A 72,089-nucleotide genomic window follows, 5' to 3' on the forward strand; every position below is an offset into this window, starting at 1 on the left:
CCCAATAGACTGAAACGAGATTCCACTTGACCCACGTTACCTAGGAGTACCATCGGGTGCGTCCAAAATGATTTCTGAGCCTATGGTATATTTGGCGCAAACCGTGCACCTATCTTGCACCGACACTGGCTCCCAACAGACCAAAACGAGACTCCACATGACCCACGTCACCTAGGAGTACCATCGGGTGTGTCCAAAATGATTTCCGAGCCTATGGTATGTTCGGCGCAAACCATGCACCTATCTTGCACCGACAATGGCTCCCAATAGACTGAAACGAGATTCCACTTGACCCACATCACCTAGGAGTACCATCGGGTGCGTCCAAATCGATTTCTGAGCCTATGGTATGTTCGGCGCAAACCGTGCACCTATCTTGCACCGACACTGGCTCCCAACAGACCAAAATGAGATTCCACATGGCCCACGTCACCTAGGAGTACCATCGGGTGCGTCCAAAATGATTTTTGAGCCTATGGTACACTCGGCGCAAACCGTGCACCTATCTTGCACCAACACCAACACCGTCTCCAAATGAACCGAAAAGAGATTCCACATTACCCATGTCACCTTGGAGTTCCATCGCACCTATCTTGCACCAACACTGGCTGCCAACGGACCAAAACGAGACTCCACATGACCCATATCACCTAGGAGTACCATCGGGTGCGTCCAAAATGATTTCCGAGCCTATGGTATGTTTAGCGCAAACCGTGCAGCTATCTTGCACCGACACTGGCTCCCAATAGACCGAAACGAGATTGCACTTGACCCACGTCACCTAGGAGTACCATCAGCTGCGTTCAAAATGATTTCTGAGCCTATTGTATGTTCGGCGCAAACCGTGCACCTATCTTGCACCGACACTGGCTCCCAACAGACCGAAATGAGATTCCACATGACCCACGTCACCTAGGAGTACCATCGGGTTCGTCCAAAACAACTTCTGAGCCTATGGTATGTTCGGCACAAACCATGCACCTATCTTGCACCGACACTGGCTCCCAATAGACCGATACAAGATTCTGCATGACCCACTTCACCTAGGAGTAAAATTGGGTGCGTCCGAAATGATTTCTGAGCCTATGGTATGTTCGTCGCATATCATGCACCTATCTTGCACCGACACTAACACTGTCTCCAAATAGACCGAAACAAGATTCCACATGACCCATGTCACCTAGGAGTTACATCGGGTGTGTCCAAAATGATTTCTGAGCCTATGGTTTGTTTGGCGCAAACCGTGCACCTATCTTGCACAGACACTAGCTCCCAACAGACCGAAACAAGATTCCACTTGACCCACATCACCTAGGAGTACCATCGGGTGCGTCCAAAACGATTTCCGAGCCTATGGTATGTTCGGCGCCAACCGTGCACCTATCTTGCACCGACACTGGGTCCCAACAGACCGAAACGAGATTCCACTTGACCCACGTCACCTAGGAGTACCATCGGGTGCATCCAAAATGATTTCCGAGCCTATAGTATGTTCGACGCAAACCGTGCACCTATCTTGCACCGACACTGGCTCCCAACGGACCAAAACGAGACTCCACATGACCCACGTCACCTAGGAGTACCATCGGGTGCGTCCAAAATGATTTATGAGCCTATGGTGTGTTCAGCGCAAACCGTGCACCTATCTTGTACCGACACTGGCTCCCAACGGACCAAAACGAGACTCCACATGACCCACGTCACCTAGGAGTACCACCGGGTGCATCCAAAATGATTTTCGAGCCTATGGTATGTTCGGCGCAAACAGTGCACCTATCTTGCACCAACACTGGCTCCCAATGGACCAAAACGAGACTCCACATGACCCACGTCACCTAGGAGTACCATCGGGTGAGCCCAAAATGATTTCCGAGCCTATGGTATGTTCGGTGCAAGCCGTGCACCTATCTTGCACCGACACTGGCTCCCAACAGACTGAAACGAGATTCCACTAGACCCATGTCACCTAGGAGTACCATCGGGGGCGTCCAAAATGATTTCTGAGCCTATGGTATGTTTGGCGCAAACCGTGCACCAATCCTGCATCGACACTGGTTCCCAATAGACCGAAACGAGATTCCACTTGACCCACGTCACCTAGGAGTACCATCGGGTGCATCCAAAATGATTTCCGAGCCTATGGTATGTTTGGCGCAAACCGTGCACCTATCTTGCACCGACACTAGCTCCCAACGGACCAAAACGAGACTCCACATGACCCACGTCACCTAGGAGTACCATTGGGTGCGTCCAAAACAATTTCTGATCCTATGGTATGTTCGGCGCAAACTGTGCACCTATCTTGCACCGACAGTGGCTCCCAATAGACCGAAACGAGATTCCACATGACCCACATCACCTAGGAGTACCATCGGGTGCGTCCAAAATGATTTCCGATCCTATGGTACGTTTGGCGCAAACCATGCACCTATCTTGCGTCAAGATTAGCACCACCTCCAAACAGACCAAAACGAGCTTTTGCTTGAGCCTCATCACCTACGAGTACCATTGGGTGCATCCGAAATGATTTTTGAGCCTATGGTACACTCGGCGCAAACCGTGCACCTATCTTGCACTAACACCAACACTATCTCCATATGAACCGAAAAGAGATTCCACATTACCCACGTCACCTTGGAGTTCCATCGCACCTATCTTACACCGACACTGGCTCCCAACAGACCAAAACGAGACTCCACATGACCCATGTCACCTAGGAGTACTATCGGGTGCGTCCAAAATGATTTCTGAGCCAATGGTATGTTCGGCACAAACCGTGCACCTATCTTGCACCGACACTGGCTCCCAACAGACTAAAACAGACTAAAACTGTTCACCTATCTTGCACCGACAGTGGCTCCCAATAGACCGAAATGAGATTCCACATGACCCACATCACCTAGGAGTACCATCGGGTGCGTCCAAAATGATTTCCGATCCTACGGTACGTTTGGCGCAAACCATGCAACTATCTTGCGTCAAGATTAGCACCACCTCCAAACAGACTGAAATGAGCTTTCACTTGAGCCTCATCACCTACGAGTACCATTGGGTGCGTCCGAAATGATTTTTGAGCCTATGGTACACTCGGCGCAAACCGTGCACCTATCTTGCACCGACACCAACACTGTCTCCAAATGAACCGAAAAGAGATTCGACATTACCCATGTCACCTTGGATTTCCATCGCACCTATCTTGCACCGACATTGGCTGCCAACGGACCAAAACGAGACTCCACATGACCCACGTCACCTAGGAGTACCATCGGGTGCGTCCAAAATGATTTCCGAGCCTATGGTATGTTTGGCGCAAACCGTGCAGCTATCTTGCACCGACATTCGCTCCCAATAGACCAAAACGAGATTGCACTTGACCCACGTCACCTAGGAGTACCATCAGCTGCGTTCAAAATGATTTCTGAGCCTATTGTATGTTCGGCGCAAACCGTGCACCTATCTTGCACCGACACTGGCTCCCAACAGACCGAAATGAGATTCCACATGACCCACGTCACCTAGGAGTACCATCGGGTTCGTCCAAAACAACTTCTGAGCCTATGGTATGTTTGGCACAAACCATGCACCTATCTTGCACCGACACTGGCTCCCAATAGACCGATACAAGATTCTACATGACCCACTTCACCTAGGAGTAAAATTAGGTGCGTCCGAAATGATTTCTGAGCCTATGGTATGTTCGTCGCATATCATGCACCTATCTTGCACCGACACTAACACTATCTGCAAATGGACCGAAACAAGATTCCACATGACCCATGTCACCTAGGAGTTACATCGGGTGCGTCCTAAATGATTTTCGAGGCTACGGTACATTCGGCGCAAACCGTGCACCTATCTTGCACCAACACTCGCTCCCAATGGACCAAAATGAGATTCCACATGACCCACGTCACCTAGGAGTACCATCGAGTGCATCCAAAATGATTTCCGAGCCTATGGTATGTTCGGCGCAAACCGTGCACCTATCTTGCACCGACACTGGCTCCCAACAGACCAAAACGAGACTCCACATGACCCACGTCACCTAGGAGTACCATCGGGTGTGTCCAAAATGATTTCCGAGCCTATGGTATGTTCGGCGCAAACCGTGCACCTATCTTGCACCGACAATGGCTCCCAATAGACTGAAACGAGATTCCACTTGACCCACGTCACCTAGGAGTACCATCGGGTGCGTCCAAAACGATTTCTGAGCCTATGGTATGTTCGGCACAAATCGTGCACCTATCTTGCACCGACACTGGCTCCCAACAGACCGAAACGACATTCCACATGACCCACGTCACCTAGGAGTACCATCGGGTGCGTCCAAAATGATTTTTGAGCCTATGGTACACTCGGCGCAAACCGTGCACCTATCTTGCACCGACACCAACACCGTCTCCAAATGAACCGAAAAGAGATTCCACATTACCCATGTCACCTTGGAGTTCCATCACACCTATCTTGCACCGACACTGGCTGCCAACGGACCAAAACGAGACTCCACATGACCCACGTCACCTAGGAGTACCATCGGGTGCGTCCAAAATTATTTCCGAGCCTTTGGTATGTTTGGCGCAAACCGTGCAGCTATCTTGCACCGACACTGGCTCCCAATAGACCGAAACGAGATTGCACTTGACCCACGTCACCTAGGAGTACCATCAGCTGCGTTCAAAATGATTTCTGAGCCTATTGTATGTTCGGCGCAAACCATGCACCTATCTTGCACCGACACTGGCTCCCAATAGACCGAAATGAGATTCCACATGACCCACGTCACCTAGGAATACCATCGGGTTCGTCCAAAACTGTAACACCTCGGGTGTTTAAATATTAAAATCTGACATGTCATCATATGCATTGCAAAGCATTTGGCATTTGGTGAAACTTTGAGATGCATACACTAATACAAGTTTATATTTATGTGGTATGTGTTGCAATGTATTGTTTGACTCAAGTTCAATGTTTGTTTGGATTTTGAATTTTTCCCGAAAACCCCGCTTTTCAACATTTAAACCCTACCCTGAAAATCCATTTCAAAATCTAAGCATATTTTGGGGTTGGGCCCAAAAGCAAAAGTGTAGAGCTTGGCAAGTTATACAAAGTTTGTTTTTGGAGTTTTTCAAGTTGTTTAGAAAATTTTTGAGTAAATCAAAAAGGCGTAATTCGGTAAATTTCCCTATTCAAATTCAAAAGTTCATTTCAAAATCTAGACCGAATTAGGAGATGGTTATAAAGCAAAGTTGTAGAACTTTTGTTTTTGAACAACTTTTATTTTTGGAGATTTTTGAGTTGTTATGAAAATTTGGGAGTAATTTGTGAATTTTGGCGAATGGCAAACTTGTAATTTCGATGAACAGTGTTCACCGCTTGCGCTACACCGCCGGCGAGCTTCGGCTTGCTTCCAGTCGCGCGCGTGGCCGTCTGGGCGTCGCGTTGGCGCGCTAAAGGCTTTGTCGTGGCTTCTTTGCGCTTCCTTTGCTGCCCTATAAAGCTCTGGAGCCGCCGCCGTTCTTCTTTCTTCGTTCTCTGTTTTTCCCGTTGCCGCTGCTCCATCTCTGGCGAGCCCGTGCCGTCGTTGTCGTGCTCCACCGTCGCTGATAAGCTAGTCCCAGCTCCGCCTGAACCTTGCGCGTCCATCTGACCCACCAATTTGGCTTGTCTTCACCGGGAACTCAAGTTTCATCGCCTTCTTCCTCACGGCCGGTAACCTCACCGTCGCATGCGCATCTCCGTGGCCAGAGCCCGTCGGTGAGCCGTTGCCCTTGATTGGTGTACCTTTAGCTTCGTCTCGATGCCGTAGTGCTCATTTCGCTGTTGATTGGCCGTTTTATCCACTGCAGTCGCCGGCACACCGTCACCGACGATCCTTGCTCCGCCGCCGTTGCTGTTCACGTCGACCCGCGTCTACGCTACTTCTCCAGCCTTGCTTTCTGCTCTGTAGTGTTCATGGTGAGCTACTGGACCTTCCCATGCCCTCTGTTTCCCCGTTTTTGGCTTTGTTTGGCCGACGTAGCACTGCCGAGCCACCGCGTCCGCCATGGCCAACGCCAAGCTCGTAACTCGTAGTAATTCGTCTAGCTAGCGCCTTTAGTCGATGCGTCGGGATGATGTGGTCATTTTGGTACGTTGGTCATCGCCGTTGATCTCACCGTCGGTGAGTTTGCGCCGGTTAGCGCCGTCATCGTCGTAGTCAACACGCGGGAGGTAGAAGATGATAGGTGGGGTCACCATGTCAGTGACTCAACGTTCAAAATGAATTTTTCTATTTTTAGATTTGAATGAATAGTGTCTGTTTTTGTTATTTTTGTGTAGATTTATTTAGAGCTCCAAAAATTATGAAAATTTTTGAGTGACTTCTCTGTGAGGTATAGTATTTAAGAAAAATATGAAATAGTGTTTTTCAGTAATTTTTAAATGTGATAAAAATTGCTCAATTTATTCATAAATGGATTTCCATGATTTTTCTAGGCTTATTTATTTATCAAAAAATTATGAAATTTGTTTTGCCACTTAGTTAACATGTAATGAACATGTACTAAAATTTTTAGCTCAAATAGAATAAGTTGATTTATTTCATAATTTTGAATTAAATAATTAATTCATAAAAGCAAATAGTAACCTTTAATGATTTAGGTTTTTGTTTGGACTTTTGGAATTGAGTGATGACCTCGGGTCATTTGTTGTTAATGATCCTTGGTAGTTGATATATGTGTTACGAAAAAGATTTAGTTTGTTTGACTTGCAACTGTACCGCGAAGGAAAGTTGTATTCAAATTATTAACTTTGCATCCATCATCAAGCATCATATTTCGTATTCCACATCATGTTAAACATGGCATTGTTATTACGTGTAGTGAACGAAGGTGAACACGTGGTAGTTAATCAAGTCGTGGAAGAAGTTTATCCGTCTGTTGAGGTCGGATCGAATACTTGTATAACGTCGCAGGAATCGGACTTTTCCGCCAACGAAGGCAAGCCCCGGATGCATACAACCCTACCTTGTATTTTATAAATTAATTTCGCTTTTGCTTTCTGTTACTGCATTAAGTGATTAAGAGTTAAGTAAAAGCCTAATTGGTGCATTACCACCCTTGTTATTCCATATTTACCATATTACCTGTTTTAAACTCGTATATGCCTAGTTTTGCTTAGCTATGCATAGAACAATGAAAGTCGGGTGACTACCTGCCACCTGCTAGTTGTAAATGGAACATTGGTTAATTATGTTAGCATGTGATATGGGAATGTGGAGTAATAAATCTAGACCGGGCGGACTCGGTGTGTGTGAGCCACAAGACATGGAGGTCTTATGAGCAGGTTCTTTTCGCCTGTGTCGATTAAGGCACGTCCGTTGTTGAATTGCATGAGGTGAGAATTTGTAGTACTAACCACATACTCCGGTAAGCCTGAACTTGGCAATTCTATTACGAGAATGGCTACTCGCGCACTGGGAGTGGAGAGATGGCGAGAATAGCGTGTACCCACGTGGCCATGGGCTGGAATGGTGGAGTACTGTATTCTCGGGTGGCGCGGACCCGTTCTTGTTTTAGAGGATCCGAGGGTAGGTTGGTATATGGAGGTCAGGGACCTGCATATGTCGTGTGGTCTGGAATTCCCAGCTGGGTTTATAATCGGTTCGAATCGTCGTTGCTCCTCGGTTATGGAGACTCAACTCACTGTTCATCATCGTAGAATTAATAACCAGAACTTGAATAAGGCTTGTGAAGGTGCTGAATATGAAGTTTCATGATCTCAGTGCGGATCGTGTCAGCTTTGTATATAATTCTTGAGAAGTTTTCTATATAAAGAATGTTGTTAAAAGAGCTTTTACGCAAAAGAACTTTATCATTGTTAAAGCTATACCTTGAATCCCTAAGCCTGCATTACTGAGTTTATTAGTTAATATTTCGGATAAGTCTTGTTGAGTACTTTTGTACTCAGGGTTCGTTGACCCCTTGTTGCAGGTGAGCCTCATGAGCAGATCTGTTTTGGATCGTGCTGCATGACTATCATTCGTTCTGACGATGAGAAGTAAATGTGTGATCCTTGGGCAGGATGTTTATTTTGTGTGTTATGTATATATTAATTATGCCACTCCACTACTACTATGGTTTGTAATAATTAAAGAAATTAGTTTGTAAGGTTTGAAATAACTGGTTTGTAAACTATGTTATCGTAAGACTTCCACTGTTTTTACTCTGGTTTTGATATTTGAATAAATGTTGTAATACTACAATGACTCTGTAACGTGATCCTGCTCGGAAATCGTGGATGATTCGGGGTTCCCCGAGGACACCCGACAGTCTTTTTAAGTTCATGGAAACATATGCATAGATGTTAGAGGTCGTCGGACAGTGACAGGTGCATGTGGGCCCTATAACTTAGGAGGTTCTGCCACAGAATGGTATCAGAGCGATCGTTACAAGGTTTTGTTGTGTTGTTTTACAAAAACTTCAAAATGATTTGGATGACTAAATTTAACTTGGTCCAAATTGCTTCTGACTTATCTTATTTCTTTCTCACCATTCCCTATTTGATTAAAAAGGTTTTTGTGTGGTGGAGTAGTAATTATACTATGCCCTATATAAAAATAAATGTTGTTTATGTGCATTATAAATTTTTGATGTTTTTGTTCGTAAGAACGATTCATGCATCAGGAATAATTCACTTGTTACTTCCTTCACCTCTTAGTCTGGAGTTAAGTAGTGAGTCTGGTTTGAGGAATGTAAACCATCTTAGCTACTTTCTGGATTTTGATCAATGGTCTTACTTGGATTAAATTGGCTCCCTACAGTATGGCTCGTGCCAAGATGATGCCCCGTAAGTCCACCAGACCCAAAGGAGTTCCTCATCACCAACTTGCCCCTAGAAATGATGGTGCCAGCAGCAGTAGTACTAGGCCTGATCCCCAAGCAGAGATATAGAGGATTTCCACAGAGTTAGCACAAGCTACTAGAGATAGGGCTTTGGATGTTATACAAATAGGAGAATTACAGGGTCAATTGAGGCAGCTCACCACCATGCATAGGAACTGCGAAAGTATGTTAGTTCGTACGGTGGAAGGAAGAAATGAAGCTTGGCACAGGGAAAATGTAGCTAGAGCTAGAACTCATGAGCTAGAATTCTATGTAGAAGATTTAGAAGAACATAATACGTATCTACATGAGGAGGTTCATAGGCTTAGCAATCTACTAAATCCGAATCATGAGCCTCAAGCGGATGCAATGGACCCCGGTGTCATCCTTGCCGATGATGATGAATCGGGAGAGGAAGAAGAAGAAGATCCTGAAGAATTAGTAATGATCGATGAAAGCGATGATGAAGGCGGTAATAATTCCAGAATGGATACCGAGCCTGAAGTTTGAAGAAATTGAGGAAAAGAGTAGAGTTGTATAATAGTAGCTCTAGTTAAGTTAAGTAGTTTTGTTCTTGTACTCGTGGGTTTGTTTGTACATTAGTAAACTCCTTGTAATGTGTCTAGAGTAAGCTTTGGTACAATTCAATAAAGACATGTGAATAAAGTTTGGTTTGTTATGAGTAGATGCGTCGTACGTGAGGTTCATATATTCCTGGAACTTCACAAGATGAAGATGGTATTCTAGATCCGCCACCAGTTCCAACCAATTTAGCTAATGCTATAACCGCACTTGTCAATGTGACGGCTGAAAATTCTCGTTTGCTTCATGAGATGGCTCAGAGTAATCAGAATCAGATGTACGGAAACCGTGGACGCCACCATAACCGATAGGAGGCTACATATGTTGATTTCACAGACACAAGACCCCTAGTGTTCACCAAGGCAGATGAACCATTGGAGGCTGATGACTGGCTTCGAACCATGGAGCAGAAATTTGACCTTATTCCATGCACAGAGTATTAGAAACCTATGTTTGCCACCCAACAACTTAGAGGAGCAGCAAGTGCTTGGTGGGCAAACTTAGTGGCTATGCAACCTGCTGGTATTCCAATAACTTGGGCTGAGTTCTGTACTACCTTCAGAGCCCATTATATCCCTGAAGGAGTGATGGCTATGAAGCTAGATGAATTCCTTGCTTTGAAACAAGGAGATCAAACCGTGATGCAGTATGTGGGAAGATTTAATCATCTGTCCCAATATGCATCCGAACATGTCAATACTGATGCCAAGAAGAAGAGGTGGTTTATGAGAGGCCTGAATACCAAGTTGCAGACTATGATGACCACTTGCACCAATGTTACTTACCATGAGGCAGTAAATATTGCAATTGCTTCAGAATCAAAGTATCGGCAGCATAAGGAGCTCAAAAAGAAAAAGAGTGTGCCGTTTGGATCTTTTGGGGGGAAATCCGAAGAGGCAGAGGGTGATTTATCATCCAGTACATCATAATCGTCCTCCTTATCGTCCACCGCAGTTCCAAGCTGGGCAACAGTCAAATGTCCGTCCTGCTATAACCTATCCGAGTTCACAGTCAACCAATGCTCCTGGTGGCAATGCTCCAACATCCCAGGGTCACAACTATCCGTGTTACAATTGTGGAAGAACTGGTCATTTCTCTAGGGAATGTCCATATCCTAGGTAGGCTAATCAAAATTATCAGAAGGCCCCTGCTAATCAACAACAGGGTCAGGCACCAAACAAGAACCCCAATCAGAATGCTCAAAAGGGCAAATATGAGAGGAAGACAGGACGGGTGTTCTATATTCAAGCTGGAGAAATTCTGGAAGGGGAGCCAGTGATGATGGGTATGTTTCCTGTTGCCAATCACCCTGCAGTTATACTTTTTGATTCTGGCGCATCGCATTCATTCATCAATAGAACATTTGTCGTGAAGCATGAAATTTCAATTGGGGCAACAAAGGAAAGTTTCTTTATACAGTCGCCCGGGGGACGTCTATGTACTAAGGAAATGGCATACTAGGTACTCGTAAACCTGGGTGGGCATATTTTTCCCACTACCATGATTATCCTTAAGGATCAGGATATAGATGTATTTTTGGGAATGAATTGGATGTATCAGCATAAGGCTGTTATAGATGCTTTGAATAGGACCTTACGAGTGAATTTGCCTGATAGTAATTCTCAACTTCTTATCCAACTTCCAACCCTAAGAAGATTAGTGGGCAAGATTTGTGCAACTGCTATCAAAGAGATTAGAGATATTCCGGTAGTGTGTGAATTTCTGGATGTGTTTCCTAAAGATTTACCCGGTCTACCATCTGATAGGGATGTACAGTTTAATATAGAGTTACAACCTGGAATAGCTCCGATTTCTCGGAGAGCTTATAGGATGCCACCTAAGGAATTGGCCGAGTTGAAGACTCAGTTACAAGAATTGATTGAGAAAGGGTTTATCCAACCTAGTTCTTCACCTTGGGGATGTCCGGTAATTTTTGTGAAAAAGAAAGATGAGACTTTGAGGTTATGTGTCGACTATCGTCCATTGAATGAAGTGACCATCAAGAATAAATATCCATTACCTCGGATAGATCTGCTTTTTGATCAATTGGCCGGAGCCAAAGTTTTCTCCAAGATAGATTTGAGATCAGGATATCACCAAATCAAGATAAAGCCTGAAGATATTCCCAAAACGACGTTTACCACAAGATATGGATTATATGAATACTTGGTAATGTCTTTTGGTTTGACAAATGCTCCAGCTCATTTCATGTATCTAATGAACTCAGTATTCATGCCCGAGCTAGACAAGTTTGTAGTGGTGTTTATTGATGACATTTTAGTATATTCCAAGAATAAGAAAGAACATGCGGGACATCTCAGAATTGTTCTGACCCATTTGAGGGAACATCAACTATATGCCAAGTTCAGCAAGTGTGATTTTTGGCTTAAGGAAGTGCAATTTCTTGGACATGTCTTGTCAGCCGAAGGAGTTGCAGTTGATCCAAGCAAAGTGAAGGATGTGCTTGATTGGAAACCGCCAACCACAGTTCATCAAGTTCGGAGTTTTCTGGGTTTGGTAGGATATTACCGCCGGTTTATTCCAGATTTCTCAAAAATATCAAAGTCCATAACTGAATTGTTGAAGAACCAAGTTAAGTTTGTCTGGTCATCAGATTATGAGGAGGCTTTCCAGACTTTGAAGAGACTGTTAACCACTGCACCAGTATTAGCCCAACCTGACATCGAGAAGCCGTTTGATGTTTATTGTGATGCTTCAGGTATTGGTATTGGATGTGTATTGATGCAAGAAGGTCGAGTCATTGCTTATGCATCCCGGCAACTTAAGCAACATGAAGAACACTATCCGACCCATGACTTGGAGTTAGCAGCTGTGGTTCATGCTCTGAAGATTTGGCGGCATTACCTGCTTGGTAATACGTGTCATATGTATACAGACCACAAAAGCTTAAAGTATATCTTTACTTAGTCAGAGTTGAACATGCGACAGAGAAGATGGTTAGAACTGATTAAGGATTATGACTTGGAAGTACATTATCACCCCGGTAAAGCAAATGTAGTTGCAGATGCCCTCAGTCGCAAAGGTTATTGCAATTGTCTAACAGTGAGGACAATGGATTTGAATTTATGTCAAGAAATGGAGAAGTTGAATGTAGAAGTAATTCAACAAGGAAGTTTGGCCAACATAATTGTTGAAGCCACTATTTGAGATCAAGTTATTGCTGCTCAGAAGGAAAACAAGGGTATAACCCATATTAAGGAAAGAGTCAAGAATGGAAAAGCGGAATGCTTTAGCATTGACAATGAAGATGTGTTGTGGTTCAAGGATCGCCTGGTGGTACCAAAAGTTCTTGAGTTGCGGCAGTCAATTCTAGATGAGGCACATGCTACTAGGTTATCTATTCATCCAGGAAGCAACAAGATGTACCATGATTTGAAACAAAGATTCTAGTGGACTAAAATGAAAATAGAAATTGCTAGATATATAGCGAAGTGTGATACTTGTCAAAAGGTGAAAGCTATACATTTGAGGTCTGCTGGTGAATTACAACCATTGCCTATTCCATCTTGGAAGTGGGAGGACATAAGTATGGATTTTATTGTTGGTCTACCCAAGACATCAAAAGGATTTGACTCAGTATGGGTTATTGTAAATCGACTCACTAAGTCAGCACATTTTCTTCCAGTTAAGACAATATATCCTACGATCCAATATGCCAAGATGTACTTAGCAAGAATCATGAGTTTGCATGGAGTACCCAAGACTATTATGTCAGATAGAGGTACACAGTTTGTCTCCAACTTTTGGAAACAATTGCATTCTTCATTGGGTACTAAACTTCTGTATAGTACAGCTTATCATCTGTAGACTGATGGACAGACGGAAAGAGTCAATCAAGTACTTGAAGATATGTTAAGGTGTTGTGTCCTTAACTATTCCAATAAGTGGGATGAATGCTTACCTTTGGCCGAGTTCTCATACAACAATAGTTATCAAGAAAGCATTAGAATGGCTCCATTTGAAGCACTCTATGGTCGTAGGTGCAGAACATTGTTGAGTTGGTCTGAGCCTGGAGAAAGAAGATTCTTTGGAGTTGACCTTGTGAAAGAAACAGAAGACAAGGTTAGGCAAATACAGAGTAATTTGAAGATAGCTCAATCCCGACAAAAGAGTTATGCGGATAGAAGACGGAGACCATTGGTATTTATCAAAGGAGATTTTGTGTATCTGAAAGTATCACCAATGAAGGGAGTTACCCATTTTGGTGTTAAAGGAAAGTTGGCACCTCGATATATTGGACCATATCAAATTTTGGAAAGGTATGGAAAGGTGGCATATCGCTTGCAATTGCCTGAACATCTCGCAGCTGTGCATGATGTGTTTCATGTTTCTCAATTGAAGAAGTGTCTCTGAGTGCCTGAACAAAATGTTGAAGTTGAAGGAGTGGAACTAGAACCGGATTTAACTTATTCCGAATATCCTATCCGAGTGTTAGATCAGAAAGATCGTGTTACTCGAAGACGGACAATCAAGTTCTATGAGATACAATGGAATCAACATTCAGAAGAGGAAGCTACATGGGAATCAGAAGACTACTTGTTAGAAAAGTTTCTAGAATTTCTAGCGTCAATATAGAATAGAGTAATGTAAGTTGAGTTCGGTAGTACAAATTGTGTTTTGTAAAGGGACCTCAGCTGTTTTATGAACAGAGTTTGTATGTGTTCTCGCGACACATTTCCTTTTCCATTACTTACCCTATGGCTTTGAATCTCGGGGCGAGATTTCTTTTAGGGGGAAGGATTGTAACACCTCGGGTGTTTAAATATTAAAATCTGACATGTCATCATATGCATTACAAAGCATTTGGCATTTGGTGAAACTTTGAGATGCATACACTAATACAAGTTTATATTTATGTGGTATGTGTTGCAATGTATTGTTTGACTCAAGTTCAATGTTTGTTTGGATTTTGAATTTTTCCAGAAAACCCCGCTTTTCAACATTTAAACCCTACCCTGAAAATCCATTTCAAAATCTAAGCATATTTTGGGGTTGGGCCCAAAAGAAAAAGTGTAGAGCTTGGCAAGTTATACAAAGTTTGTTTTTGGAGTTTTTCAAGTTGTTTAGAAAATTTTTGAGTAAATCAAAAAGGCGTAATTCGGTAAATTTCCCTATTCAAATTCAAAAGTTCATTTCAAAATCTAGACCGAATTAGGAGATGGTTATAAAAGCAAAGTTGTAGAACTTTTGTTTTTGAACAACTTTTATTTTTGGAGATTTTTGAGTTGTTATGAAAATTTGGGAGTAATTTGTGAATTTTGGCGAATGGCAAACTTGTAATTTCGATGAACAGTGTTCACCGCTTGCGCTACACCGCCGGCGAGCTTTGGCTTGCTTCCAGTCGCGCGCGTGGCCGTCTAGGCGTCGCATTGGCGCGCTGAAGGCTTCGTCATGGCTTCTTTGTGCTTCCTTGGCTGCCCTATAAAGCTCTGGAGCCGCCGCCGTTCTTCTTTCTTCGTTCTCTGTTTTTCCCGTCGCCGCTGCTCCATCTCCGGCGAGCCCGTGCCGTTGTTGTCGTGCTCCACCGTCGCTGATAAGCTAGTCCTAGCTCCACCTGAACCTTGCGCGTCCATCTGACCCACCAATTTGGCTTGTCTTCATCGGGAACTCGAGTTTCATCGCCTTCTTCCTCGTGGCCGGTAACCTCACCGTCGCATGCGCATCTCCGTGGCCAGAGCCCGTCGGTGAGCCGTTGCCCTTGATTGGTGTACCTTTAGCTTCGTCTCGATGCCGTAGTGCTCATTTCGCTGTTGATTGGCCGTTTTATCCACTGCAGTCGCCGGCACACCGTCACCGACGATCCTTGCTCCGCCGCCGTTGCTGTTCACGTCGACCCGCGTCTACGCTGCTTCTCCAGCCTTGCTTTCTGCTCTGTAGTGTTCGTGGTGAGCTACTGGACCTTCCCATGCCCTCTGTTTCCCCGTTTTTGGCTTCGTTTCGCCGGCGTAGCACTGCCGAGCCACCGCGTCCGCCATGGCCGACGCCAAGCTCGTAACTCGTAGTAATTCGTCTAGCTAGCGCCTTCAGTCCATGCGCGCGGGATGATGTGGTCATTTTGGTACGTTGGTCATCGCCGTTGATCTCACCGTTGGTGAGTTTGCGCCGGTCAGCGCCGTCGTCGTCGTAGTCAACACGCGGGAGGTAGAAGATGACAGGTGGGGTCACCATGTCAGTGACTCAACGTTCAAAATGAATTTTTCTATTTTCAGATTTGAATGAATAGTGTCTATTTTTGTTATTTTTGTGTAGATTTATTTAGAGCTCCAAAAATTATGAAAATTTTTGAGTGACTTCTCTGTGAGGTATAGTATTTAAGAAAAATATGAAATAGTGTTTTTCAATAATTTTTAAATGTGATAAAAATTGCTCAATTTATTCATAAATGGATTTCCATGATTTTTCTAGGCTTATTTATTTATCAAAAAATTATGAAATTTGTTTTGCCACTTAGTTAACATGTAATGAACATGTACTAAAATTTTGAGCTCAAATAGAATAAGTTGATTTATTTCATAATTTTGAATTAAATAATTAATTCATAAAAGCAAATAGTAACCTTTAATGATTTAGGTTTTTGTTTGGACTTTTGGAATTGAGTGATGACCTCGGGTCATTTGTTGTTAATGATCCTTGGTAGTTGATATATGTGTTACAAAAAAGATTTAGTTTGTTTGACTTGCAACTGTACCGCGAAGGAAAGTTGTATTCAAATTATTAACTTTGCATCCATCATCAAGCATCATATTTCGTATTCCGCATCATGTTAAACATGGCATTGTTATTACGTGTAGTGAACGAAGGTGAACACGTTGTAGTTAATCAAGTCGTGGAAGAAGTTTATCTGTCTGTTGAGGTCGGATCGAATACTTGTATAACGTCGTAGGAATCAGACTTTTCCGTCAACGAAGGCAAGCCCTGGATGCATACAACCCTACCTTGTATTTTATAAATTAATTTCGCTTTTGCTTTCTGTTACTGCATTAAGTGATTAAGAGTTAAGTAAAAGCCTAATTGGTGCATTACCACCCTTGTTATTCCATATTTACCATATTACCTGTTTTAAACTCATATATGCCTAGTTTTGCTTAGCTATGCATAGAACGATGAAAGTCGGGTGACTACCTGCCACCTGCTAGTTGTAAATGGAACATTGGTTAATTATGTTAGCATGTGATATGGGAATGTGGAGTAATAAATCTAGACCAGGCGGACTCGGTGTGTGTGAGCCACAAGACATGGAGGTCTTGTGAGCGGGTTCTTTCCGCCTGTGTCGATTAAGGCACGTCTGTTGTTGAATTGCATGAGGTGAGAATTTGTAGTACTAACCACATACTCCGGTAAGCCTGAACTTGGCAATTCTATTACGAGAATGGCTACTCGCGCACTGGGAGTGGAGAGATGGCGGGAATAGCGTGTACCCACGTGGCCATGGGCTGGAATGGTGGAGTACTGTATTCTCGGGTGGCGTGGACCCGTTCTTGTTTTAGAGGATCCGAGGGTAGGTTGGTATATGGAGGTCAGGGACCTGCATATGTCATGTGGTCTGGAATTCCCAGCTGGGTTTATAATCGGTTCGAATCGTCGTTGCTCCTCGGTTATGGAGACTCAACTCACTGTTCATCATCGTAGAATTAATAACCGGAACTTGAATAAGGCTTGTGAAGGTGCTGAATATGAAGTTTCATGATCTCAGTGCGGATCGTGTCAGCTTTGTATATAATTCTTGAGAAGTTTTCTATATAAAGAATGTTGTTAAAAGAGCTTTTACGCAAAAGAACTTTGATCATTGTTAAAGCTATACCTTGAATCCCTGAGCCTGCATTACTGAGTTTATCAGTTAATATTTCGGATAAGTCTTGTTGAGTACTTTTGTACTCAGGGTTTGTTGACACCTTGTTGCAGGTGAGCCTCATGAGCAGATCTGTTTTGGATCGTGCTGCATGACTATCGTTCGTTCTGACGATGAGAAGTAAATGTGTGATCCTTGGGCAGGATGTTTATTTTGTGTGTTATGTATATATTAATTATGCCACTCCACTACTACTATGGTTTGTAATAATTAAAGAACTTAGTTTGTAAGGTTTGAAATAACTAGTTTGTAAACTATGTTATCGTAAGACTTCCGCTATTTTTACTCTGGTTTTGATATTTGAATAAATGTTGTAATACTACAATGACTCTATAACGTGATCCTGCTCGAAAATCGTGGATGATTCGGGGTTCCCCGAGGACACCCAACAGTCTTTTTAAGTTCATGGAAACATATGCATAGATGTCAGAGGTTGCCGGACAGTGACAGGTGCATGTGGGCCCTATAACTTAGGAGGTTCTGCCACAAAAACAACTTCTGAGCCTATGGTATGTTCGACACAAACCATGCACCTATCTTGCACCGACACTGGCTCCCAATAGACCGATACAAGATTCTACATGACCCACTTCACCTAGGAGTAAAATTGGGTGCGTCCGAAATGATTTCTGAGCCTATGGTATGTTCGTCGCATATCATGCACCTATCTTGCACCGACACTAACACTGTCTCCAAATGGACCGAAACAAGATTCCACATGACCCATGTCACCTAGGAGTTACACTGGGTGCGTCCAAAATGATTTCCGAGCCTATGGTATGTTTGGCGCAAACCGTGCACCTATCTTGCACAAACACTGGCTCCCAACAGACCGAAACGAGATTCCACTTGACCCACATCACCTAGGAGTACCATCGGGTGCGTCCAAAACAATTTCCGAGCCTATGGTATGTTCGGCGCCAACCGTGCACCTATCTTGCACCGACACTGGCTCCTAACAGACCGAAACGAGATTCCACTTGACCCACGTCACCTAGGAGTACCATCGGGTGCATCCAAAATGATTTCCGAGCCTATGGTATGTTCGGCGCAAACCATGCACCTATCTTGCACCGACACTGGCTCCCAATGGACCAAAACGAGACTCCACATGACCCACATCACCTAGGAGTACCATCGGGTGCGTCCAAAATGATTTCTGAGCCTATGGTGTGTTCGACGCAAACCGTGCACCTATCTTGCACCGACACTAGCTCCCAACGGACCAAAATGAGACTCCACATGACCCACGTCACCTAGGAGTACCATCGGGTGCATCCAAAATGATTTTCGAGCCTATGGTATGTTCGGCGCAAACAGTGCACCTATCTTGCACCAACACTGGCTCCCAACGGACCAAAACGAGACTCCACATGACCCACGTCACCTAGGAGTACCATCGGGTGAGTCCAAAATGATTTCCAAGCCTATGGTATGTTCGGCGCAAGCCGTGCACCTATCTTGCACCGACACTGGCTCCCAACAGACCGAAACGAGATTCCACTTGACCCACGTCACCTAGGAGTACCATCGGGGGCGTCTAAAACGATTTCTGAGCCCATGGTATGTTTGGCGCAAACCGTGCACCAATCCTACATCGACACTAGCTCCCAATAGACCGAAATGAGATTCCACTTGACCCACATCACCTAGGAGTACCATCGGGTGCATCCAAAATGATTTCCGAGCCTATGGTACGTTCGGCACAAACCGTGCACCTATCTTGCACCGACACTGGCTCCCAACGGACCAAAATGAGACTCCACATGACCCACGTCACCTAGGAGTACCATCAGGTGCATCCAAAATGATTTTCGAGCCTATGGTATGTTCGGCGCAAATAGTGCACCTATCTTGCACCAACACTGGCTCCCAACGGACCAAAACGAGACTCCACATGACCCACGTCACCTAGGAGTACCATCGGGTGAGTCCAAAATGATTTCTGAGCCTATGGTATGTTCGGCGCAAGCCGTGCACCTATCTTGCACCGACACTGGCTCCCAACAGACCGAAACGAGATTCCACTTGACCCACATAAACTAGGAGTACCATCGGGGGCGTCCAAAACGATTTCTGAGCCTATGGTATGTTCGGCGCAAACCGTGCACCAATCCTGCATCGACACTGGCTCCCAACAGACCGAAACGAGATTCCACATGACCCACGTCACCTAGGAGTACCATCGGGTGCGTCCAAAACGATTTCTAATCCTACAGTACGTTTGGCGCAAACCATACACCTATCTTGCGTCAAGATTAGCACCACCTCCAAACGGACCGAAACGAGCTTTCGCTTGAGCCTCATCACCTACGAGTACCACTGGGTGCGTCCGAAATGATTTTTGAGCCTATGGTACACTCGGCGCAAACCGTGCACCTATCTTGCACTAACACCAACACTGTCTCCAAATGAACCGAAAAGAGATTCCACATTACCCACGTCACCTTGGAGTTCCATCGCACCTATCTTACACCGACACTGGCTCCCAATGGACCAAAACGAGACTCCACATGACCCACGTCACCAAGGAGTACCATCGGGTGTGTCCAAAATGATTTCTGAGCCTATGGTATGTTCGGCGCAAACCGTGCACCTATCTTGCACCGACACTGGCTCCCAATAGACTAAAACGAGACTCCACATGACCTACGTCACCTAGGAGTACCATCGGGTGCGTCCAAAATGATTTCCGAGCCTATGGTATGTTCGGCGCAAACCGTGCACCTATCTTGCACCGACACTGGCTCCCAACAGACCGAAACGAGACTCCACATGACCCACGTCACCTAGGAGTACCATCGGGTGCGTCCAAAACGATTTCTGAGCCTATGGTATGTTCGGCGCAAACCGTGCACCTATCTTGCTCCGACACTGGCTCCCAACAGACCGAAATGAGATTCCACATGACCAACGTCACCTAGGAGTACCATCAGGTGCGTCCAAAACAATTTCTAAGCCTATGGTGTGTTCGGCGCAAACCGTGCACCAATCTTGCACCGACACTGGGTCCCAACGGACCGAAACAAGACTCCACATGACCCATGTCACCTAGGAGTTCCATCTGGTGTGTCCAAAACGATTTCCAAGCCTATGGAATGTTCGGCGCCAATCGTGCACCTATCTTGCACCGACAGTGGCTCCCAATAGACCAAAATGAGATTCCACTTGACCCACGTCACCTAGGAGTACCATCAGGTGTGTCCAAAACGATTTCTGAGCCTATGGTATGTTCGGCACCAACCGTGCACCTATCTTGCACCGACACTGGCTCCCAACAGACCGAAACGAGATTCCACTTGACCCACGTTACCTAGGAGTACCATAGGTGCATCCAAAATGATTTCCGAGCCTATGGTATGTTTGGCGCAAACTGTGATCCTATCTTGCACCGACACTGGCTCCCAACAGACCGAAACGAGATTCCACATGACCCACGTCACCTAGGAGTACCATCGGGTGCGTCCAAAACGATTTCGAATCCTACAGTACGTTTGGCGCAAACCATGCACCTATCTTGCGTCAAGATTAGCACCACCTCCAAACGGACCAAAACGAGCTTTCGCTTGAGCCTCATCACCTACGAGTACCATTGGGTGCGTCCGAAATGATTTTTGAGCCTATGGTACACTCGGCACAAACCGTGCACCTATCTTGCACCGACGCCAACAATGTCTCCAAATGAACCGAAAAGAGATTCCACATTACCCACGTCACCTTGGAGTTCCATCGCACCTATCTTACACCAACACTGGCTCCCAACGGACCAAAACGAGACTCCACATGACCCATGTCACCTAGGAGTACCATCGGGTGCGTCCAAAATGATTTCTGAGCCTATGGTGTGTTCGACGCAAACCGTGCACCTATCTTGCACCGACACTAGCTCCCAATGGACCAAAATGAGACTCCACATGACCCACGTCACCTAGGAGTACCATCGGGTGCATCCAAAATGATTTTCGAGCCTATGGTATGTTCGGCGCAAACAGTGCACCTATCTTGCACCAACACTGGCTCCCAACGGACCAAAACGAGACTCCACATGACCCACGTCACCTAGGAGTACCATCGGGTGAGTCCAAAATGATTTCCAAGCCTATGGTATGTTCGGCGCAAGCCGTGCACCTATCTTGCACCGACACTGGCTCCCAACAGACCGAAACGAGATTCCACTTGACCCACGTCACCTAGGAGTACCATTGGGGGCGTCCAAAACGATTTCTGAGCCCATGGTATGTTTGGCGCAAACCGTGCACCAATCCTACATCGACACTGGCTCCCAACAGACCGAAACGAGATTCCACTTGACCCACATCACCTAGGAGTACCATCGGGTGCATCCAAAATGATTTCCGAGCCTATGGTACGTTCGGCGCAAACCGTGCACCTATCTTGCACCGACACTGGCTCCCAACGGACCAAAACGAGACTCCACATGAGCCACGTCACCTAGGAGTACCATCGGGTGCGTCCAAAATGATTTCTGAGCCTATGGTGTGTTCAGCACAAACCGTGCACCTATCTTGCACCGACACTGGCTCCCAATGGACCAAAACGAGACTCCACATGACCCACGTCACCTAGGAGTACCATCAGGTGCATCCAAAATGATTTTCGAGCCTATGGTATGTTCGGCGCAAACAGTGCACCTATCTTGCACCAACACTGGCTCCCAACGGACCAAAACGAGACTCCACATGACCCACGTCACCTAGGAGTACCATCGGGTGAGTCCAAAATGATTTCTGAGCCTATGGTATGTTCGGCGCAAGCCGTGCACCTATCTTGCACCGACACTGGCTCCCAACAGACCGAAACGAGATTCCACTTGACCCACATAAACTAGGAGTACCATCGGGGGCGTCCAAAATGATTTCTGAGCCTATGGTATGTTCGGCGCAAACCGTGCACCAATCCTGCATCGACACTGGCTCCCAACAGACGAAACGAGATTCCACATGACCCACGTCACCTAGGAGTACCATCGGGTGCGTCCAAAACGATTTCCAATCCTACAGTACGTTTGGCGTAAACCATACACCTATCTTGCGTCAAGATTAGCACCACCTCCAAACGGACCGAAACGAGCTTTCGCTTGAGCCTCATCACCTACGAGTACCACTGGGTGCGTCCGAAATGATTTTTGAGCCTATGGTACACTCGGCGCAAACCATGCACCTATCTTGCACCGACACCAACATTGTCTGCAAATGAACCGAAAAGAGATTCCACATTACCCACGTCACCTTGGAGTTCCATCGCACCTATCTTACACCGACACTGGCTCCCAATGGACCAAAACGAGACTCCACATGACCCACGTCACCAAGGAGTACCATCGGGTGTGTCCAAAATGATTTCTGAGCCTATGGTATGTTCGGCGCAAACCGTGCACCTATCTTGCACCGACACAGGCTCCCAATAGACTAAAACGAGACTCCACATGACCTACGTCACCTAGGAGTACCATCGGGTGCGTCCAAAATGATTTCCGAGCCTATGGTATGTTCGGCGCAAACCGTGCACCTATCTTGCACCGACACTGGCTCCCAACAAACCGAAACGAGATTCCACTTGACCCACGTCACCTAGGAGTACCATCGGGTGCGTCCAAAACGATTTCTGAGCCTATGGTATGTTCGGCGCAAACCGTGCACCTATCTTGCTCCGACACTGGCTCCCAACAGACCGAAATGAGATTCCACATGACCAACGTCACCTAGGAGTACCATCGGGTGCGTCCAAAACGATTTCTAAGCCTATGGTGTGTTCGGCGCAAACCGTGCACCAATCTTGCACCGACACTGGGTCCCAACGGACCGAAACAAGACTCCACATGACCCACGTCACCTAGGAGTTCCATCTGGTGTGTCCAAAACGATTTCCAAGCCTATGGAATGTTCGGCGCCAATCGTGCACCTATCTTGCACCGACAGTGGCTCCCAATAGACCGAAACGAGATTCCACTTGACCCACGTCACCTAGGAGTACCATCGTGTGTGTCCAAAATGATTTCCGAGCCTATGGTATGTTCGGCGCAAACCGTGCACCTATCTTGCACTGACAGTGGCTCCCTATAGACCGAAATGAGATTCCGCATGACCCACATCACCTAGGAGTACCATCGGGTGTGTCCAAAACGATTTCCGATCCTACGGTATGTTTGGCGCAAACCTTGCACCTATCTTGCACCGACATTGGCTCCCAACAGACCAAAACAAGATTCCACATGACCCACGTCACCTTGGAGTACCATCGGGTGCGTCCAAAACAATTTCCGATCCTACGGTACGTTTGGCGCAAACCATGCACCTATCTTGCGTCAAGATTAGCATCACCTCCAAACGGACCGAAACGAGCTTTCGCTTGAGCCTCATCACCTACGAGTACCATTGGGTGCGTCCGAAATGATTTTTGAGCCTATGGTACACTCGGCGCAGACCGTGCACCTATCTTGCACCGACACCAACACTGTCTCCAAATGAACCGAAAAGAGATTCCACATTACCCACGTCACCTTGGAGTTCCATCGCACGTATCTTACACCGACACTGGCTCCAAACGGACCAAAACAAGACTCCACATGACCCACGTCACCTAGGAGTACCATCGGGTGCGTCCAAAATGATTTCCGAGCCTATGGTATGTTCGGCGCCAACCGTGCACCTATCTTCCACCGACACTGGCTCCCAACAGACTAAAACGAGACTCCACATGATCCATGTCACCTAGGAGTACCATCGGGTGCGTCCAAAACCATTTCTGAGCCTATGGTATGTTCGGCGCAAACCGTGCACCTATCTTGCACCGACAGTGGCTCCCAATAGACCGAAACGAGATTCCACATGACCCATGTCACCTAGGAGTACCATCGGGTGCGTCCAAAATGATTTCCGATCCTACAGTACGTTTGGCGCAAACCATGCACCTATCTTGCGTCAAGATTAGCACCACCTCCAAACGGACCGAAACGAGCTTTCGCTTGAGCCTCATCACCTACGAGTACCATTGGGTGCGTCCGAAATGATTTTTGAGCCTATGGTACACTCGGCGCAAACCGTGCACCTATCTTGCACTAACACCAACACTATCTCCAAATGAACCGAAAAGAGATTCCACTTTACCCACGTCACCTTGGAGTTCCATCGCACCTATCTTACACTGACACTGGCTCCCAACAGACCAAAACGAGACTCCACATGACCCATGTCACCTAGGAGTACTATCGGGTGCGTCCAAAATGATTTCTAAGCCTATGGTATGTTTGGCACAAACTGTGCACCTATCTTGCACCGACACTAGCTCCCAACAGACTAAAACAGACTAAAACCGTTCACCTATCTTGCACCGACAGTGGCTCCCAATAGACCAAAACAAGATTCCACATGACCCACATCACCTAGGAGTACCATCGGGTGCGTCCAAAATGATTTCCGATCCTACGGTACGTTTGGCGCAAACCATGCACCTATCTTGCGTCAAGATTAGCACCACCTCCAAATAGACTGAAACGAGCTTTCGCTTGAGCCTCATCACCTACGAGTACCATTGGGTGCGTCCGAAATGATTTTTGAGCCTATGGTACACTCGGCGCAAACCGTGCACCTATCTTGCACCGACACCAACACTGTCTCCAAATGAACCGAAAAGAGATTCCACATTACCCATGTCACCTTGGAGTTCCATCGCACCTATCTTGCACCGACACTGGCTGCCAACGTACCAAAATGAGACTCCACATGACCCACATCACCTAGGAGTACCATCGGGTGCGTCCAAAATGATTTCCGAGCCTATGGTATGTTTGGCACAAACCGTGCAGCTCTCTTGCACCGACACTGGCTCCCAACAGACCAAAACGAGATTGCACTTGACCCACGTCACCTATGAGTACCATCAGGTGCGTTCAAAATGATTTCTGAGCCTATTGTTTGTTCAGCGCAAACCGTGCACCCATCTTGCACCGACACTGGCTCCCAACAGATCAAAATGAGATTCCACATGACCCACGTCACCTAGGAGTACCATCGGGTTCGTCCAAAACAACTTCTGAGCCTATGGTATGTTCGGCACAAACCATGCACCTATCTTGCACCGACACTGGCTCCCAACAGACCAAAACAAGATTCTACATGACCCACTTCACCTAGGAGTAAAATTGGGTGCGTCCGAAATGATTTCTGAGCCTATGGTATGTTCATCGCATATCATGCACCTATCTTGCACTAACACTAACACTATCTCCAAATGGACCGAAATGAGATTCCACATGACCCATGTCACCTAGGAGTTACATCGGGTGCGTCCAAAATGATTTTCGAGGCTACGGTACGTTCGGCGCAAACCGTGCACCTATCTTGCACCGACACTGGCTCCCAACGGACCAAAACGAGATTCCACATGACCCACGTCACCTAGGAGTACCATCGAGTGCGTCCAAAATGATTTCCGAGCCTATGGTATGTTCGGCGCAAACCGTGCACCTATCTTGCACTGATAATGGCTCCCAATAGACTGAAACGAGATTCCACTTGACCCACGTTACCTAGGAGTACCATCGGGTGCGTCCAAAATGATTTCTGAGCCTATGGTATATTTGGCACAAACCGTGCACCTATCTTGCACCGACACTGGCTCCCAACAGACCAAAACGAGACTCCACATGACCCACGTCACCTAGGAGTACCATCGAGTGTGTCCAAAATGATTTCCGAGCCTATGGTTTGTTTGGCGCAAACCGTGCACCTATCTTGCACCGACAATGGCTCCCGATAGACTGAAACGAGATTCCACTTGACCCACGTCACCTAGGAGTACCATTGGGTGCGTCCAAAATGATTTCAGAGCCTATGGTATGTTCGGCGCAAACAGTGCACCTATCTTGCACCGACACTGGCTCCCAACAGACCGAAACGAGATTCCACATGACCCACGTCACCTAGGAGTACCATCGGGTGCGTCCAAAATGATTTTTGAGCCTATGGTACACTCGGCGCAAACCGTGCACCTATCTTGCACCGACACCAACACTGTCTCCAAATGAACCAAAAAGAGATTCCACATTACCCATGTCACCTTGGAGTTCCACCACACCCATCTTGCACCGACACTGGCTCCCAACGGACCAAAACGAGACTCCACATGACCCACGTCACCTAGGAGTACCATCGGGTGCGTCCAAAATGATTTCCGAGCCTATGGTATGTTTGGCGCAAACCGTGCAGCTATCTTGCACCGACACTGGCTCCCAATAGACCGAAACGAGATTGCACTTGACCCACGTGACCTAGGAGTACCATCAGCTGTGTTCAAAATGATTTCTGAGCCTATTGTATGTTCGGCGCAAACCGTGCACCTATCTTGCACCGACACTGGCTCCCAACAGACCGAAATGAGATTCCACGTGACCCACGTCACCTAGGAGTACCATCGGGTTCGTTCGAAACAACTTCTGAGCCTATGGTATGTTTGGCACATACCATGCACCTATATGCACCGACACTAGCTCCCAATAGACCGGTACAAGATTCTACATGACCCACTTCACCTAGGAGTAAAATTGGGTGCGTCCGAAATGATTTCTAAGCCTATGGTATGTTCATCGCATATCATGCACCTATCTTGCACCGACACTAACACTGTCTCCAAATGGACCGAAACAAGATTCCACATGACCCATATCCCCTAGGAGCTACATCGGGTGCATCCAAAATGATATGAACCCGCTAGGGTTTGTTTCCGATCTTTCGATGAGAGAAGGTGGATAACTCGATTTGGGGATGGAGATGACATTCACAGCCTGACTACAACCATCCAAGGATGCTGCGCCTTAGCAACCGATACACCACCTCCAACAGCCGTCGTGATCTTGTGGAACACGATCAACCAAACCACTAGGGTAATTCCTGCAAGCAATCGAGGAACAAGCAAGAACAAGTAGAACAAGCAAATCAATTGCAAATATGGAGATGAAAACCAATCTGAAATCACAAAGTTGGGGTTCTGAATCAAGTAGAACGGATGGTCTAGTCGACACACGCGTCTACAAGGAAGTAGCAATGGAAAACTTGATCTAAACAAAACCCAATCTGTTTGTGGCGGCTCTAATCCTTATTAATACCTAGGGGAATGACCAAGGGGGTGTTGGGGTCGTTCTCCAACCCTAGGATGCGTCCCTAATAGACCCAACTTGATACATGGACCATCGGCCCAAAATAGGGTGACGCAGCACCAAAGGCAGAAAAGGTCCTGGCGTTGAAATGACGACTGCAGAAGCATCAGATAATATATAGCCATGAGTCCAGATCCGTTGGAAAATAGACTTGATAAGCTTTCCAAAAAGTGCTAGAACGTCCCAATCGGAGTCCGTATGAAGTCGTGGCGACCGTCGCAATTTGGGACTATTTTGCAGTCCGAATTCAACTTCCAAAACGTGTTGGACTTGGACTCTTTCTGTCCTTGGAACCAAAGTGACGTGGTGGCCTAGCAGAGGGCGTTAGGAATACTTGGATTTGGTCCCCAATCAACTTCATTAACCTTCCATGCTTTCCATATGCAATCAAGCCTTCCCTTGATCCATGTAAGTAATTCTGAAAATGAGAATGAACACATTTTATGGTGCAGCATCAATTCATCAAATGCATCAATGATAAGCCTCATATAGAATGGTTGCACCTTTGGTATAGAAGTGGTTGGCATGGTCATATTTGAGCCAATGATGTCCTCATCATTCTCCCCTTCTTGACAGCAAACCGTCCTCGGTTTGACCTTTGTTGGAGTATGTGTTGTACGTAAAAGTGAACCGTGCTTCCCTTCTTGATATTTATCCTGTTGCATATGGGAAAAACTAGGAAAACTTTGCAAGACATCATTAGTGTTAGTGCAGCCCTCAATTTGATCATGGTATTGTGGCCCAAAAGGATATTTCAGATTAGAGCAAATATAAACTTTATGCACCAAATATTCTCCTTTGCTGTCATATTTGCCAATTGCATGAAGCGAACAATGATTAAAACTCGGAAAACCAGAATCAAATTTAAGTTTCTCTTTTAGACAATTTAGATTACATAGAATATCAAATTCAATATAACCCAAAGTATTTAAAGAGGACAGCAAATTCAGTTCATCTTGTGCACATGTAATAGGATGAAAAAGCTTATCTTCAGCACATTTGTATGGTTCCAAACCAAAAGTATCACACTTATTCGCTACTTGTGGCATAGAAGTAAATGAATCATCAGCACACAAGTCCTCTTTGTCACAAGGAACAGCGAGTAATTCATTTTGTGACAAAGGAAAATCAGTAGTGGGTTCCACTATTTGTTGCTCTTCATTAGCATGCAGAGTGGACAAATTTTGGACATTATGGGTCACATCATTCTGGTAAGTATTCACAGATAATAGAATCTCTTTTTCAGCATTGAGAGCCAGACAAAACAATTGACCAATATGGCAATATGATTTGCTAATTAACAAGGTTCGAATTTCAGAATTGAGCCCTCTCATGAATCTACTCATAACATCTTCCATGCATTCATCCAATCCACCAAACATGATACAAATCTTAAAATTATGGTAGTATTGTTTCACAGTCTTACTACCCTGCTTCAAGTTGTCTAATTTTGCAAGCAAATAATCAACATAATATGCAGGAACGAATGCATCTCTAAAAAGAAATTTGAAGTCTTTCCAAGATTCTGGAACTTTGTTGTGCCTACAAATGTGTTTCCATTCTAGCAAAGCATATTCAATCAAAATATTAGAGGCAATATGAATCTTTTGTTTCTCGGACAGGTCATGCTCATCAAATTCATTGTCTACTTTTAACTCCCAATCAATGTAAGCTTGAGGATCAAACTTACCATCATATAACGGCAAGTGTTGAATGACATCCTGAATATGAGGGTCTAGTTTCAACAGCTCAAAAATCTCCATATCACCTGCCATGATTAGTAGAAAACAAGAAACACAAAAATAATATGTATCCTCCTATCAACTACTAGGATGTGTTGGTTGTAATTCTCTCAAACTCAACTTGTTAAAACAAGCCCTTACAAGTTCTTACCAAGCCAAACAGGAGGTGACGGCAACCAACAAGTCTATAACCGTGGAGCGAAGTGTATCGGTGCCGCAGCAACAAAAACCTCTCAAGCTGTAGTCGAATATGTGGAGCTATAGGTGGGCTAAAGAAAGGAAGTACTAGAACCACGTTAGTTGCAAGCAAATTGAACAAACGCTCAACGACGTTATTATGCTGGTCCTAGGCTAGTACGTGCTAGAGACGCGAGCCTGGACACAAACAAAGTCACTGAGCTGCAGCAAAGAAGGATCACAAGGACAGGAATAACAACAAAAGAAAACCCTTCTCTTCTTCTTTCTCTTTCTTTTCTTTCTTTCTTTCTATCTTTCTTTTCTTTCTTTCTTTTCTTTCTTTCTTCTATCTTTTTTTCTGTTTTTTTTCAACTAGCACAAAACTGAAATTTTTGCAACAAGAATTAACAAGCTACTTACAACAATTAAATGTTTCCTTGGGAAGGGTGATTCAGTAGCAAAGTCAAACAAGTGGCTGTTTTGCAAAACCAGCAGACGCGCAAATCTCCAGGGCAATTGCGAAGCGCTCAGAATGAATTTCGGAGCAAGCTCTGATCCGTTGGAAAGAGGACAAGTTAAGGTTTCCAGATTGTATTTAAACTCCCTATTCAGACTCCTGACAAAGGAAATATGGTGCTTTTCTTTTCAGGATAAAACAGGACTCTGAATCAAATTCTATCTTGATCTTGTTGGATTTCCTTTTTGTAGATGGAAATATGGACGTGGATGAAACCTCCAAGGACGTGGCTAGGATAATGGTGGTAAACAAAACAAAAGAATTTGGAAATCCACTTGGATTCGTTCAGAGAAACAAATAAACTCAAATCTGCTATGGTGACAGAAACATGACTAGAACTCGAAACTCTAAACGACTAAACGCTAAGACCAGCAACTTAACATGACGATGCACCCGTTAATTCAATAAGCCCTAACTAAGCAGTAATAGTATTAAGCACAAAGGGTTTTTGGGATTATGGAGAACTAATCTACTAATTTTGTTTTGGCTTTTTCTGGACTATAGGAGATTAAAAACAACAAAGAACTGGAAGTCTCTCACCGATCAACCTTGCTCTGATTACCAACTGATATGAACCCGCTAGGGTTTGTTTCCGATCTTTCGATGAGAGAAGGTGGATAACTCGATTTGGGGATGGAGATGACATTCACAGCCTGACTACAACCATCCAAGGATGCTGCGCCTTAGCAACCGATACACCACCTCCAACAGCCGTCGTGATCTTGTGGAACACGATCAACCAAACCACTAGGGTAATTCCTGCAAGCAATCGAGGAACAAGCAAGAACAAGTAGAACAAGCAACTCAATTGCAAATATGGAGATGAAAACCAATCTGAAATCACAAAGTTGGGGTTCTGAATCAAGTAGAACGGATGGTCTAGTCGACACACGCGTCTACAAGGAAGTAGCAATGGAAAACTTGATCTAAACAAAACCCAATCTGTTTGTGGCGGCTCTAATCCTTATTAATACCTAGGGGAATGACCAAGGGGGTGTTGGGGTCGTTCTCCAACCCTAGGATGCGTCCCTAATAGACCCAACTTGATACATGGACCATCGGCCCAAAATAGGGTGACGCAGCACCAAAGGCAGAAAAGGTCCTGGCGTTGAAATGACGACTGCAGAAGCATCAGATAATATATAGCCATGAGTCCAGATCCGTTGGAAAATAGACTTGATAAGCTTTCCAAAAAGTGCTAGAACGTCCCAATCGGAGTCCGTATGAAGTCGTGGCGACCGTCGCAATTTGGGACTATTTTGCAGTCCGAATTCAACTTCCAAAACGTGTTGGACTTGGACTCTTTCTGTCCTTGGAACCAAAGTGACGTGGTGGCCTAGCAGAGGGCGTTAGGAATACTTGGATTTGGTCCCCAATCAACTTCATTAACCTTCCATGCTTTCCATATGCAATCAAGCCTTCCCTTGATCCATGTAAGTAATTCTGAAAATGAGAATGAACACATTTTATGGTGCAGCATCAATTCATCAAATGCATCAATGATAAGCCTCATATAGAATGGTTGCACCTTTGGTATAGAAGTGGTTGGCATGGTCATATTTGAGCCAATGATGTCCTCATCACAAAATGATTTCCGAGCCTATGGTATGTTTGGCGCAAACCATGCACCTATCTTGCACAGACACTGGCTCCCAACAGACCGAAACGAGATTCCACTTGACCCACGTCACCTAGGAGTACCATCGGGTGCGTCCAAAATGATTTCCAAGCCTATGGTATGTTCGGCGCCAACCGTGCACCTATCTTGCACCGACACTGGCTCCCAACAGACCGAAACGAGATTCCACTTGACCCACGTCACCTAGGAGTACCATCGGGTGTGTCCAAAATGATTTCCGAGCCTATGGTATGTTTGGCGCAAACCGTGCACCTATCTTGCACCGACAATGGCTCCCGATAGACTGAAACGAGATTCCACTTGACCCACATCACCTAGGAGTACCATCGGGTGCGTCCAAAACGATTTCTGAGCCTATGGTATGTTCGGCGCAAACCGTGCACCTATCTTGCACCGACACTGGCTCCCAACAGACCGAAACGAGATTCCACATGACCCATGTCACCTAGGAGTACCATCGGGTGCGTCCAAAATGATTTTTGAGCCTATGGTACACTCGGCGCAAACCGTGCACCTATCTTGCACCGACACCAACACTGTCTCCAAATGAACCAAAAAGAGATTCCACATTACCCATGTCACCTTGGAGTTCCATCGCACCTATCTTGCACCGACACTGGCTCCCAACGGACCAAAACGAGACTCCACATGACCCATGTCACCTAGGAGTACCATCGGGTGCATCCAAAATGATTTCCGAGCCTATGGTATGTTTGGCGCAAACCGTGCAGCTATCTTGCACCAACACTGGCTCCCAATAGACCGAAACGAGATTGCACTTGACCCACGTCACCTAGGAGTACCATCAGCTGTGTTCAAAATGATTTCTGAGCCTATTGTATGTTCGGCGCAAACTGTGCACCTATCTTGCACCGACACTGGCTCCCAACAGACCGAAATGAGATTCCACATGACCCACGTCACCTAGGAGTACCATTGGGTTCGTCCGAAACAACTTCTGAGCCTATGGTATGTTCGGCACAAACCATGCACCTATATGCACCGACACTGGCTCCCAATAGACCGATACAAGATTCTACATGACCCACTTCACATAGGAGTAAAATTGGGTGTGTCCGAAATGATTTCTAAGCCTATGGTATGTTCATCGCATATCATGCACCTATCTTGCACCGACACTAACACTATCTCCAAATGGACCGAAACAAGATTCCACATGACCCATATCACCTAGGAGTTACATCGGGTGCATCCAAAATGATATCCGAGCCTATGGTATGTTTGGCGCAAACCGTGCACCTATCTTGCACAGACCCTGGCTCCCAACAGACCGAAACGAGATTCCACTTGACCCACGTCACCTAGGAGTACCATTGGGTGCGTCCAAAATGATTTCCAAGCCTATGGTATGTTCGGCGCCAACCGTGCACCTATCTTGCACCGACACTGGCTCCCAATAGACCCAAACGAGATTCCACTTGACCCACGTCACCTAGGAGTACCATCGGGTGCATCCAAAATGATTTCCGAGCCTATGGTATGTTCGGCGCAAACCGTGCACCTATCTTGCCCCGACACTGGCTCCCAACAGACCAAAACGAGACTCCACATGACCCACGTCACCTAGGAGTACCATCGGGTGCGTCCAAAATGATTTCTGAGCCTATGGTGTGTTCGGCGCAAACTGTGCACCTATCTTGCACCGACACTGGCTCCCAACGGACCAAAACGAGACTCCACATGACCCACGTCACCTAGGAGTAGCATCGGGTGCATCCAAAATGATTTTCAAGCCTATGGTATGTTTGGCGCAAACAGTGCACCTATCTTGCACCAATACTGGCTCCCAACGGACCAAAACGAGACTCCACATGACCCACGTCACCTAGGAGTACCATCGGGTGAGTCCAAAATGATTTCCGAGCCTATGGTATGTTCGGCGCAAACCGTGCACCTATCTTGCACCGACACTGGCTCCCAACAGACCGAAACGAGATTCCACTTGACCCACGTCACCTAGGAGTACCATCCGGGGCGTCCAAAACGATTTCTGAGCCTACGGCATGTTTGGCGCAAACCATGCACCAATCCTGCATCGACACTGGCTCCCAACAGACCGAAACGAGATTCCACATGACCCACGTCATCTAGGAGTCCCATCGGGTGCGTCCAAAATGATTTCCAATCCTACGGTACGTTTGGCGCAAACCATACACCTATCTTGCGTCAAGATTAGCACCACCTCCAAACGGACCGAAACGAGCTTTCGCTTGAGCCTCATCACCTACGAGTACCATTGGGTGCGTTCGAAATGATTTTTGAGCCTATGGTACACTCGGCGCAAACCGTGCACCTATCTTGCACTGACACCAACACTGTCTCCAAATGAACCGAAAAGAGATTCCACATTACCCACGTCACCTTGGAGTTCCATCGCACCTATCTTACACCGACACTGGCTCCCAATGGACCAAAACGAGACTCCACATGACCCACGTCACCAAGGAGTACCATCGGGTGTGTCCAAAATGATTTCTGAGCCTATGGTATGTTCGGCACAAACCGTGCACCTATCTTGCACCGACACTGGCTCCCAATAGACTAAAACGAGACTCCACATGACCTACGTCACCTAGGAGTACCATCGGGTGCGTCCAAAATGATTTCCGAGCCTATGGTATGTTCGGCGCAAACCGTGCACCTATCTTGCACCGACACTGGCTCCCAACAGACCGAAACGAGATTCCACTTGACCCACGTCACCTAGGAGTACCATCGGGTGCGTCCAAAACGATTTCTAAGCCTATGGTATGTTCAGCGCAAACCGTGCACCTATCTTGCTCCGACACTGGCTCCCAACAGACCAAAATGAGATTCCACATGACCAACGTCACCTAGGAGTACCATCGGGTGCGTCCAAAACGATTTCTAAGCCTATGGTGTGTTCGGCGCAAACCGTGCACCAATCTTGCACCGGCACTGGCTCCCAACGGACCGAAACAAGACTCCACATGACCCACGTCACCTAGGAGTTCCATCTGGTGTGTCCAAAATGATTTCCGAGCCAATGGAATGTTCGGCGCCAATCGTGCACCTATCTTGCACCGACAGTGGCTCCCAACAGACCGAAACGAGATTCCACTTGACCCACGTCACCTAGGAGTACCATCGGGTGTGTCCAAAACGATTTCCTAGCCTATGGTATGTTTGGCGCCAACCGTGCACCTATCTTGCACCGACACTGGCTCCCAACAGACCGAAACGAGATTCCACTTGACCCACGTTACCTAGGAGTACCATAGGGTGCATCCAAAATGATTTCTGAGCCTATGGTATGTTTGGCGCAAACTGTGAACCTATCTTGCACCGACACTGGCTCCCAACAGACCGAAACGAGATTCCACATGACCCACGTCACCTAGGAGTACCATCGGGTGCGTCCAAAACGATTTCGAATCCTACGGTACGTTTGGCGCAAACCATGCACCTATCTTGCGTCAAGATTAGCACCACCTCCAAATGGACCAAAACGAGCTTTCACATGAGCCTCATCACCTACGAGTACCATTGGGTGCGTCCGAAATGATTTTTGAGCCTATGGTACACTCGGCACAAACCGTGCACCTATCTTGCACCGACACCAACAATGTCTCCAAATGAACCGAAAAGAGATTCCACATTACCCACATCACCTTGGAGTTCCATCGCACCTATCTTACACCGACACTGGCTCCCAACGGACCAAAATGAGACTCCACATGACCCACGTCACCTAGGAGTACCATCGTGTGTGTCCAAAATGATTGCCGAGCCTATGGTATGTTCGGCGCAAACCGTGCACCTATCTTGCACTGACAGTGGCTCCCAATAGACCGAAACAAGATTCCACATGACCCACATCACCTAGGAGTACCATCGGGTGCGTCCAAAACGATTTCCGATCCTACGGTACGTTTGGCGCAAACCTTGCACCTATCTTGCACAGACACTGGCTCCCAACAGACCAAAACAAGATTCCACATGACCCACATCACCTAGGAGTACCATTGGGTGCGTCCAAAATGATTTCCGATCCTACGGTACGTTTGGCGCAAACATGCACCTATCTTGCGTCAAGTTTAGCACCACCTCCAAACGGACCAAAACGAGCTTTCGCTTGAGCCTCATCACCTACGAGTACCATTGGGTGCGTCCGAAATGATTTTTGAGCCTATGGTACACTCGGCGCAAATCGTGCACCTATCTTGCACCGACACCAACACTATCTCCAAATGAACCGAAAAGAGATTCCACATTATCCATGTCACCTTGGAGTTCCATCGCACCTATCTTACACCGACACTGGCTCCCAACGGACCAAAACGAGACTCCACATGACCCACGTCACCTAGGAGTACCATCGGGTGCGTCCAAAATGATTTTTGAGCCTATGGTATGTTCGGTGCAAACCGTGCACCTATCTTGCACTGACACTGGCTCCCAACAGACCGAAACGAGAGTCCACTTGACCCACGTCACCTAGGAGTACCATCGGGTGCGTCCAAAACGATTTCTTAGCCTATGGAATGTTCGGCGCAAACCGTGCACCTATCTTGCACCGACACTGGCTCCCAACAGACCAAAACGAGATTCCATATGACCCACATCACCTAGGAGTACCATCGGGTGCGTCCAAAATGATTTCCAATCCTACGGTATGTTTGGCGCAAACCATACACCTATCTTGCGTCAAGATTAGCACCACCACCAAACAGACCGAAACGAGCTTTCGCTTGAGCCTCATCACCTACGAGTACCATTGGGTGCGTCCGAAAAGATTTTTGAGCCTATGGTACACTCGGCGCAAACCATGCACCTATCTTGCACCGACACCAACACTATCTCCAAATGAACCGAAAAGAGATTCCACATTACCCACGTCACCTTGGAGTTCCATCGCACCTATCTTACACCGACACTGGCTCCGAACAGACCAAAACGAGACTCCACATGACCCACGTCAACTAGGAGTACCATCGGGTGCGTCTAAAATGATTTCCGAGCCTATGGTATGTTCGGCGCAAACCGTGCACCTATCTTGCACCGACACTGGCTCCCAACAGACCAAAACGAGACTCCACATGACCCACATCACCTAGGAGTACCATCGGGTGCGTCCAAAATGATTTCCGAGCCTATGGTATGTACGGCGCAAACGGTGCACCTATCTTGCACCGACACTGGCTCCCAACAGACCGAAACGAGATTCCACATGACCAACGTCACCTAGGAGTACCATCGGGTGCGTCCAAAATGATTTCTGAGCCTATGGTGTGTTCGGCGCAAACCGTGCACCAATCTTGCACCGACACTGGCTCCCAACAGACCGAAATAAGACTCCACATGACCCACGTCTCCTAGGAGTTCCATCTGGTGTGTCCAAAATGATTTCCGAGCCTATGGTATGTTCGGCGCTAACCGTGCACCTATCTTGCACCGACACTGGCTCCGAATAGACCGATACAAGATTCCACTTGATCCACGTCACCTAGGAGTACCATCGGGTATCTCCAAAATGATTTCCGAGCCTATGGTATGTTCGGCGCCAACCGTGCACCTATCTTGCACCGACACTGGCTCCCAACAGAAACGAGATTCCACTTGACCCAAGTTACCTAGGAGTATCATCGGGTGCGTCCAAAATGATTTCTGAGCCTATGCAATGTTCGGCGCAAACTGTGCACCTATCTTGCACTGACACTGGCTCCCAACAGACCAAAACGAGATTCCACATGACCCACGTCACCTAGGAGTACCATCGGGTGCGTCCAAAATGATTTCTGATCCTACGGTACGTTTGGCGCAAACCATGCACCTATCTTGCGTCAATATTAGCACCACCACCAAACAGACCGAAATGAGCTTTCGCTTGAGCCTCATCACCTACGAGTACCATTAGGTGCGTCCGAAATGATTTTTGAGCCTATGGTACACTCAGCGCAAACCATGCACCTATCTTGCACCGACACCAACACTGTCTCCAAATGAATCGAAAAGAGATTCCACAATACCCACATCACCTTGGAGTTCCATCGCACCTATCTTACATAGACACTGGCTCTGAACAGACCAAAACGAGACTCCACATGACCCACATCACCTAGGAGTACCATCGGGTGCGTCCAAAATGATTTCCGAGCCTATGGTATGTTCGGCGCAAACCGTGCACCTATCTTGCACCGACACTGGCTCCCAACAGACCAAAACGAGACTCCACATGACCCACGTCACCTAGGAGTACCATCGGGTGTGTCCAAAATGATTTCCGAGCCTATGGTATGTACGACGCAAACCGTGCACCTATCTTGCACCGACACTGGCTCCCAAAAGACCAAAACAAGATTCCACTTGACCCACGTCACCTATGAGTACCATCGGGTGCGTCCAAAATGATTTCTGAGCCTATGGTATGTTTGGCGCAAACCGAGCACCTATCTTGCACCGACACTGGCTCCCAACAGACCGAAATGAGATTCCACATGACCAACGTCACCTAGGAGTACCATTGGGTGCATCCAAAATGATTTCCGAGCCTATGGTATATTCAGCGCAAACCGTGCACCTATCTTGCACCGACACTGGCTCCCAACAGACCAAAACAAAATTCCACTTGACCCATGTCACCTAGGAGTACCATCGGGTGCATCCAAAATGATTTCTGAGCCTATGGTATGTTCGGCACAAACTGTGCACCTATCTTGCACCGACACTGGCTCCCAACAGACTGAAACGAGATTCCACATGACCCACGTCACCTAGGAGTACCATTGGGTGCGTCCAAAAATGATTTCCGATCCTACGGTACGTTTGGCACAAACCATGCACCTATCTTGCGTCAAGATTAGCACCACCTCCAAACGGAATGAAATGAGCTTTCGCTTGATCCTCATCACCTACGAGTACCATTGGGTGCGTCCGAAATGATTTTTGAGCCTATGGTACACTCGGCGCAAACCGTGCACCTATCTTGCACCGACACCAACACTGTCTCCAAATGAACTGAAAAGAGATTCCACATTACCCACGTCACCTTAGAGTTCCATCGCACCTATCTTACACCGACACTGGCTCCGAACGGACCAAAACGAGACTCCACATGACCCACATCACCTAGGAGTACCATCGGGTGCGTCCAAAATGATTTCTGAGCCTATGGTATGTTCGGCGCAAACCGTGCACCAATCTTGCATCGACACTGGCTCCCAACATACCAAAACGAGACTCCACATGACCCACGTCACCTAGGAGTACCATCGGATGCGTCCAAAATGATTTCTGAGCCTATGGTATGTACGGCGCAAAACGTGCACCTATCTTGCACCGACACTGGCTCCCAACAGACCGAAATGAGATTCCATATGACCAACGTCACCTAGGAGTACCATCAGGTGCGTCTAAAATGATTTCCGAGCCTATGGTGTGGTCGGCGCAAACCGTGCACCAATCTTGCACCGACACTGGCTCCCAATGGACCGAAACAAGACTACACATGACCCACGTCACCTAGGAGTTCCATCTGGTGTGTCCAAAACAATTTCCGAGCCTATGGAATGTTCGGCGCCAACCGTGCAACTATCTTGCACCGACACTGGCTCCCAACAGATCGAAACGAGATTCCACTTGACCCACGTCACCTAGGAGTACCATCGGGTGTGTCCAAAACGATTTCTGAGCCTATGGTATGTTCGGCGCCAACCGTGCACCTATCTTGCACCGACACTAGCTCCCAACAGACCGAAATGAGATTCCACTTGACCCACGTCACCTAGGAGTATCATCGGGTGTGTCCAAAACGATTTCCGAGCCTATGGTATGTTCGGCGCCAACCATGCACCTATCTTGCACCGACACTGGCTCCCAACAGACCGAAACAAGATTCCACTTGACCCATGTCACCTAGGTGTACCATTGGGTGTGTCCAAAATGATTTCCGAGCCTATGGTATGTTCAGCACCATTCGTGCACCTATCTTGCACCGACACTGGCTCCCAACAGATCGAAACGAGATTCCACTTGACCCACGTTACCTAGGAGTACCATCGGGTGCGTCCAAAATGATTTCCGAGCCGATGGTATGTTCAGCGCAAACCGTGCGCCTATCTTGCACCGACACTGGCTCCCAACAGACCAAAACAAGATTCCACATGACCCACGTCACCTAGGAGTACCATCGGGTGCATCCAAATTGATTTTCGATCCTACGGTACATTTGGCGCAAACCATGCACCTATCTTGCGTCAAGATTAGCACCACCTCCAAACGGACTGAAATGATCTTCCGCTTGAGCCTCATCACCTACGAGTACCATTGGGTGCGTCCAAAATGATTTCTGAGCCTATGGTATGTTTGGCACAAATTGTGAACCTATCTTGCACCGACACTGGCTCCCAACAGACCAAAACTAGACTCCACATGACCCACGTCACCTAGGAGTACCATCGGGTGCGTCCAAAATGATTTCCAAGCTTATGGTATGTTCGGCGCAAACCGTGCACCTATCTTGCATCCACACTAGCTCCCAACAGACCGAAATGAGATTCCACTTGACCCACGTCACGTAGGAGTACCATCGGGTGCGTCCAAAATGATTTCTGAGCCTATGGTATGTTCGGCGCAAACCGTGCACCTATCTTGCACCGACACTGGCTCCCAACAGACCAAAACGAGATTCCATATGACCCACATCACCTAGGAGTACCATCGGGTGCGTCCAAAATGATTTCCAATCCTACGGTATGTTTGGCGCAAACCATACACCTATCTTGCGTCAAGATTAGCACCACCACCAAACAGACCGAAACGAGCTTTCGCTTGAGCCTCATCACCTACGAGTACCATTGGGTGCGTCCGAAAAGATTTTTGAGCCTATGGTACACTCGGCGCAAACCATGCACCTATCTTGCACCGACACCAACACTATCTCCAAATGAACCGAAAAGAGATTCCACATTACCCACGTCACCTTGGAGTTCCATCGCACCTATCTTACACCGACACTAGCTCCGAACAGACCAAAACGAGACTCCACATGACCCACGTCACCTAGGAGTACCATCGGGTGCGTCTAAAATGATTTCCGAGCCTATGGTATGTACGGCGCAAACGGTGCACCTATCTTGCACCGACACTGGCTCCCAACAGACCGAAACGAGATTCCACATGACCAACGTCACCTAGGAGTACCATCGGGTGCGTCCAAAATGATTTCTGAGCCTATGGTGTGTTCGGCACAAACCGTGCACCAATCTTGCACTGACACTGGCTCCCAACAGACCGAAATAAGACTCCACATGACCCACGTCTCCTAGGAGTTCCATCTGGTGTGTCCAAAATGATTTCCGAGCCTATGGTATGTTCGGCGCTAACCGTGCACCTATCTTGCACCGACACTGGCTCCGAATAGACCGATACAAGATTCCACTTGATCCACGTCACCTAGGAGTACCATCGGGTATCTCCAAAATGATTTCCGAGCCTATGGTATGTTCGGCGCCAACCGTGCACCTATCTTGCACCGACACTGGCTCCCAACAGAAACGAGATTCCACTTGACCCAAGTTACCTAGGAGTATCATCGGGTGCGTCCAAAATGATTTCTGAGCCTATGCAATGTTCGGCGCAAACTGTGCACCTATCTTGCACTGACACTGGCTCCCAACAGACCAAAACGAGATTCCACATGACCCACGTCACCTAGGAGTACCATCGGGTGCGTCCAAAATGATTTCTGATCCTACGGTACGTTTGGCGCAAACCATGCACCTATCTTGCGTCAATATTAGCACCACCACCAAACAGACCGAAATGAGCTTTCGCTTGAGCCTCATCACCTACGAGTACCATTAGGTGCGTCCGAAATGATTTTTGAGCCTATGGTACACTCAGCGCAAACCATGCACCTATCTTGCACCGACACCAACACTGTCTCCAAATGAACCGAAAAGAGATTCCACAATACCCACATCACCTTGGAGTTCCATCGCACCTATCTTACATAGACACTGGCTCTGAACAGACCAAAACGAGACTCCACATGACCCACATCACCTAGGAGTACCATCGGGTGCGTCCAAAATGATTTCCGAGCCTATGGTATGTTCGGCGCAAACCGTGCACCTATCTTGCACCGACACTGGCTCCCAACAGACCAAAACGAGACTCCACATGACCCACGTCACCTAGGAGTACCATCGGGTGCGTCCAAAATGATTTCCGAGCCTATGGTATGTACGACGCAAACCGTGCACCTATCTTGCACCGACACTGGCTCCCAAAAGACCAAAACAAGATTCCACTTGACCCACGTCACCTATGAGTACCATCGGGTGCGTCCAAAATGATTTCTGAGCCTATGGTATGTTTGGCGCAAACCGAGCACCTATCTTGCACCGACACTGGCTCCCAACAGACCGAAATGAGATTCCACATGACCAACGTCACCTAGGAGTACCATTGGGTGCATCCAAAATGATTTCCGAGCCTATGGTATATTCAGCGCAAACCGTGCACCTATCTTGCACCGACACTGGCTCCCAACAGACCAAAACAAAATTCCACTTGACCCATGTCACCTAGGAGTACCATCGGGTGCATCCAAAATGATTTCTGAGCCTATGGTATGTTCGGCACAAACTGTGCACCTATCTTGCACCGACACTGGCTCCCAACAGACTGAAACGAGATTCCACATGACCCACGTCACCTAGGAGTACCATTGGGTGCGTCCAAAAATGATTTCCGATCCTACGGTACGTTTGGCACAAACCATGCACCTATCTTGCGTCAAGATTAGCACCACCTCCAAACGGAATGAAACGAGCTTTCGCTTGATCCTCATCACCTACGAGTACCATTGGGTGCGTCCGAAATGATTTTTGAGCCTATGGTACACTCGGCGCAAACTGTGCACCTATCTTGCACCGACACCAACACTGTCTCCAAATGAACTGAAAAGAGATTCCACATTACCCACGTCACCTTAGAGTTCCATCGCACCTATCTTACACCGACACTAGCTCCGAACGGACCAAAACGAGACTCCACATGACCCACGTCACCTAGGAGTACCATCGGGTGCGTCCAAAATGATTTCCGAGCCTATGGTATGTTTGGCGCAAACTGTGCACCAATCTTGCACTGACACTGGCTCCCAACAGACCAAAACGAGACTCCACATGACCCATGTCACCTAGGAGTACCATCGGGTGCGTCCAAAATGATTTCTGAGCCTATGGTATGTACGGCGCAAAACGTGCACCTATCTTGCACCGACACTGGCTCCCAACAGACCGAAACGAGATTCCATATGACCAACGTCACCTAGGAGTACCATCAGGTGCGTCCAAAATGATTTACGAGCCTATGGTGTGGTCGGCGCAAACCGTGCACCAATCTTGCACCGACACTGGCTCCCAATGGACCGAAACAAGACTACACATGACCCACGTCACCTAGGAGTTCCATCTGGTGTGTCCAAAATGATTTCCGAGCCTATGGAATGTTCGGCGCCAACCGTGCAACTATCTTGCACCAACACTGGCTCCCAACAGATCGAAACGAGATTCCACTTGACCCACGTCACCTAGGAGTACCATCGGGTGTGTCCAAAACGATTTCTAAGCCTATGGTATGTTTGGCGCCAACCGTGCACCTATCTTGCACCGACACTAGCTTCCAACAGACCGAAACGAGATTCCACTTGACCCACGTCACCTAGGAGTACCATCGGGTGTGTCCAAAACGATTTCCGAGCCTATGGTATGTTCGGTGCCAACCATGCACCTATCTTGCACCGACACTGGCTCCCAACAGACCGAAACAAGATTCCACTTGACCCACGTCACCTAGGTGTACCATTGGGTGTGTCCAAAATGATTTTCAAGCCTATGGTATGTTCAGCACCATCCGTGCACCTATCTTGCACCGACACTGGCTCCCAACAGATCGAAACGAGATTCCACTTGACCCACGTTACCTAGGAGTACCATCGGGTGCGTCCAAAATGATTTCTGAGCCTATGGTATGTTTGGCGCAAACCGTGCACCTATCTTGCACCGACACTGGCTCCCAACAGACCGAAACGAGATTCCACATGACCAACGTCACCTAGGAGTACCATCGGGTGCATCCAAAATGATTTCCGAGCCTATGGTATGTTCGGCGCAAACCGTGCACCTATCTTGCACCGACACTGGCTCCCAACAGACCAAAACGAAATTCCACTTGACCCATGTCACCTAGGAGTACCATCGGGTGCGTCCAAAATGATTTCTGAGCCTATGGTATGTTCGGCACAAACTATGCACCTATCTTGCACCGACACTGGCTCCCAACAGACCGAAACGAGATTCCACATGACCCACGTCACCTAGGAGTACCATCGGGTGCGTCCAAAAATGATTTCTGATCCTACGGTACGTTTGGCACAAACCATGCACCTATCTTGCGTCAAGATTAGCACCACCTCCAAACGGAATGAAATGAGCTTTCGCTTGATCCTCATCACCTACGAGTACCATTGGGTGCGTCCGAAATGATTTTTGAGCCTATGGTACACTCGGCGCAAACCGTGCACCTATCTTGCACCGACACCAACACTGTCTCCAAATGAACTGAAAAGAGATTCCACATTACCCACGTCACCTTAGAGTTTCATCGCACCTATCTTACACCGACACTGGCTCCGAACGGACCAAAACGAGACTCCACATGACCCACGTCACCTAGGAGTACCATCGGGTGCATCCAAAATGATTTATGAGCCTATGGTATGTTCGGCGCAAACTGTGCACCAATCTTGCATCGACATTGGCTCCCAACATACCAAAACGAGACTCCACATGACCCATGTCACCTAGGACTTCCATCGGGTGTGTCCAAAATGATTTCTGAGCCTATGGTATGTACGGCGCAAAACGTGCACCTATCTTGCACCGACACTGGCTCCCAACAGACCAAAACGAGATTCCATATGACCAACGTCACCTAGGAGTACCATCAGGTGCGTCTAAAATGATTTCCGAGCCTATGGTGTGGTCGGCGCAAACCGTGCACCAATCTTGCACCGACACTGGCTCCCAATGGACCGAAACAAGACTACACATGACCCACGTCACCTAGGAGTTCCATCTGGTGTGTCCAAAACGATTTCTGAGCCTATGGAATGTTCGGCGCCAACCGTGCAACTATCTTGCACCGACACTGGCTCCCAACAGATCGAAACGAGATTCCACTTGACCCACGTCACCTAGGAGTACCATCGGGTGTGTCCAAAACGATTTCTGAGCCTATGGTATGTTCGGCGCCAACCGTGCACCTATCTTGCACCGACACTAGCTCCCAACAGACCGAAATGAGATTCCACTTGACCCACGTCACCTAGGAGTATCATCGGGTGTGTCCAAAACGATTTCCGAGCCTATGGTATGTTCGGCGCCAACCATGCACCAATCTTGCACCGACACTGGCTCCCAATAGACCGAAACAAGATTCCACTTGACCCATGTCACCTAGGTGTACCATTGGGTGTGTCCAAAATGATTTCCGAGCCTATGGTATGTTCAGCACCATTCGTGCACCTATCTTGCACCGACACTGGCTCCCAACAGATCGAAACGAGATTCCACTTGACCCACGTTACCTAGGAGTACCATCGGGTGCGTCCAAAATGATTTCCGAGCCGATGGTATGTTCAGCGCAAACCGTGCACCTATCTTGCACCGACACTGGCTCCCAACAGACCAAAACAAGATTCCACATGACCCACGTCACCTAGGAGTACCATCGGGTGCATCCAAATTGATTTTCGATCCTACGGTACATTTGGCGCAAGCCATGCACCTATCTTGCGTCAAGATTAGCACCACCTCCAAACGGACTGAAATGATCTTCCGCTTGAGCCTCATCACCTACGAGTACCATTGGGTGCGTCCAAAATGATTTCTGAGCCTATGGTATGTTTGGCACAAATTGTGAACCTATCTTGCACCGACACTGGCTCCCAACAGACCAAAACTAGACTCCACATGACCCACGTCACCTAGGAGTACCATCGGGTGCGTCCAAAATGATTTCCAAGCTTATGGTATGTTCGGCGCAAACCGTGCACCTATCTTGCATCCACACTAGCTCCCAACAGACCGAAATGAGATTCCACTTGACCCACGTCACGTAGGAGTACCATCGGGTGCGTCCAAAATGATTTCTGAGCCTATGGTATGTTCGGCGCAAACCGTGCACCTATCTTGCACCGACACTGGCTCCCAACAGACCAAAACGAGACTCCACATGACCCACGTCACCTAGGAGTACCATCGGGTGCGTCCAAAATGATTTCCGAGCCTATGGTATGTACGGCGCAAACGGTGCACCTATCTTGCACCGACACTGGCTCCCAACAGACCGAAACGAGATTCCACATGACCAACGTCACCTAGGAGTACCATCGGGTGCGTCCAAAATGATTTCTGAGCCTATGGTGTGTTCGGCACAAACCGTGCACCAATCTTGCACCGACACTGGCTCCCAACAGACCGAAATAAGACTCCACATGACCCACGTCTCCTAGGAGTTCCATCTGGTGTGTCCAAAATGATTTCCGAGCCTATGGTATGTTCGGCGCTAACCGTGCACCTATCTTGCACCGACACTGGCTCCGAATAGACCGATACAAGATTCCACTTGATCCACGTCACCTAGGAGTACCATCGGGTATCTCCAAAATGATTTCCGAGCCTATGGTATGTTCGGCGCCAACCGTGCACCTATCTTGCACCGACATTGGCTCCCAACAGAAACGAGATTCCACTTGACCCAAGTTACCTAGGAGTATCATCGGGTGCGTCCAAAATGATTTCTGAGCCTATGCAATGTTCGGCGCAAACCGTGCACCTATGTTGCACTGACACTGGCTCCCAACAGACCAAAACGAGATTCCTTATGACCCACGTCACCTAGGAGTACCATCGGGTGCGTCCAAAATGATTTCTGATCCTACGGTACGTTTGGCGCAAACCATGCACCTATCTTGCGTCAAGATTAGCACCACCACCAAACAGACCGAAATGAGCTTTCGCTTGAGCCTCATCACCTACGAGTACCATTAGGTGCGTCCGAAATGATTTTTGAGCCTATGGTACACTCAGCGCAAACCATGCACCTATCTTGCACCGACACCAACACTGTCTCCAAATGAACCGAAAAGAGATTCCACAATACCCACGTCACCTTGGAGTTCCATCGCACCTATCTTACATAGACACTAGCTCTGAACAGACCAAAACGAGACTCCACATGACCCACATCACCTAGGAGTACCATCGGGTGCGTCCAAAATGATTTCCGAGCCTATGGTATGTTCGGCGCAAACCGTGCACCTATCTTGCACCGACACTGGCTCCCAACAGACCAAAACGAGACTCCACATGACCCACGTCACCTAGGAGTACCATCGGGTGCGTCCAAAATGATTTCCGACCCTATGGTATGTACGACGCAAACCGTGCACCTATCTTGCACCGACACTGGCTCCCAAAAGACCAAAACAAGATTCCACTTGACCCACGTCACCTATGAGTACCATCGGGTGCGTCCAAAATGATTTCTGAGCCTATGGTATGTTTGGCGCAAACCGTGCACCTATCTTGCACCGACACTGGCTCCCAACAGACCGAAATGAGATTCCACATGACCAACGTCACCTAGGAGTACCATTGGGTGCATCCAAAATGATTTCCGAGCCTATGGTATGTTCAGCGCAAACCGTGCACCTATCTTGCACCGACACTGGCTCCCAACAGACCAAAACAAAATTCCACTTGACCCATGTCACCTAGGAGTACCATCGGGTGCGTCCAAAATGATTTCTGAGCCTATGGTATGTTCGGCACAAACTATGCACCTATCTTGCACCGACACTGGCTCCCAATAGACTGAAACGAGATTCCACATGACCCACGTCACCTAGGAGTACCATTGGGTGCGTCCAAAAATGATTTCCGATCCTACGGTACGTTTGGCACAAACCATGCACCTATCTTGCGTCAAGATTAGCACCACCTCCAAACGGAATGAAACGAGCTTTCGCTTGATCCTCATCACCTACGAGTACCATTGGGTGCGTCCGAAATGATTTTTGAGCCTATGGTACACTCGGCGCAAACTGTGCACCTATCTTGCACTGACACCAACACTGTCTCCAAATGAACTGAAAAGAGATTCCACATTACCCACGTCACCTTAGAGTTCCATCGCACCTATCTTACACCGACACTAGCTCCGAACGGACCAAAATGAGACTCCACATGACCCACGTCACCTAGGAGTACCATCGCGTGCGTCCAAAATGATTTTCGAGCCTATGGTATGTTCGGCGCAAACTGTGCACCAATCTTGCACTGACACTGGCTCCCAACAGACCAAAACGAGACTCCACATGACCCATGTCACCTAGGAGTACCATCGGGTGCGTCCAAAATGATTTCTGAGCCTATGGTATGTACGGCGCAAAACGTGCACCTATCTTGCACCGACACTGGCTCCCAACAGACTGAAACGAGATTCCATATGACCAACGTCACCTAGGAGTACCATTAGGTGCGTCCAAAATGATTTCCGAGCCTATGGTGTGGTCGGCGCAAACCGTGCACCAATCTTGCACCGACACTGGCTCCCAATGGACCGAAACAAGACTACACATGACCCACGTCACCTAGGAGTTCCATCTGGTGTGTCCAAAATGATTTCCGAGCCTATGGAATGTTCGGCGCCAACCGTGCAACTATCTTGCACCAACACTGGCTCCCAACAGATCGAAACGAGATTCCACTTGACCCACGTCACCTAGGAGTACCATCGGGTGTGTCCAAAACGATTCCTAAGCCTATGGTATGTTCGGCGCCAACCGTGCACCTATCTTGCCCCGACACTAGCTTCCAACAGACCGAAACGAGATTCCACTTGACCCACGTCACCTAGGAGTACCATCGGGTGTGTCCAAAATGATTTCCGAGCCTATGGTATGTTCGGTGCCAACCATGCACCTATCTTGCACCGACACTGGCTCCCAACAGACCGAAACAAGATTCCACTTGACCCACGTCACCTAGGTGTACCATTGGGTGTGTCCAAAATGATTTTCGAGCCTATGGTATGTTCAGCACCATCCGTGCACCTATCTTGCACCGACACTGGCTCCCAACAGATCGAAACGAGATTCCACTTGACCCACGTTACCTAGGAGTACCATCGGGTGCGTCCAAAATGATTTCTGAGCCTATGGTATGTTTGGCGCAAACCGTGCACCTATCTTGCACCGACACTGGCTCCCAACAGACCGAAACGAGATTCCACATGACCAACGTCACCTAGGAGTACCATCGGGTGCATCCAAAATGATTTCCGAGCCTATGGTATGTTCGGCGCAAACCGTGCACCTATCTTGCACCGACACTGGCTCCCAACAGACCAAAATGAAATTCCACTTGACCCATGTCACCTAGGAGTACCATCGGGTGCGTCCAAAATGATTTCTGAGCCTATGGTATGTTCGGCACAAACTATGCACCTATCTTGCACCGACACTGGCTCCCAACAGACCGAAACGAGATTCCACATGACCCACGTCACCTAGGAGTACCATCGGGTGCGTCCAAAAATGATTTCTGATCCTACGGTACGTTTGGCACAAACCATGCACCTATCTTGCGTCAAGATTAGCACCACCTCCAAACGGAATGAAATGAGCTTTCGCTTGATCCTCATCACCTACGAGTACCATTGGGTGCGTCCGAAATGATTTTTGAGCCTATGGTACACTCGGCGCAAACCGTGCACCTATCTTGCACCGACACCAACACTGCCTCCAAATGAACTGAAAAGAGATTCCACATTACCCACGTCACCTTAGAGTTCCATCGCACCTATCTTACACCGACACTGGCTCCGAACGGACCAAAACGAGACTCCACATGACCCACGTCACCTAGGAGTACCATCGGGTGCATCCAAAATGATTTCTGAGCCTATGGTATGTTCGGCGCAAACTGTGCACCAATCTTGCATCGACACTGGCTCCCAACATACCAAAACGAGACTCCACATGACCCATGTCACCTAGGACTTCCATCGGGTGTGTCCAAAATGATTTCTGAGCCTATGGTATGTACGGCGCAAAACGTGCACCTATCTTGCACCGACACTGGCTCCCAACAGACCGAAACGAGATTCCATATGACCAACGTCACCTAGGAGTACCATCAGGTGCGTCTAAAATGATTTCCGAGCCTATGGTGTGGTCGGCGCAAACCGTGCACCAATCTTGCACCGACACTGGCTCCCAATGGACCGAAACAAGACTACACATGACCCACGTCACCTAGGAGTTCCATCTGGTGTGTCCAAAATGATTTCTGAGCCTATGGAATGTTCGGCGCCAACCGTGCAACTATCTTGCACCGACACTGGCTCCCAACAGATCGAAACGAGATTCCACTTGACCCACGTCACCTAGGAGTACCATCGGGTGTGTCCAAAATGATTTCTAAGCCTATGGTATGTTCGGCGCCAACCGTGCACCTATCTTGCACCGACACTAGCTCCCAACAGACCGAAATGAGATTCCACTTGACCCATGTCAGCTAGGAGTATCATCGGGTGTGTCCAAAATGATTTCCGAGCCTATGGTATGTTCGGCGCCAACCATGCACCTATCTTGCACCGACACTGGCTCCCAACAGACCGAAACAAGATTCCACTTGACCCATGTCACCTAGGTGTACCATTGGGTGTGTCCAAAATGATTTCCGAGCCTATGGTATGTTCAGCACCATTCGTGCACCTATCTTGCACCGACACTAGCTCCCAACAGATCAAAACGAGATTCCACTTGACCCACGTTACCTAGGAGTACCATCGGGTGCGTCCAAAATGATTTCCGAGCCGATGGTATGTTCAGCGCAAACCATGAACCTATCTTGCACCGACACTGGCTCCCAACAGACCGAAACAAGATTCCACATGACCCACGTCACCTAGGAGTACCATCGGGTGCATCCAAAACGATTTCCGATCCTACGGTACATTTGGCGCAAACCATGCACCTATCTTGCGTCAAGATTAGCACCACCTCCAAACGGACCGAAACGAGCTTCCGCTTGAGCCTCATCACCTATGAGTACCATTGGGTGCGTCCAAAATACTTTTTGAGCCTATGATACACTCAGTGCAAACCGTGCAAATATCTTGCACCGACACCAACACTGTCTCCAAATGAACCGAAAAGAGATTCCACATTACCCACGTCACCTTGGAGTTCCATCACACCTATCTTACACCAACACTCGCTCCCAACGGACCGAAACGAGATTCCACATGACCAACGTCACCTAGGAGTACCATCGGGTGCGTCCAAAATTATTTCTGAGCCTATGGTGTGGTCGGCGCAAACCGTGCACCAATCTTGCACCGACACAAGCTCCCAATGGACCGAAACAAGACTACACTGACCCATGTCACCTAGGAGTTCCATCTGGTGTGTCCAAAACGATTTCCGAGCCTATGGTATGTTCGGCGCCAACCGTGCACCTATCTTGCACTGGCACTGGCTCCCAACAGACCGAAACGAGATTCCACTTGACCCATGTCACCTAGGAGTACCATCGGGTGTGTCCAAAATGATTTCAGAGCCTATGGTATGTTCGGCGCCAACCGTGCACCTATCTTGCACCGACACTGGCTCCCAACATACCGAAACGAGATTCCACTTGACCCACGTCACCTAGTAGTACCATCGGGTGTGTCCCAAATGATTTCCGAGCCTATGGTATGTTCAGCGCCAACCGTGCACCTATCTTGCACCGACACTGGCTCCCAACAGATCGAAACGAGATTCCAATTGACCCATGTTACCTAGGAGTACCATCGGGTGCGTCCAAAATGATTTCTGAGCCGATGGTATGTTCAGCGCAAACCGTGCACCTATCTTGCACCGACACTGGCTCCCAACAGACCAAAACAAGATTCCACATGACCCACGTCACCTAGGAGTACCATCGGGTGCATCCAAATTGATTTTCGATCCTACGGTACATTTGGCGCAAACCATGCACCTATCTTGCGTCAAGTTTAGCACCACCTCCAAACGGACTGAAACGATCTTCCGCTTGAGCCTCATCACCTACGAGTACCATTGGGTGCGTCCAAAATGATTTCTGAGCCTATGGTATGTTTGGCACAAATTGTGAACCTATCTTGCACCGACACTGGCTCCCAACAGACCAAAACTAGACTCCACATGACCCACGTCACCTAGGAGTACCATCGGGTGCGTCCAAAATGATTTCCAAGCTTATGGTATGTTCGGCGCAAACCGTGCACCTATCTTGCATCCACACTGGCTCCCAACAGACCGAAATGAGATTCCACTTGACCCACGTCACGTAGGAGTACCATTGGGTGCGTCCAAAATGATTTCTGAGCCTATGGTATGTTCGGCGCAAACCGTGCACCTATCTTGCACCGACACTAGCTCCCAACAAACCAAAATGAGACTCCACATGACCCACGTCACCTAGGAGTACCATCGGGTGCGTCCAAAATGATTTCTGAGCCTATGGTATGTTCGGCGCAAACCATGCACCTATCTTGCACCGACACTGGCTCCCAATAGACCGAAACATGATTCCACATGACCCATGTCACCTTGTAGTACCATCGGGTGCGTCCAAAATGATTTCCGATCCTATGGTACATTTGGCGCAAACCATGCACCTATCATGCGTCAAGATTAGCACCACCTCCAAACGGACCGAAACGAGCTTTCGCTTGAGCCTCATCACCTACGAGTACTATTGGGTGCGTCCAAAATGATTTCTGAGCCTATGGTACACTCGGTGCAAACCATGCAACTATCTTGCACCGACACCAACACTGTCTCCAAATGAACCGAAAAGAGATTCCACATTACCCACGTCACCTTGGAGTTCCATCGCACCTATCTTGCACCGACACTGGCTCCCAATGGACCAAAATGAGACTCGACATGACCCACGTCACCTAGGAGTACCATCGGGTGCGTCCAAAATGATTTCCGAGCCTATGGTGTGTTCAGCGCAAACCGTGCACCTATCTTGCACCGACACTGGCTCCCAACAGACCGAAACGAGATTCCACTTGACCCACGTCACCTAGGAGTACCATCGGGTGCGTCCAAAATGATTTCTGAGCCTATGGTATGTTCGGCGCAAACCATGCACCTATCTTGCACCAACACTAGCTCCCAACGGACCAAACTAGACTCCACATGACCCACGTCACCTAGGAGTACCATCGGGTGCATCTAAAATGATTTCTGAGCCTATGGTATGTTCGGCGCAAACCGTGCATCTATCTTACACTGACACTAGCTCCCAACAGACTGAAACAAGATTCCACATGATCCACGTCACCTAGGAGTACCATCGGGTGTGTCCATAATGATTTCCGATCCTACGGTACGTTTGGTGCAAACCAAGCACCTATCTTGCGTCAAGATTAGCACCACCTCCAAATGGACCGAAACGAGCTTTCGCTTGAGCCTCAGCACCTACGAGTACCATTGGGTGCGTCTAAAATGTTTTTTGAGCCTATGGTACACTCGGCGCAAACCGTGCACCTATCTTGCACCGACACCAACACTGTCTCCACATGAACCAAAAAGAGATTCCACATTACCCACGTCACCTTGGAGTTCCATCGCACCTATCTTACACCGACACTGGCTCCCAACGGACCAAAACGAGACTCCACATGACCCACGTCACCTAGGAGTAACATCGGGTGCGTCCAAAATGATTTCCGAGCCTATGGTATGTTCGGCGCAAACCGTGCACCTATCTTGCACCGACACTGGCTCCCAACGGACCGAAACAAGACTCCACATGACCCACATCACCTAGGAGTACCATCGGGTGCGTCCAAAACGATTTCTGTTCCTACGGTACGTTTGGCGCAAAGCATGCACCTATCTTGCGTCAACATTAGCACCACCTCCAAACAGACCGAAACGAGCTTTCGCTTGAGCCTCATCACCTACGAGTACCATTGGGTGCGTCCAAAATGATTTTTGAGCCTATGGTACACTCGGCGCAAACCGTGCACCTATCTTGCACCGACACTAACACTGTCTCCAAATGAACCAAAAAGAGATTCCACATTACCCACGTCACCTTGGAGTTCCATCGCACCTATCTTACACCGACACTGGCTCCCAATAGACAAAAACGAGACTCCACATGACCCACATCACCTAGGAGTACCATCGGGTGCGTCCAAAATGATTTCCGAGCCTATGGTATGTTCGGCGCAAACCGTGCACCTATCTTGCACCAACACTGGCTCCCAACAAACCAAAACGAGACTCCACATGACCCACGTCACCTAGGAGTACCATCGGGTGCGTCCAAAATGATTTCCGAGACTATGGTATGTTCGGCGCAAACCGTGCACCTATCTTGCACCGACACTGGCTCCCAACAGACCAAAACGAGACTCCACTTGACCCATGTCACCTAGGAGTACCATCGGGTGCATCCAAAATAATTTCTGAGCCAATGGTATGTTTGGCGTAAACCGTGCACCAATCTTGCACCAACACTGGCCCCCAACAGACCAAAACGAGATTCCACATGACCAACGTACCTAGGAGTACCATCGGGTGCGTCCAAAATGATTTTCTGAACCTATGGTGTGGTCGGCGCAAACCGTGCACCAATCTTGCACCGACACTGGCTCCCAATGGACCGAAACAAGACTACACATGACCCACATCACCTAGGAGTTCCATCTGGTGTGTCCAAAATGATTTCCGAGCCTATGGTATGTTTGGCGCCAACCGAGCACTTATCTTGCACCGACACTGGCTCCCAATAGACCGAAACAAGATTCCACTTGACCCACGTCACCTAGGAGTACCATCGGGTGTGTCCAAAACGATTTCCGAGCCTATGGTATGTTCGGCGCCAACCGTGCACCTATCTTGCACCGTCACTGGCTCCCAACAGACCGAAATGAGATTCCACTTGACCCACGTCACCTAGGAGTACCATCGGGTGTATCCAAAATGATTTCCGAGCCTATGGTATGTTCAGCGCCAACCGTGCACCTATCTTGCACCGACACTGGCTCCCAACAGACTGAAATGAGATTCCACTTGACCCACGTCACCTAGGAGTACCATCGGGTGTGTCCAAAATGATTTCTGAGCCTATGGTATGTTCAGCGCCAACCATGCACCTATCTTGCACCGACACTGGCTCCCAACAGATCGAAACGAGATTCCACTTGACCCACGTTACCTAGGAGTACCATTGGGTGCGTCCAAAATGATTTCCGAGCCGATGGTATTTTCAGCGCAAACCATGCACCTATCTTGCACCGACACTAGCTCCCAACAGACCGAAACAAGATTCCACATGACCCACGTCACCTAGGAGTACCATAGGGTGCATCCAAAATGATTTCCGATCCTACGGTACATTTGGCGCAAACCATGCACCTATCTTGCGTCAAGATTAGCACCACCTCCAAACGGATCGAAACGAGCTTCTGCTTGAGCCTCATCACCTACGAGTACCATTGGGTGCATCCAAAATGATTTCTGAGCCTATGGTACACTCGGTGCAAACCATGCAACTATCTTGCACAGACACCAACACTGTCTCCAACTGAACCGAAAAGAGATTCCACATTACCCACGTCACCTTGGAGTTCCATCGCACCTATCTTGCACCGACACTGGCTCCGAATGGACCAAAATGAGACTCCACATGACCCACGTCACCTAGGAGTACCATCGGGTGCGTCCAAAATGATTTCCGAGCCTATGGTGTGTTCGGCGCAAACCGTGCACCTATCTTGCACCGACACTGGCTCCCAATAGACCGAAACGAGATTCCACTTGACCCACGTCACCAAGGAGTACCATCGGGTGCGTCCAAAATGATTTCTAAGCCTATGGTATGTTCGGCGCAAACCATGCACCTATCTTGCACCAACACTGGCTCCCAACGGACCAAAACTAGACTCCACATGACCCACGTCACCTAGGAGTACTATCGGGTGCATCTAAAATGATTTCTGAGCCTATGGTATGTTCGGCGCAAACCGTGCACCTATCTTACACCGACACTAGCTCCCAACAGACCAAAACGAGATTCCACATGATCCACGTCACCTAGGAGTACCATCGGGTGCGTCCAAAATGATTTCCGAGCCTATGGTGTGTTCGGCGCAAACCGTGCACCTATCTTGCACCGACACTGGCTCCCAACAGACCGAAACGAGATTCCACTTGACCCACGTCACCTAGGAGTACCATCGGGTGCGTCCAAAATGATTTCTGAGCCTATGGTATGTTCGGCGCAAACCATGCACCTATCTTGCACCAACACTAGCTCCCAACGGACCAAACTAGACTCCACATGACCCACGTCACCTAGGAGTACCATCGGGTGCATCTAAAATGATTTCTGAGCCTATGGTATGTTCGGCGCAAACCGTGCACCTATCTTACACTGACACTAGCTCCCAATAGACTGAAACAAGATTCCACATGATCCACGTCACCTAGGAGTACCATCGGGTGCGTCCATAATGATTTCCGATCCTACGGTACGTTTGGTGCAAACCAAGCACCTATCTTGCGTCAAGATTAGCACCACCTCCAAATGGACCAAAACGAGCTTTCGCTTGAGCCTCAGCACCTACGAGTACCATTGGGTGCGTCCAAAATGTTTTTTGAGCCTATGGTACACTCGGCGCAAACCGTGCACCTATCTTGCACCGACACCAACACTGTCTCCACATGAACCAAAAAGAGATTCCACATTACCCACGTCACCTTGGAGTTCCATCGCACCTATCTTACACCGACACTGGCTCCCAACGGACCAAAACGAGACTCCACATGACCCACGTCACCTAGGAGTAACATCGGGTGCGTCCAAAATGATTTCCGAGCCTATGGTATGTTCGGCGCAAACCGTGCACCTATCTTGCACCGACACTGGCTCCCAACGGACCAAAACAAGACTCCACATGACCCACATCACCTAGGAGTACCATCGGGTGCGTCCAAAACGATTTCTGTTCCTACGGTACGTTTGGCGCAAAGCATGCACCTATCTTGCGTCAACATTAGCACCACCTCCAAACAGACCAAAACGAGCTTTCGCTTGAGCCTCATCACCTACGAGTACCATTGGGTGCGTCCAAAATGATTTTTGAGCCTATGGTACACTCGACGCAAACCGTGCACCTATCTTGCACCGACACTAACACTGTCTCCAAATGAACCAAAAAGAGATTCCACATTACCCACGTCACCTTGGAGTTCCATCGCACCTATCTTACACCGACACTGGCTCCCAATAGACAAAAACGAGACTCCACATGACCCACATCACCTAGGAGTACTATCGGGTGCATCCAAAATGATTTCCGAGCCTATGGTATGTTCGGCGCAAACCGTGCATCTATCTTGCACCAACACTGGCTCCCAACAAACCAAAACGAGACTCCACATGACCCACGTCACCTAGGAGTACCATCGGGTGCGTCCAAAATGATTTCCGAGACTATGGTATGTTCGGCGCAAACCGTGCACCTATCTTGCACTGACACTGGCTCCCAACAGACCAAAACGAGACTCCACTTGACCCATGTCACCTAGGAGTACCATCGGGTGCATCCAAAACAATTTCTGAGCCAATGGTATGTTTGGCGTAAACCGTGCACCTATCTTGCACCAACACTAGCCCCCAACAGACCAAAACAAGATTCCACATGACCAACGTACCTAGGAGTACCATCGGGTGCGTCCAAAATGATTTTCTGAACCTATGGTGTGGTCGGCGCAAACCGTGCACCAATCTTGCACCGACACTAGCTCCCAATGGACCGAAACAAGACTACACATGACCCACATCACCTAGGAGTTCCATCTGGTGTGTCCAAAATGATTTCCGAGCCTATGGTATGTTTGGCGCCAACCGTGCACCTATCTTGCACCGACACTGGCTCCCAATAGACCGAAACAAGATTCCACTTGACCCACGTCACCTAGGAGTACCATCGGGTGTGTCCAAAACGATTTCCGAGCCTATGGTATGTTCGGCGCCAACCGTGCACCTATCTTGCACCGTCACTGGCTCCCAACAGACCGAAATGAGATTCCACTTGACCCACGTCACCTAGGAGTACCATCGGGTGTATCCAAAATGATTTCCGAGCCTATGGTATGTTCAGCGCCAACCGTGCACCTATCTTGCACCGACACTGGCTCCCAACAGACCGAAATGAGATTCCACTTGACCCACGTCACCTAGGAGTACCATCGGGTGTGTCCAAAATGATTTCTGAGCCTATGGTATGTTCAGCGCCAACCATGCACCTATCTTGCACCGACACTGGCTCCCAACAGATCGAAACGAGATTCCACTTGACCCACGTTACCTAGGAGTACCATTGGGTGCGTCCAAAATGATTTCCGAGCCGATGGTATTTTCAGCGCAAACCATGCACCTATCTTGCACCGACACTGGCTCCCAACAGACCGAAACAAGATTCCACATGACCCACGTCACCTAGGAGTACCATAGGGTGCATCCAAAATGATTTCCGATCCTACGGTACATTTGGCGCAAACCATGCACCTATCTTGCGTCAAGATTAGCACCACCTCCAAACGGATCGAAACGAGCTTCTGCTTGAGCCTCATCACCTACGAGTACCATTGGGTGCATCCAAAATGATTTCTGAGCCTATGGTACACTCGGTGCAAACCATGCAACTATCTTGCACCGACACCAACACTGTCTCCAACTGAACCGAAAAGAGATTCCACATTACCCACGTCACCTTGGAGTTCCATCGCACCTATCTTGCACCGACACTGGCTCCGAATGGACCAAAACGAGACTCCACATGACCCACGTCACCTAGGAGTACCATCGGGTGCGTCCAAAATGATTTCCGAGCCTATGGTGTGTTCGGCGCAAACCGTGCACCTATCTTGCACCGACACTGGCTCCCAATAGACCAAAACGAGATTCCACTTGACCCACGTCACCTAGGAGTACCATCGGGTGCGTCCAAAATGATTTCTAAGCCTATGGTATGTTCGGCGCAAACCATGCACCTATCTTGCACCAACACTGGCTCCCAACGGACCAAAACTAGACTCCACATGACCCACGTCACCTAGGAGTACTATCGGGTGCATCTAAAATGATTTCTGAGCCTATGGTATGTTCGGCGCAAACCGTGCACCTATCTTACACCGACACTAGCTCCCAACAGACCAAAACGAGATTCCACATGATCCACATCACCTAGGAGTACCATCGGGTGCGTCCAAAATGATTTCCGATCCTACGGTACGTTTGGTGCAAACCAAGCACCTATCTTGCGTCAAGATTAGCACCACCTCCAAATGGACCAAAACGAGCTTTCGCTTGAGCCTCAGCACCTACGAGTACCATTGGGTGCGTCCAAAATGATTTTTGAGCCTATGGTACACTCGGCGCAAACCGTGCTCCTATCTTGCACCGACACCAACACTGTCTCCAAATGAACCAAAAAGAGATTCCACATTACCCACGTCACCTTGGAGTTCCATCGCACCTATCTTACACCGACACTGGCTCCCAACGGACCAAAACGAGACTCCACATGACCCACGTCACCTAGGAGTACCATCGGGTGCGTCCAAAATGATTTCCGAGCCTATGGTATGTTCGGCGCAAACCGTGCACCTATCTTGCACTGACACTGGCTCCCAACGGACCGAAACAAGACTCCACATGACCCACGTCACCTAGGAGTACCATCGGGTGCGTCCAAAACAATTTCTGTTCCTACGGTACGTTTGGCGCAAACCATGCACCTATCTTGCGTCAACATTAGCACCACCTCCAAACAGACCGAAACAAGCTTTCGCTTGAGCCTCATCACCTACGAGTACCATTGTGTGCGTCCAAAATGATTTTTGAGCCTATGGTACACTCGGCGCAAACCGTGCAACTATCTTGCACCGACACTAACACTGTCTCCAAATGAACCAAAAAGAGATTCCACATTACCCATATCACCTTGGAGTTCCATCGCACCTATCTTACACCGACACTAGCTCCCAATAGACAAAAACAAGACTCCACATGACCCACATCACCTAGGAGTACCATCAGGTGCGTCCAAAATGATTTCCAAGCCTATGGTATGTTCGGCGCAAACCGTGCACCTATCTTGCACCGACACTGGCTCCCAACAAACCAAAACGAGACTCCACATGACCCACGTCACCTAGGAGTACCATCGGGTGCGTCCAAAATGATTTCCGAGACTATGGTATGTTCGGCACAAACCGTGCACCTATCTTGCACCGACACTGGCTCCCAACAGACCAAAACGAGATTCCACTTGACCCATGTCACCTAGGAGTACCATCGGGTGCATCCAAAATGATTTCTGAGCCAATGGTATGTTTGGCGCAAACCGTGCACCTATCTTGCACCAACACTGGCCCCCAACAGACCGAAACGAGATTCCACATGACCAACGTACCTAGGAGTACCATCGGGTGCATCCAAAATGATTTCTGAGCCTATGGTGTGGTCGGCGCAAACCATGCACCAATCTTGCACCGACACTGGCTCCCAATGGACCGAAACAAGACTACACATGACCCACGTCACCTAGGAGTTCGATCTGGTGTGTCCAAAATGATTTCTGAGCCTATGGTATGTTTGGCGCCAACCGTGCACCTATCTTGCACCGACACTGGCTCCCAACAGACCGAAATGAGATTCCACTTGACCCACGTCACCTAGGAGTACCATCGGGTGTGTCCAAAACAATTTCCGAGCCTATGGTATGTTCGGCGCCAACCGTGCACCTATCTTGCGACGTCACTGGCTCCCAACAGACCGGAACGAGATTCCACTTGACCCACATCACCTAGGAGTACCATCGGGTGTGTCCAAAACGATTTCCGAGCCTATGGTATGTTCAGCGCCAACCGTGCACCTATCTTGCACCGACACTGGCTCCCAACAGACCGAAACGAGATTCCACTTGACCCACATCACCTAGGAGTACCATCGGGTGTATCCAAAATGATTTTCGAGCCTATGGTATGTTCAGCACCAACCGTGCTCCTATCTTGCACCGACACTGGCTCCCAACAGATCGAAACAAGATTTCACTTGACCCACGTTACCTAGGAGTACCATTGGGTGCGTCCAAAATGATTTCTGAGCCGATGGTATTTTCAGCACAAACCGTGCACCTATCTTGCACCGACCTGGCTCCCAACAGACTGAAACAAGATTCCACATGACCCACGTCACCTAGGAGTACCATAGGGTGCATCCAAAATGATTTCCGATCCTACGGTACATTTGGCGCAAACCATGCACCTATCTTGCGTCAAGATTAGCACCACCTCCAAACGGACCGAAACGAGCTTCTGCTTGAGCCTCATCACCTACGAGTACCATTAGGTGTGTCCAAAATGATTTTTGAGCCTATGGTACACTCGGTGCAAACCGTGCAAATATCTTGCATCGACACCAACACTGTCTCCAAATGAATCGAAAAGAGATTCCACATTACCCACGTCACCTTGGAGTTCCATCGCACCTATCTTACACCGACACTTGCTCCCAATGGACCAAAACGAGACTCCACATGACCCACGTCACCTAGGAGTACCATTGTTTGTGTCCAAAATGATTTCCGAGCCTATGGTATGTTCGGCGCCAACCATGCACCTCTCTTGCACCGACACTGGCTCCCAATAGACCGAAACGAGATTCCAGTTGACCCACGTCACCCAGGAGTACCATCAGGTGTGTCCAAAATGATTTTCGAGCCTATGGAATGTTCGGCGCCAACCGTGCACCTATCTTGCACCGACACTGGCTCCCAACAGACCAAAACGAGATTCCACTTGACCCACATCACCTAGGAGTACCATCATTTGTGTCCAAAATGATTTTCGAGCCTATGGTATGTTTGGCACCAACCGTGCACCTCTCTTGCACTGACACTGGCTCCCAACAGACCGAAACGAGGTTCCACTTGACCCACATCACCTAGTAGTACCATCGGGTGTGTCTAAAATGATTTTTGGGCCTATGGTATGTTCGGCACCAATCGTGCTCCTATCTTGCACCGACACTGGCTACCAACAGACCGAAACGAGATTCCACTTGACCCACGTCACCTAGGAGTACCATCGGGTGCGTCCAAAATGATTTCCGAGCCTATGGTATGTTCGGCACAAACCGTGCACCTATCTTGCACCAACACTGGCTCCCAACAGACTGAAACGAGATTCCACATGACCCACATCACCTAGGAGTACCATCGGGTGTGTCCAAAACGATTTCCGATCCTACGGCACGTTTGGCGCAAACCATGCACCTATCTTGCATCAAGATTAGCACCGCCTCCAAACAGACCAAAACGAGCTTTCGCTTGAGCCTCATCACCTATGAGTACCATTGGGTGCGTCCAAAATGATTTTTGAGCCTATGGTACACTCGGCACAAACCATGCACCTATCTTGCACTGACGCCAACACTGTCTCCAAATGAACCGAAAAGAGATTCCACATTACCCACATCACCTTGGAGTTCCATCACACCTATCTTACACCGACACTGGCTCCCAACGGACCAAAACGAGACTCCACATGACCCACGTCACCTAGGAGTACCATCGGGTGCGGCCAAAATGATTTCCGAGCCTATGGTGTGTTCGGCGCAAACCGTGCACCTATCTTGCACTGAGACTGGCTCCCAACAGACCAAAATGAGTTTCCACTTGACCCAAGTCACCTAGGAGTACCATCGGGTGCGTCCAAAATGATTTCTGAGCCTATGGTATGTTCAGCGCAAACTGTGCACCTATCTTGCACCAACACTGGCTCCCAACAGACCGAAACGAAATCCACTTGACCCACGTCACCTAGGAGTACCATCGGGTGCGTCCATAATGATTTCTGAGCCTATGGTATGTTTGGCGCAAACCGTGCACCTATCTTGCACCGACACTGGCTTCCAACAGACCAAAACGAGATTCCACATGACCAACGTCACCTAGGAGTACCATCAGGTGCGTCCAAAATGATTTCCGAGCCTATGATATGTTCGACGCAAACCGTGCACCAATCTAGCACCGACACTGGCTCCGAACGGACCAAAACAAGACTCCACTTGACCCATGTCACCTAGGAGTTCCATCGGGTGTGTCCAAAATGATTTTCGAGCCTATGGTTTGTTCGGCGCCAACCGTGCACCTATCTTGCACCGACCCTGGCTCCCAATAGACCGAAACGAGATTCCACTTGACCCACGTCACCTAGTAGTACCATCGGGTGTGTCCAAAATGATTTCCGAGCCTATGGTATGTTCAGCGCCAACCGTGCACCTATCTTGCACCGACATTGGCTCCCAACTGACCAAAACGAGACTCCAAATGACCCACGTCACCTAGGAGTACCATCAGGTGTGTCCAAAATGATTTCCGAGCCTATGGTGTGTTCGGCGCAAACCGTGCACCTATCTTGCACCGACACTGGCTCCCAACAGACCGAAACGAGATTCCACTTAACCCACGTCACCTAGGAGTACCATCGGGTGCGTCCAAAATGATTTCTGAGCCTATAGTTTGTTCGGCGCAAACCGTGAACCTATCTTGCACCAACACTGGCTCCCAACGGACCAAACCAAGACTCCACATGACCCATGTCACCTAGGAGTACCATCGGGTGCGTCCAAAACGATTTCTGAGCCAATGGTATGTTCGGCGCCAACCGTGCACCTATCTTGCACCGGCACTGGCTGCCAACAGACCGAAACGAGATTCCACATGACCCACGTCACCTAGGAGTTCCATCGGACCTATCTTGCATTGACACTGGCTACCAACGGACCAAAATGAGACTCCACATGACCCACATAACCTAGGAATACCATCGGATGCGTCCAAAATGATTTCCGAGCCTATGGTATGTTCGGCGCAAACCGTGCACCTATCTTGCACTGACACTGGCTCCCAACGGACCGAAACAAGACTCCACATGACCCACGTCACCTAGGAGTACCATCGGGTGCGTCCAAAACAATTTCTGTTCCTACGGTACGTTTGGCGCAAACCATGCACCTATCTTGCGTCAACATTAGCACCACCTCCAAACAGACCGAAACGAGCTTTCGCTTGAGCCTCATCACCTACGAGTACCATTGGGTGCGTCCAAAATGATTTTTGAGCCTATGGTACACTCGGCGCAAACCGTGCAACTATCTTGCACCGACACTAACACTGTCTCCAAATGAACCAAAAAGAGATTCCACATTACCCACATCACCTTGGAGTTCCATCGCACCTATCTTACACTGACACTGGCTCCCAATAGACAAAAACAAGACTCCACATGACCCACATCACCTAGGAGTACCATCGGGTGCGTCCAAAATGATTTCCAAGCCTATGGTATGTTCGGCGCAAACCGTGCACCTATCTTGCACCGACATTGGCTCCCAACAAACCAAAACGAGACTCCACATGACCCACGTCACCTAGGAGTACCATCGGGTGCGTCCAAAATGATTTCCGAGACTATGGTATGTTCGGCGCAAACCGTGCACCTATCTCGCACCGACACTGGCTCCCAACAGACCAAAACAAGATTCCACTTGACCCATGTCACCTAGGAGTACCATCAGGTGCATCCAAAATGATTTCTGAGCCAATGGTATGTTTGGCGCAAACCGTGCACCTATCTTGCACCAACATTGGCCCCCAACAGACCGAAACGAGATTCCACATGACCAACGTACCTAGGAGTACCATCGGGTGCATCCAAAATGATTTCTGAGCCTATGGTGTGGTCGGCGCAAACCGTGCACCAATCTTGCACCGACACTGGCTCCCAATGGACCGAAACAAGACTACACATGACCCACGTCACCTAGGAGTTCGATCTGGTGTGTCCAAAACGATTTCCGAGCCTATGGTATGTTTGGCGCCAACCGTGCACCTATCTTGCACCGACACTGGCTCCCAACAGACTGAAACGAGATTCCACTTGACCCACGTCACCTAGGAGTACCATCAGGTGTGTCCAAAACAATTTCCGAGCCTATGGTATGTTCGGCGCCAACCGTGCACCTATCTTGCGACGTCACTGGCTCCCAACAGACCGAAACGAGATTCCACTTGACCCACATCACCTAGGAGTACCATCGGGTGTGTCCAAAATGATTTCCGAGCCTATGGTATGTTCAGCGCCAACCATGCACCTATCTTGCACCGACACTGGCTCCCAACAGACCGAAACGAGATTCCACTTGACCCACGTCACCTAGGAGTACCATCGGGTGTATCCAAAATGATTTCCGAGCCTATGGTATGTTCAGCACTAACCGTGCACCTATCTTGCACCGACACTGGCTCCCAACAGATCAAAACGAGATTTCACTTGACCCACGTTACCTAGGAGTACCATTGGGTGCGTCCAAAATGATTTCTGAGCCGATGGTATTTTCAGCACAAACCGTGCACCTATCTTGCACCGACACTGGCTCCCAACAGACTGAAAAAAGATTCCACATGACCCACGTCACCTAGGAGTACCATAGGGTGCATCCAAAATGATTTCCGATCCTACGGTACATTTGGCGCAAACCATGCACCTATCTTGCGTCAAGATTAGCACCACCTCCAAACGGACCGAAACGAGCTTCTGCTTGAGCCTCATCACCTACGAGTACCATTAGGTGTGTCCAAAATGATTTTTGAGCCTATGGTACACTCGGTGCAAACCGTGCAAATATCTTGCATCGACACCAACACTGTCTCCAAATGAATCGAAAAGAGATTCCACATTACCCACGTCACCTTGGAGTTCCATCGCACCTATCTTACACCGACACTTGCTCCCAATGGACCAAAACGAGACTCCACATGACCCACGTCACCTAGGAGTACCATTGTTTGTGTCCAAAATGATTTCCGAGCCTATGGTATGTTCGGCGCCAACCATGCACCTCTCTTGCACCGACACTGGCTCCCAATAGACCGAAACGAGATTCCAGTTGACCCACGTCACCCAGGAGTACCATCAGGTGTGTCCAAAATGATTTTCGAGCCTATGGAATGTTCGGCGCCAACCGTGCACCTATCTTGCACCGACACTGGCTCCCAACAGACCAAAACGAGATTCCACTTGACCCACATCACCTAGGAGTACCATCATTTGTGTCCAAAATGATTTTCGAGCCTATGGTATGTTTGGCACCAACCGTGCACCTCTCTTGCACTGACACTGGCTCCCAACAGACCGAAACGAGGTTCCACTTGACCCACATCACCTAGTAGTACCATCGGGTGTGTCTAAAATGATTTTTGGGCCTATGGTATGTTCGGCACCAATCGTGCTCCTATCTTGCACCGACACTGGCTACCAACAGACCGAAACGAGATTCCACTTGACCCACGTCACCTAGGAGTACCATCGGGTGCGTCCAAAATGATTTCCGAGCCTATGGTATGTTCGGCACAAATCGTGCACCTATCTTGCACCAACACTGGCTCCCAACAGACTGAAACGAGATTCCACATGACCCACATCACCTAGGAGTACCATCGGGTGTGTCCAAAACGATTTCCGATCCTACGGCACGTTTGGCGCAAACCATGCACCTATCTTGCATCAAGATTAGCACCGCCTCCAAACAGACCAAAACGAGCTTTCGCTTGAGCCTCATCACCTATGAGTACCATTGGGTGCGTCCAAAATGATTTTTGAGCCTATGGTACACTCGGCACAAACCATGCACCTATCTTGCACTGACGCCAACACTGTCTCCAAATGAACCGAAAAGAGATTCCACATTACCCACATCACCTTGGAGTTCCATCACACCTATCTTACACCGACACTGGCTCCCAACGGACCAAAACGAGACTCCACATGACCCACGTCACCTAGGAGTACCATCGGGTGCGGCCAAAATGATTTCCGAGCCTATGGTGTGTTCGGCGCAAACCGTGCACCTATCTTGCACTGAGACTGGCTCCCAACAGACCAAAATGAGTTTCCACTTGACCCAAGTCACCTAGGAGTACCATCGGGTGCGTCCAAAATGATTTCTGAGCCTATGGTATGTTCAGCGCAAACTGTGCACCTATCTTGCACCAACACTGGCTCCCAACAGACCGAAACGAAATCCACTTGACCCACGTCACCTAGGAGTACCATCGGGTGCGTCCATAATGATTTCTGAGCCTATGGTATGTTTGGCGCAAACCGTGCACCTATCTTGCACCGACACTGGCTTCCAACAGACCAAAACGAGATTCCACATGACCAACGTCACCTAGGAGTACCATCAGGTGCGTCCAAAATGATTTCCGAGCCTATGATATGTTCGACGCAAACCGTGCACCAATCTAGCACCGACACTGGCTCCGAACGGACCAAAACAAGACTCCACTTGACCCATGTCACCTAGGAGTTCCATCGGGTGTGTCCAAAATGATTTTCGAGCCTATGGTTTGTTCGGCGCCAACCGTGCACCTATCTTGCACCGACCCTGGCTCCCAATAGACCGAAACGAGATTCCACTTGACCCACGTCACCTAGTAGTACCATCGGGTGTGTCCAAAATGATTTCCGAGCCTATGGTATGTTCAGCGCCAACCGTGCACCTATCTTGCACCGACATTGGCTCCCAACTGACCAAAACGAGACTCCAAATGACCCACGTCACCTAGGAGTACCATCAGGTGTGTCCAAAATGATTTCCGAGCCTATGGTGTGTTCGGCGCAAACCGTGCACCTATCTTGCACCGACACTGGCTCCCAACAGACCGAAACGAGATTCCACTTAACCCACGTCACCTAGGAGTACCATCGGGTGCGTCCAAAATGATTTCTGAGCCTATAGTTTGTTCGGCGCAAACCGTGAACCTATCTTGCACCAACACTGGCTCCCAACGGACCAAACCAAGACTCCACATGACCCATGTCACCTAGGAGTACCATCGGGTGCGTCCAAAACGATTTCTGAGCCAATGGTATGTTCGGCGCCAACCGTGCACCTATCTTGCACCGGCACTGGCTGCCAACAGACCGAAACGAGATTCCACATGACCCACGTCACCTAGGAGTTCCATCGGACCTATCTTGCATTGACACTGGCTACCAACGGACCAAAATGAGACTCCACATGACCCACATAACCTAGGAATACCATCGGATGCGTCCAAAATGATTTCCGAGCCTATGGTATGTTCGGCGCAAACCGTGCACCTATCTTGCACTGACACTGGCTCCCAACGGACCGAAACAAGACTCCACATGACCCACGTCACCTAGGAGTACCATCGGGTGCGTCCAAAACAATTTCTGTTCCTACGGTACGTTTGGCGCAAACCATGCACCTATCTTGCGTCAACATTAGCACCACCTCCAAACAGACCGAAACGAGCTTTCGCTTGAGCCTCATCACCTACGAGTACCATTGGGTGCGTCCAAAATGATTTTTGAGCCTATGGTACACTCGGCGCAAACCGTGCAACTATCTTGCACCGACACTAACACTGTCTCCAAATGAACCAAAAAGAGATTCCACATTACCCACATCACCTTGGAGTTCCATCGCACCTATCTTACACCGACACTGGCTCCCAATAGACAAAAACAAGACTCCACATGACCCACATCACCTAGGAGTACCATCGGGTGCGTCCAAAATGATTTCCAAGCCTATGGTATGTTCGGCGCAAACCGTGCACCTATCTTGCACCGACATTGGCTCCCAACAAACCAAAACGAGACTCCACATGACCCACGTCACCTAGGAGTACCATCGGGTGCGTCCAAAATGATTTCCGAGACTATGGTATGTTCGGCGCAAACCGTGCTCCTATCTCGCACCGACACTGGCTCCCAACAGACCAAAACAAGATTCCACTTGACCCATGTCACCTAGGAGTACCATCAGGTGCATCCAAAATGATTTCTGAGCCAATGGTATGTTTGGCGCAAACCGTGCACCTATCTTGCACCAACATTGGCCCCCAACAGACCGAAACGAGATTCCACATGACCAACGTACCTAGGAGTACCATCGGGTGCATCCAAAATGATTTCTGAGCCTATGGTGTGGTCGGCGCAAACCGTGCACCAATCTTGCACCGACACTAGCTCCCAATGGACCGAAACAAGACTACACATGACCCACGTCACCTAGGAGTTCGATCTGGTGTGTCCAAAACGATTTCCGAGCCTATGGTATGTTTGGCGCCAACCGTGCACCTATCTTGCACCGACACTGGCTCCCAACAGACCGAAACGAGATTCCACTTGACCCACGTCACCTAGGAGTACCATCAGGTGTGTCCAAAACAATTTCCGAGCCTATGGTATGTTCGGCGCCAACCGTGCACCTATCTTGCGACGTCACTGGCTCCCAACAGACCGAAACGAGATTCCACTTGACCCACATCACCTAGGAGTACCATCGGGTGTGTCCAAAATGATTTCCGAGCCTATGGTATGTTCAGCGCCAACCATGCACCTATCTTGCACCGACACTGGCTCCCAACAGACCGAAACGAGATTCCACTTGACCCACGTCACCTAGGAGTACCATCGGGTGTATCCAAAATGATTTCCGAGCCTATGGTATGTTCAGCACTAACCGTGCACCTATCTTGCACCGACACTGGCTCCCAACAGATCAAAACGAGATTTCACTTGACCCACGTTACCTAGGAGTACCATTGGGTGCGTCCAAAATGATTTCTGAGCCGATGGTATTTTCAGCACAAACCGTGCACCTATCTTGCACCGACACTGGCTCCCAACAGACTGAAAAAAGATTCCACATGACCCACGTCACCTAGGAGTACCATAGGGTGCATCCAAAATGATTTCCGATCCTACGGTACATTTGGCGCAAACCATGCACCTATCTTGCGTCAAGATTAGCACCACCTCCAAACGGACCGAAACGAGCTTCTGCTTGAGCCTCATCACCTACGAGTACCATTAGGTGCGTCCAAAATGATTTTTGAGCCTATGGTACACTCGGTGCAAACCATGCAAATATCTTGCATCGACACCAACACTGTCTCCAAATGAATCGAAAAGAGATTCCACATTACCCACGTCACCTTGGAGTTCCATCGCACCTATCTTACACCGACACTGGCTCCCAATGGACCAAAACGAGACTCCACATGACCCACGTCACCTAGGAGTACCATCGTTTGTGTCCAAAACGATTTCCGAGCCTATGGTATGTTCGGCGCCAACCATGCACCTCTCTTGCACCGACACTGGCTCCCAATAGACCGAAACGAGATTCCAGTTGACCCACGTCACCCAGGAGTACCATCAGGTGTGTCCAAAACGATTTTCGAGCCTATGGAATGTTCGGCGCCAACCGTGCACCTATCTTGCACCGACACTGGCTCCCAACAGACCGAAACGAGATTCCACTTGACCCACGTCACCTAGGAGTACCATCATTTGTGTCCAAAATGATTTTCGAGCCTATGGTATGTTTGGCACCAACCGTGCACCTCTCTTGCACTGACACTGGCTCCCAACAGACTGAAACGAGGTTCCACTTGACCCACATCACCTAGGAGTACCATCGGGTGTGTCTAAAATGATTTTTGGGCCTATGGTATGTTCGGCACCAATCGTGCTCCTATCTTGCACCGACACTGGCTACCAACAGACCGAAACGAGATTCCACTTGACCCACGTCACCTAGGAGTACCATCGGGTGCGTCCAAAATGATTTCCGAGCCTATGGTATGTTCGGCGCAAACCGTGCACCTATCTTGCACCAACACTGGCTCCCAGCAGACCAAAACGAGACTCCACATGACCCACATCACCTAGGAGTACCATCGGGTGCGTCCAAAATGATTTCTGAGCCTATGGTATATTCGGCGCAAACCGTGCACCTATCTTGCACCGACACTGGCTCCCAACAGACCAAAATGAGACTCCACATGACCCACGTTACCTAGGAGTACCATCGGGTGCGTCCAAAATGATTTCTGAGACTATGGTATGTTCGGCACAAACCGTGCACCTATCTTGCACCGACACTGGCTCCCAACAGACCGAAACGAGATTCCACTTGACCCACGTCACCTAGGAGTACCATCGGGTGCGTCCAAAATGATTTCTGAGCCAATGGTATGTTCGGCACAAACCATGCACCTATCTTGCACCGACACTAGCTCCCAACAGACCGAAACGAGATTCCACATGACCAACGTCACCTAGGAGTACCATCGGGTGTGTCCAAAATGATTTCCAAGCCTATGGTGTGGTCAGCGCAAACCGTGCACCAAGCTTGCACCGACACAGGCTCCCAATGGACCGAAACAAGACTACACATGACCCACGTCACCTAGGAGTTCCCTCTGGTGTGTCCAAAATGATTTCCAAGCCTATGGTATGTTTGGCGCCAACCGTGCACCTATCTTGCACCGACACTGGCTCCCAACAGACCGAAACAAGATTCCACTTGACCCACGTCACCTAGGAGTACCATCGGGTGTGTCCAAAATGATTTCCGAGCCTATGGTATGTTCGGCGCCAACCGTGCACCTATCTTGCACCGACACTGGCTCCCAACAGATCGAAACGAGATTCCACTTGACCCACGTCACCTAGTAGTACCATCGGGTGTGTCCAAAATGATTTCCGAGCCTATGGTATGTTCAGCGCCAACCGTGCACCTATCTTGCATCGACACTGGCTCCCAACAGATCGAACGAGATTCCACTTGACCCACGTTACCTAGGAGTACCATCGGGTGCGTCCAAAATGATTTTTGAGCCGATGGTATGTTCAGCGCAAACCTTGCACCTATGTTGCACCGACACTGGCTCCCAACAGACCAAAACAAGATTCCACATGACCCACGTCACCTAGGAGTGCCATCGGGTGCATCCAAAACGATTTCCGATCCTACGGTACATTTGGCGCAAACCATGCACCTATCTTGCGTCAAGATTAGCACCACCTCCAAAACGACCGAAACGAGCTTCCGCTTGAGCCTCATCACCTACGAGTACCATTGGGTGCGTCCAAAATGATTTTTGAGCCTATGGTACACTCGGCGCAAACCGTGCAAATATCATGCACCGACACCAACACTGTCTCCAAATGAACCGAAAAGACATTCCACATTACCCACGTCACCTTGGAGTTCCATCGCACCTATCTTACACCGACACTAGCTCCCAACGGACCAAAACGAGACTCCATATGACCCACGTCACCTAGGAGTACCATCGGGTGCGTCCAAAATGATTTCTGAGCCTATGGTATGTTTGGCGCAAATCGTGAACCTATCTTGCACCGACACTGGCTCCCAATAGACCAAAACTAGACTCCACATGACCCACGTCACCTAGGAGTACCATCGGGTGCGTCCAAAATGATTT

Source organism: Miscanthus floridulus, unplaced genomic scaffold (genome assembly GCF_019320115.1).
Source record: "Miscanthus floridulus cultivar M001 unplaced genomic scaffold, ASM1932011v1 fs_430_3, whole genome shotgun sequence".
Lineage (NCBI taxonomy): Eukaryota > Viridiplantae > Streptophyta > Magnoliopsida > Poales > Poaceae > Miscanthus > Miscanthus floridulus.